Source organism: Phodopus roborovskii, unplaced genomic scaffold (genome assembly GCF_943737965.1).
Source record: "Phodopus roborovskii unplaced genomic scaffold, PHOROB, whole genome shotgun sequence".
NCBI classification, from domain to species: Eukaryota; Metazoa; Chordata; class Mammalia; order Rodentia; family Cricetidae; genus Phodopus; species Phodopus roborovskii.
Genome location: NW_026126599.1, coordinates 11,888,446 through 11,960,534, shown reverse-complemented (window position 1 = coordinate 11,960,534; position 72,089 = coordinate 11,888,446). Strand labels below are relative to the sequence as shown.

General features: G+C 45.1%; 1 protein-coding gene across 1 annotated transcript; it reads right to left on the bottom strand.

The window, feature by feature from the left end:
* Nucleotides 1-24,186: 24,186 nt before the first annotated feature.
* Gpr12 (G protein-coupled receptor 12) lies at nt 24,187-26,178 on the bottom strand. Its single transcript, XM_051205330.1, has 2 exons — nt 25,992-26,178; nt 24,187-24,953 (listed from the first exon to the last, which is right to left on the bottom strand). Exon 2 carries the CDS (start codon nt 24,863-24,865, stop codon nt 24,338-24,340), a length of 528 nt encoding a protein of 175 aa, XP_051061287.1. The 5' UTR covers nt 24,866-24,953; nt 25,992-26,178; the 3' UTR covers nt 24,187-24,337.
* Nucleotides 26,179-72,089: the final 45,911 nt, after the last annotated feature.

Here is a 72,089-nt window from a genome sequence, read left to right as displayed (position 1 = left end):
TTCCTATTGGCCAACAGTGCTTTATTCATTAACCAATACAATAAACATATTTACAGAATATCTCCCATCACCCCCTTGTATCCTAGTTTCTCTGGCAGTGTGAATTATAGGCTGGTGATCCTTTGCTCTATGTTTAAAATCCATAAATGAGTAAGTACATACCATGTTCCTCTTTTTGTGACTGGATTACCTCATTCAGGATGGTTTCTTCAAGTTCCATCCATTTGCCTGCAAATTTCCAGATTCCATTGTTTGTTTTTTTTTTTTTCCCACAGAGTAGTATTCCATTGTGTAGATGTGCCACATCATCTTTATTCATTCTTCAGCTGAGGGGCATCTAGGTTGCTTCCAGGTTCTTCCTACTACAAATAATGTTGCTACAAACATAGTTGGACACATGTCTTTGTTGCATGGCATTTGTGCATATGCCTAAGAGGAGTATTGCCGGTCCTGTGATAGGTTGATTCCCATTTTCCTGAGGAACCGCCATACTGATCTCCAAAATGGCTGTACAAATTTGCACTCTCACCAGCAGTAGAGGAGTGTTCCCCTGTCTCCACATCTTCTCCAGGATAAGTTGTCATTGGTGTTTCTAATTTTAGCCATTCTGGCAGGAGTAAGATGGTATCTCAGAGTTGTTTTGATTTACATTTTTCTGATAGATAAGGATGTTGAACACTTTCTTAAGTGTCTTTCAGCCTTTTTGATTTCCTCTATTATTCAGTTCTGTACGTCATTTCTAATAGGGTTATTTGGTGTTTTGGTGACTAGTTTCTTTGGTTCTTTGTATATTTTGGAGATCAGCCCTCTGTCAGATGTGGGTTTGGTGAAGATCTTTTCCCAGTCTGTGGGCTGCTGTTTGGTCTTGTCAACTGTGTCCTTTGCCTTACAGAAGCTTCTCAGTTTGAGGATGTCCCATTTATTAACTGTCTATCTATCTCAGTGTCTGTGCTACTGGAGTTATGTTCAGGAAGCAGTCTCCTGTACTGATTTGGTCAAGGGTACCTCCTACTTTCTCTTCTAAGAGGTTCAGTGTGGCTGGATTTATGATGAGGTCTTTGATCCATTTGGACTTGAGTTTTGTGCATGGTGATAAACATGGGTCTATCTGCGGTCATCTACACACCATCATCCAGTTGTACCAGCACTGTTTGTTGAAGATGATTTCCTCCTCCCATTATATACTTTTAGCTGTTTTGTTGAAAATCAGGTGTTCGTAGGTGTGTGGGTTAATGTCAGGATTTTCAATTCGATTCCATTGGTCTACCTGTCTATTTTTGTGCCAATACCAGGCTGCTTTCTGGACTATAGCTCTATAGTAAAGCTTAAAGTCGGGGATGGTGATGCCTTCTGAAGTTCCTTTATTGTACGGTTTTTGTTGTTGTTGTTGTTTGTTTGTTTGTTTTTGGCTATTCTGGATCTTTTGTTTTTCCATATAAAGTTGATTATTATCCTTTCAAGGTCAGTGAAGAATTGTGCTGGGATTTTAATGGGGATTGCATTTGGCAACATTGCCATTTTTACTATGTTTATTCTACCTATCCAAGAGCATGGGAGACCTTTCCATTTTCTGGTATCTTCATTAATTTCTTTCTTTAAAGACACAAAGTTCTTGCTATATAGGTCTTTCACTTGCTTGGTCAGTGTTACCCCAAGATACTTTATGTTTTTTTGTGGCTATTATAAAGGGTGATGTTTCTCTGAATTCTTTCTCAGCCCCTTTGTCATCTGTATATAGTAGTACTACTAATTTTTTTTTTTTGAGTTTATGTTGTATCCTGCTAGTTTGAAGGTGTTTATGAGCTGGAGGAGTGCCCTGGTAGAGTTTTTTGGGGGGGGGTCACTTATGTAAACCCTCATATCATCTGCAAATAGTGAAAGTTTGACTTCTTCCTTTCCAATTTGTATCCCCTTAATCTCCTATTGTTGTCTTACTGCTTTAGGTAGAACTTCAAGTACACTATTGAAGAGATATGAAGACAGAGTGCAGCCTTGTCTTGCTCCTGATTTTAGAGGAATTGCTTTAAGCTTCTCTCCATTCAGTTTGATGTTAGCTGTTGGTTTACTGTATATTGCTTTTATTATGTTTAGGTATGTTCCTTGTATCCCTGTTTTGTCCAAGATCTTTATCATGAAGGGATGTTGAATTTTGCTGAAGGCTTTTTCAGCATCTAATGAGATGGCCATGTGGGTTTTTTCCTTTCAGTTTGTTTGTATAGTGTATTACATTGATGGATTTTCACACGTTGAACCATTCCTGCATCTCTGGGATGAATCCTACTTGGTCATGGTGGTTGATTTTTCTGTTCTGTTCTTGGATTAGATTTGTCAGTATTTTATTGAGTATTTTTACATCTATGTTCATGAGGGAAATCTATAATTCTCTTTCTTAGTTGTATCTTTGTGTGGTTTAGGTATCAGGGTAACTGTAGCCTCATAAAAAGAGTTTGGCAATGTTTCTTCTGTTCCTATTGTGTGGAATAATTTGAGGAGTATTGGTATTAGTTCTTCTTTGAACATCTGGTAGAATTCTGCACTGAAACCATCTGGGCCTGGACTTTATTTTATTTTATTTTGGTTAGGTTTTCTTCTATGATTTTTTTTAATTTATTTTCTGTGCATTTGTGTTGGAGTTCTTCTCCTTCTATACCTATTAATTTTAGGTTTTGTCTTTTCATTGTGTCCCAGATTTCCTGCATATTTTGTGTTAAGAATTTTTTGGATTTAAATTTTTCTTTGCATGATGAATCTATTTCCTCTATTGTATCTTCAACATCTGAAGCTCTCTCTTCCATCTCTTGTATTCCATTGTTTATGCTTGCATTTATGGTTCCTGATGGCTTACCCAGATTTTCCATTTCCAGAATTCCCTCAGTTTGTGTGTGTGTGTGGTTTTTTTTTTTTTTTTTTTTTTTTTTTCCTCTATTTCAGATTTCAAGTCTTGAATCATTTCCTTTACTTGTTTGATTTCTTTTTCTTGGTTTTCTTTAAGGGATTTGTTGATATCTTACAATTTTTTTTTGTTTGTCTTTTCCTCCATTTCTTTAAGAGAATTTTTCATTTCCTCTTTGACGGCCTCAATCATCCTTATAAAGTTATTTTTAGGTCGTTCTTCTATGTCATCTGTGTTGGGATGTTCAGTTCCTGCTGTTGTAACACCACTAGTTTCTAGTGATGCTGTATGGCTCTTTATATTGTTGTTTGTTTTTACCTTCTTGTCTATGCATCTCTTTCTCTAATAGGTATAGGTGGAGCTTGTACTTCGAGGGTTCTCTCTTTCTCCAATTGCTATAGTTGGGGGCTGTGGCTCTGTTGACCACTCCTTCAGGCACAAGCAGAACAGAGCTTCCAGTGAACGCTCCTCCTGGTAGATTGATTCCGAGGCTCAGACAGTTGCTCCTTCAGGTGCAAGTGGGGCTGTAGCTCCAGTGGACGCTCCTCCCATTAGAGGTGTGGATGGGGCTGAGGGTCTGAAGGTTGGGGTATCTCCAATAGAGAAGTGGCAGTGGATGCTGGCTGGGACACAGGTGCTCTTTCCCAAAAGATAGTTTCTGGAAGCTACTAATGGGACCCGCTGCTGTCGTCTGACCCAGCATTTGCTCCTCATTCCTGGGCCTGAGACTGGGTCCTGCCTCTGACACTGGCCTGGATCTGAGGCTCATGGCTCCCTTGATGCTGCTCTGGGCCTAAAGCTCAAGCCTCTCTCTCTGTTGCTGCTTCCGGGATGGAATTCAGGCTTTCCACTGATGCTGCCCCAGTACTGAAGCTTGAACTGTTATACCCAGGATGCAGGACACCCAAAACACAACCGCCACAGAGCCAGGTACCGATACAACCTCACAGGGGTTTATTAAGAGCTAACTCAAGTTTGGGCTATCCAGCAGCACTCCAAAGCTGCAAGTGAGAGGAACAGCCCTAAACAGCAGGGGAGTGAGCTAATAAAGGGGAAAACCACAAGCTAGGGGAGTGCAAACCTTGGCATTTTCTGGTTGGTTCAGGAGGCATGCTTCCTGGGTAGATTGGCCCCTGGGGTTAAGTAAGTATTTGGAAATTTCCTTTAGAGCATCTGGAGACCTATTGGGATATCTGGTGACAATAATAAGATGTCTGTTTCCTCAGTGTCAGGCTGATTCAGCAGGATGAGAGGCCCTGAAGCAACTTCTAGCTATTTGTGGTTTTTCAGGAAACTGAGTTCAGGGTCCGGCCAGCAGCTTCTCAAGATGGTGTCCAGCCTAAAATGGTGTTAGTCTTGCCTGGTGCCTGACCTCAGAAACTCCTCAGACCAGCCCCCCCCCCTTTTTAAAGTGGACATGGTCTCCATGTGAACACAGGTTGAGATAGGGATGTCATGCAGGGTCATCCAGAATACACAAGGGGCTTGGTTTTCCTTGAATATGGGAAAAGCCTCAGCACTCCTAGATAAAGCTAAAGCTATCTGGAAATCTGCCTTTGAAGAACTTCCATCACTTACCCCACCACCCTCAGAGCCCCAGAAAAGCAACTGCCAGTCCTGACATGGCTCATGCTTCTGCAGGAGGAGGCAACTTTCACAGATACACAGATACCTGCTCTGCAGAGAGTCGAATCCATGGAAAGCTACCACATATGATTTTATCTTAACAGCCTCTGGAGGACATCCAAGCTAGGAGTGAATCCCTGCCCAACCCTGTTGTATGGAATTCACCTCAATAGCTACCCCCGTTCCCACCCCTTTTTGAAATGTCACTGAGATGCCATCAAACAGGTCAGGGACCATCTCCTTGTATTGCCATGGAGAACCACTGTCCTCTAGTGGCCAGAAGAGGGAGAACAATATCCTTAAGGAAAGGCTCACAGATACTCAAATTTGTTTCACTCTATATACATTATTTATATATGTAAAAATATAATTTGTTTTCTCCCTATGGTGCTGGGAGGGAATTTGTGCAATTTCTCAGGAGCACAATGTAGCAATCATTGATTTAAAAATAAAAAAATATGAGCCCCATACAAACTAAGTCAGGTTCTAGAAGTTGCAAGAGTATTTCTTCTAGAATCCTCTGTGTTTCCCTCTAATGAAGCTAGTGGGCTTTTGACCCTGCCCTGCTGCATGACTGACATCTAAGGCCAGGCTCTGAGAGGCCTTCTGCTGGGTCACCACCGTGCATTGGGGAAGCCAGAACCTAGCTGTCCTTGCTGGCAGCCAGCAAAGCATCCCTTGGCAGACCTGAGACAACAAGGCTTCAGACCCTTGAGACCCAGCTGCTGGGCAGCCCACCTGCATCCTGGGAAACAGCTCCACCTATCCTGCCTTGACTTGTCACCAAAATTGCACAGACATAGCCGAAGTAAGTGTGGCCACCAACTGAGGTTTCTAATATTTGAGGTTCTTTGTTGTGGAATAGTATGTTAAAATGTGTTATAGTCATTCATGCTATAGAACATTTGTTTAATGATGAAAAGGTGTGGTGGTTTTTTTTTTTTTTTTTTTTTTTGCTGCATTTGTTTCACTCTTTGAAGCTGTGTTATTGTGCCAGCCTAAAATAGCTCATTGGTCTAATAAAGAGCTGAATGGTCAATAGCTAGACAGGAGAGGGATCTGTGGGCTGGGGGACAGAGAGAATAAATAGGAGAAGAGAGAAGAGGGAGGACTGAAAAAACAAGGAGAGAAGGATGCCTGGGGCCCGCCACCTGCCACACAACCAGCCACTAAGTAAGAAGGGAAGAAAGACATATAGAACAGGGAAAGGTAAAAGGCCCAGAGGCAAAATGTAAAAGAAGAAAAACAGGTTAATTTAAGTTCAGAAAAACTAGCTAGGATTAAGCCAAGCTAAGACCAGGTATTCATAAGTATATTTGTTGTGGAGTTGGGTGGCAGGCCTCCAAAAAGCTAAGAGGGAAAAAAACAGAAAGGAAAGGAAAGGAAAGGAAGGAAGGAAGGAAGGAAGGAAGGAAGGAAGGAAGGAAAGAAGAAACCAACTACAGTTCTTAGTATAATGCTTTAATTAACAGTACAGAAATAAGTGACACAGCACCAGGTTGCTAGACATTAATCATGGTTTCTACAATGGGCCACTGTGACCACAGAGAGAACAGAAATGGGCTATAGAGATGGCTCAGCAGTTAAGAGCACTGGCTGCTCTTGCTGAGGACCCAAGTTCAATTCCTAGCACTGACATAGCAGCTCACAACTACCCATAACCCAATTCCAGGGGCTCCAACACACTCTTCTGACTTCTGTGGGTACTGCACATATCACTGCATAGACACGTGCACTCATTCACAAAAAAAAATGAGATAGATTTGTTAAAGAACAAAAGCATTTTCTTAATTATGTAAATAATCACTGTTCTTGATTATGTAATGTGTAATATGAGAATGTTATCATATATACACATTGAGGATATAACCTCCCGTATATGATTCTAGCCTCATAAGTCCCTTTTGAACTCCACTAGTCACTTTTAGCTTCCTAGACACTTTACAGCATATATATCTACAAAGTTTTGTATTTCTGTAAAATCCAGGGATCACAAATTTAGTCCATTCTTTTTCCTTCCTCCTGGTTTTACATAGACTTTTAAAATTTCTCATTTTCCCATCAACAAGCCTGAAACTTGAATATGAGTGAATTTTGAACTAGTCATCAAAAAATGAAGATGGGGAAACTTTTATCAAAGTCTTTTTTTCTTCTTCTTGGTTTCTGGAAACAAGGTTTCTCCGTAGCTTTGGAATCTGTCCTAATGTTAGTTCATACTTTCCCCTGGGGTAAGGAAAGTTGGGAGAGGTATGGACACCTGCAGTCCAGAATGCAGACATCAGTGCCTGGGGATGCAGAAGAGACATGCTGTTGTCTGTGGAAGCTCAAAGGGAATAAACTCTAGAATGCATAGAAAAGGAGAGGAGCCCAGCCTGGTCCTGTAGGTGAAAGGCACCATTAAACATGAGCGCATACAGTTTGCTTACCCCAACACTAACCTCATCCTAAATATCCCTAAGTCCACCTAAGCATGTACCTTTCTATTCTGACATGCTCCTGGGCATCTGTAAGTGGATCCTTTGTGTGCCCTTGTGAGAGTGTGGGTGTGAGGACATGGGCACCTGTCTCTATCTGTGCCTTCACCTCTGCTGACAGTGGTATGGATTAACCAGCTTTAGGGGAATCTGTGATCATATCCACACGATGGCATACTAGGAAATCAACACTACAACGATCTACATGGAACAGGTTGGGACAGTGGGATGATCCAAACAGAAATTACTTTCTCCTGGGATGCTTGCAGTATGGAGAGAATAGTTTGGAAAGCTCTTCTAGCTTCTCAAAGATGAGGGTCTGGCTGAATGAAGCCAGGCTCCCCAGGTCAGTGTGTGGCATGAACATATGGATGACACTGTGTCCCATTGTACACATAGAAAGGCAGGGGGAGAGCAGTTGGCAGCCCTGGTCAGTCCCAGAGAAAGCCTATGTGGAAGAGGCTCAGGCTGGAGAGGCCCAGGAAGTGACCCCACTTCCTTAAAAAGGTCCAGATGGAACAGGGACTCCTAGTTGCCAGGTAACCAGAGGCCAGCAGCAGCCTCAGCAGTCTCAACTGACTCAACTGATTCAACTGACTTGTCAGGAAGTACTTCAGAGATCAAGGTGTTCTATACTTCTCCAGCTCAGGCCACAGAAACGCCAAGAGCAGTGGCCTTGGCCACCTTTGGAGACATTGGTGGTGCCCTCTGACCCAGTACCTCTGGCTATTTTTCCAAAGGAAAAATCAAGGTAACACAGGCAGGCCAAGGTTTCCTTTCTGGTCCCCCTGATCCATCACAGCCACTGCCTGGGTGTGTGTTCCTGTGCGAACCCTGAGGAACATTCTTTATGCCTGCTTTTCACTTCAGTGTGTGGTAATGGGTTGGTGATGTCTCTCAGTTTCCCCCATTTAAATCTGCTTCCTTTCTTGGTCTTTCCTCAGGGTGAAATAGACCAGGACTCCCACCTTAAGCCCCTCAGATTTGGTTACAGCATCCCAGACTACATGGAGAAAGGGGTGGAGTGCCTAGCCACTGCTGTGAAAACCAGAGACAAATACTTTGTCATTACTTTGCTCAGCGCCACCACCTGGGAGGGGCTGAACCTCATGATGAAAATGTCAGTGGCTACAACTGAGTTCAGGGCCTCCAGCCTCCTGGCTTGGTTTTAGGGGGACTCTCCTCTCACCGGAGTGGTACCACTGTACCCTGGCAGCATTTGTCTATGGCCTGTCCCTGCAAAATGACAGGACTAGAGACTGAGGGCAGGAAGATGAATCCAGTTTGGGAAATTTACTTTTGCCCAAGAAGTGTCAGACACTGTCCTTCCTTGTGCCTCGAGCAAAGCCTTTCCCCCATTTGTATCTAGAAGACACTATCCAGGCATGATGGGATGAATGGAGCCAGACACCAGTCCCTGGGTCGGGGTGGGGGCACCCAAGAAGCCCTGTACCAACTGAGAAACCTAGCAGGGAGCAGCTTGGGTTCCATCCATTGCAGGAAGATCCTTGAAGAGACGTGAGCGCATTCCCAGACCCTCAGCATGGAAGTCAGAACAATGGAGAGAAACCACCCTAAACTCCCACCCCCTCTCTGGTTTCTATTTTTACACCATATTCAAGCAGCTCCCCCTACATCTTTGGGTGGGTTGGGGTACATGGCCTTAGCTGTCTTCATGAAATGCCACAGATATGGATCTTTCTGACTGTGGAGGATAGGCATATAAAGATGTGAGTGGGTTTTGGGCGAGGAGGGAGGTAAGAGCACAGTGGGATGTTTGGGTGTGGCTAGTGTTGATGACTAAGGCATTACCAGCCACCTCCCCTTGGGATTTCCACTAGAGGACAGTACCAGACACCACCCACAGGTGGAGAAAGAGAGATCTTCAATGGTCTCCTTGATCATGAAGAGCACAGGGAAGGATAAAGATGAAGGGCCCTAGGGGAATCCATCCCCACCACAGCCCAGCCCAGTTTTCCCAATCTGTCTTCCAAGGCACAGAAGTGTCTGGAGCCCTCTCTCTAAAACCCCACACTCCTGACCCTATGCCCACAAACAAGTGGGCTGGGCAGCCTTTTCCTAGTCTGAGGGACCTCTGCTGGGCTGGTGAAGCAAGGCCAGGCTTCTGACACTTCTTCCCGCCAACTTGCTCCTCCATGCAGTGCCAGACCATTCTTTTTGGCTCTGTGGATGCGAAAAGTACCCCAGGATTTTAAGGGGTCTCTAGTCCAGGTCACCCCAAACAAGCTGTTGGTCTATCTGTAGCTCAACATGCCTCTTTCAAACCTCCACATCCATGCCCAGAAGCTTATACCACAGCTGGAGAAGCAGGAGTCCAATGACATGTATGAAAATGTAGAGGTTGAGGGCAGGGGCTTGGGAAGGGGGACATGGTTCTTTGATGGGTTCCATGAGATTCTCCAGAAACCTTGACCTCCAACCAGAGGTGTACACTAGTCAGGTGACATGTCTGCTTGTGGGGAGAGGGAACTGGGAATTGTCCTACATGAGCAGGCCTTGTGTAACCAGGAAGGCAATCTCTAGGAAGCTCACATCATCCTGGAAATTTCTAGGCCACCTCCACTAATGGTCCATCTCTTTCTGTCCTAGATTGTGGGATCATCAGGGCAGCAACTCCAGAAGCCCCGATGCTGGATGCCTCAGGGATGCAAAAGACAGTGCATCTGAGAGCAGCCTCTGTGGCAGGGCCGCAAGGAGATCTGAGACCAGCCTCTGTGGCAGGGCCACAGGGAGATCTGAAGCCCCGAGAGAACACTGAGCTCATGGACCCGGCAGTTCGGGAACCAGCTGTGCCAGAAGCTGGACCCGTGCAGCTTCTGCCTTTAGACCAGTCTCTGCCCACATCCGCTGATACACAAAAGCCTCTAGATGTGGCAGCAGATGTTCCAGCTGCCAGGCAGGTATTTCTACCTGCTGTTGTGCAGCTAGGTGCACCAGAGCCTGTTTCCCCTCTGCCTGATGTTGACATATAGTAGAATTACTGCTGAGTTCCACCCAGAACCAGCGCCATGTACAAGCTATCCTTCCTCTCTTAAATGTCTCCTTCAATTTCATCTAATTCTTTGTTACTGTTGTTTTCACTGCTGAGTTGTTATTTGGGTTTTAATATTAATAAAAATGTATTGTTTGTTCATTTAAAATTATATGGTTCAGGGACATGACATCTATTCCCCAGGTAGTACAATCAATCCTCTACTTATGTCAACATATGGATGGCAGCTCTGAGCCAAACGTGGGACATAGAAGGAGGACCCTTGCAGGCTATCCTGGAAGCAGGGAAAACCAAACTGCTGATGTGGCAGAAAATGGCAAGGAAAACAAAATATACAAGTATGAATGGGCAGTCCTGTGCTCAGTGGCGCCCCTAATAGTTAATGACCTAGCTTCTGAGCTCAAACATACAGGGCATCACAGACATGGGTTTCCCTTTCTTCTTAGTCTTCTCTGCTTTGACAAACTGGACAGCAGGGCCATGCAGAGAAGGATGAAGCTAGCTTAATTGCAATGGTATCCACCATTCTCTCCAACCCTGAGCCCAGAGTCGTGCGTGCACACTCACTGCACTTTGTGAAACTTTGTCACATCCCACCCAACATGTTTAAACAGATCATTTTCTTTTTAAGATTTATTTTATTGTGTCTACAGTGTTCTGTCTGCAAGTATGCCTGTGTATAGTGTTCTGTCTGCATGCATGCCTGCAGGCCAGAAGAGGACACTAGATCTCATTCTAAATGGCTGTGAGCCATCATGTGGTTCCTGGGAATTAGCTCAGGACCTCTGGAAGAGCAGCCAGTGCTCTTAACCTTGGAGTCATCTCTCAGCCCATAAACAGATCATTTTCATAAAGAATTGCCAGGCTTTTTCCACAGTTCTGGGTGTGACTGACAAGAGATGAAGTTGAACCCATGGAAATTTTACACATTTGTCTTTGGGGAATGGATTGGATGCAGTCTTACTGTTCAGTAGTACAGGCAATGCTCGACAGGACAAAGGCATCACCATCACACTACCAAGAATGTCTGGCTGTGGTCCTCATCTTGGGCATGTGAGGTGCCACCTACCATCCAGAGGACACTGAGTGGAGTCAGGCCTTTCAGGGTGTAAGGCAGCTCATTCGGGCTCTGATGAGAAAGGACACACACACATCACTGGCCACCTAGCCATCTGGTTTGGGAAAAGGTTATATACTTCAGGCTAGTCGACAACTCACCAAGAAGAAATGAGCTGCACATGTCATCCAGTCCAGAGCTGGTGTGTTCAATGTCTCTGGGGAGTTGGATACACAAACCAAACTGAGGGAAACCCACTCAGGCTGCAGTTCGGAGGTACAGAGGACAGAGAGGGGACAGTGGCCAGAAGTGATAGGCAGCAATGATCTAGCTGTCCTCCGTATACACAGGGAAGTGAACTAGTCCATTATTAATATGTGCAAAAAATCTTGAGGAATCTGCAGAATATTATCAGAGCCAGTAGGGCTAAAATATTCTTGAAGCAAGATAAATTCTCAGAGGGAAAATCAGAATTCATTTTGTGAGTACATAAAAATATTCATTTGCTGTTTCATGTGTGGAAGGACTCACATAAATCTTTGCCTGTTTTTACATGATAAAATTGCTTCTTGGGTCTGGGGGTGCAGCCTAGTGGGAGAGAGCCTGTCTAGCTCTGCTCAAAGTCCTGGTTTGAGTTCCCAGAACAGGAAAGAAAGAAAACAATAAAGCTAACATATAAAATGTGTTTTGGGTTGGTAAGGTGGCTGCTGAGTGACCAGATGACATGTGTGAGCCCCAGAGTTCAAATGCTGAAAGGAGACAGTCAGCTCCCACCAGATGTCCTCTGACCTCCATGGGTATATTGTGACAGGTCTGCAAACACACATACAACACACACACACACACACACACACACACACACACACACACACACACACTAATCCATAATTTAAGTACAATGATAAATTATCTTACAATTGCTTATACAGAATCATTCTAACCAGGTTCTTATAACTATACAACAAAAAAGTATACTGCCTTCCTATGGCTTTGTTTTAGGGGGATTTTTTTGTTCATTTTTTAAAATCCAAAGTTCCAAAGTTAAGCTCTGTAGTTTGGAGAAAGGAATAGTGACTTACAGCATAGTACAATGTGACTGAATAATTTCCAAGGCAATGGCTAATATTTCAAAAATTAAAACGAAGCATAGCTCACTATTATTCAAGTCCAATGAGTAGATTTTCTTCCACAGTGGAAGTCTTTGGAGAATTTGTCAAGAGTTTATTTCTTACACTGAACATTAGGGTTCAAAGAACTGCAGGAATTTTGTTGTTTGTTTTCGGGGAGGGGTTGTTTTGGGTTTTGGTTTTGTTAATGATTTCTTTTTCTTCCTTTCTTTCATCCTCCCTCTCTCTCTCTCTCTCTCTCTCTCTCTCTCTCTCTCTCTCTCTCTCTCTCTCTCTCTCTCTCTCTCTCTCTCTCTCCTTTTTCAAGACATGGGTTGTCTGTGTAGTCCTGGCTGACCTGGAACTTACTCTGTAGACAAGGCTGGTCTTGAACTCACAGAGTGCTAGGATTAAAGGTATACACCACCATGCCCAGACACAGTATTATTTTTTTAAGAGGCAGTGTGAAAATGAACTAGGTAACACATACTACTGTGTACAAGTAGCCTCTTAGAGTACACACAGTCAGATCACCAGTTGAGGCTGTTTTCATTAGCAGGGCCAATGTGCCTACTATGTGTGTATCCTATTGTAACCATGTTATAGAGACTAAGCCAGCTAAGTTCCCTGAGTGAAGTGCCTTGCTGAAAAATCAGGAAAAGGAAGGCAACTCAGAATTCAACGGGATCAAGAGGAATGTAGCGCCCGCACAGCTTCAAACACAAGAGTTGTGAGAGTCCAAAGAATGCATTGCCCTCTGCAGGCCATCAGAAGAGTGAGGAGTTCGGCTCAGTGTTTAGCTGTGGTTGTCTGTTTCTGTTTCCAACAGCTACTAGATAAAGGTTCTAGGATGGCATATAAGTTAGTTATCAATCTCATTGTCAGGGAAGGGCATTTAAGGTAGCCTCTCTACTGTTGCTCAGATTGTTAGTTGTGGTCATCCTTGTAGGTCTCTGGACATTTCTCTAGAACCTCCTGGAATCCAGCTGCAGAGAGGGAGGAGTGATAAGAAAAGGGGTCAAGACCAAGCTACAGAAACTCAGAGACAGCTGACCTAAACAAGAGGGAGCCCATGGACTCCCCAGACTGATAGCTGGGAAACCAGCATTGGACTGACCCAGACCCTCTGAACATGGGTCTCAATTAGAAAGCCTGGGCAGTCTAAGGGACCTCTGACAGTGGAACCAGGATGTATCCCTGATGCACAAAAGGACTTTGGAGGCACATTCCCCTTGGAGGGATACTTCCGTAGCCTAGAGGCAGGAGGGAGGGCCTAGGCCCTACTCCAAATGACTTGACAAATTTTGATGATCCCTCCTGGAAGGCATCACCCTCCCTGTGGAGTGAGTGGGGAATGGGATGGGAGGGGGGTTGGGAGCATGGGAGGATGGGAGGGAGAGGGAATTGGGATCTATATGTAAAATTAAAAAATAATAACAAAATTATTTTTTTTAAAAAGAGTGAGGAGGAGATGACTATTGCTCTTTCCCAGGAATGTGGTTAGTCCAAGGAGGCAGTAACCTAACTGTCCCAGTTTCAGTGACGTTCTCTCTCTCTCTCTCTCTCTCTCTCTCTCTCTCTCTCTCTCTCTCTGTGTGTGTGTGTGTGTGTGTGTGTGTGTGTGTGTGTGTGTGTGTGTGTGTGTGAAGCGGAGGTCTGGTTTTTTGCCTCTGTTTTTGCCTCCCTGTTACTGGACACTGAACTCAGTATCCAGTTCACTGTAGAGACCCCTTAACTGCTCAGCTATGTCTCCAACTCTCCCCACTTTCCTCAGGCCCTCCTGGCCTGCAGCCACCTTAGCCACCAATCCCAGGATACAGGTGGTTCAGGGATCACAGCACTGCTTTGAATTCTAGTGTCCTAGACATCCCTCCTGCCCTGTTCCACAAGCTCTCTGTCATCTGACCCTCAGTCAGATGTCCCTCAGAGTCCTTGGCCTCTTCTCTCCCCTGGGATCAGATGGTAAATGAGAAGCTGCCTAGGACACCTGGTTCAGGTGATAAGGAGTTTAATCCACTTACGAATCCACAAAGCTCATAACAGGGTGTGTTTTCAGTAAACGTTGTCAGAAGAGAGGCCTGTTGGAACTGAAAGAGGAATAAGGAAAACCTTAAACACGGGGATAAAGTTGTCTCAGGAGTTGATCGGCAGAGGAGATGGGACCCCGGAGTCTCTCTGGGGAGCCAGGTTGTGTCTAGTCCTCCTATCCTGCAATTCACACCCCTGAATAAGCAGCTCTGGATGCAGCTGTACAAAGATGGATGCTGACCTGAAGGAGGAACAAGTGGCCCTGGCCCTCAGCCCAGAATTGTCACTAGGAATGCGTCCAGGAAGGGTTGTAGCTCGTTCCACTTGCTACAGAACAATTCAATTTAAAGGAAGAATGGAGGGGAAAGGCTACTGCTTTCAAAGAGCCACGGTGGACCTTCCAGGGCTACAATTATCATCCAAAGTGACATCGCTCCAGACCTTACTATTTCGATGATTTGATATCTCTATATGTTAAATTTTATTTTAAAAGACAGAGTGTACTACTCGGCTGTTAAAAAAAAAAATAACAACATGAAACTTGCAGGCAAATGGATGGAACTAGAAAAAAAAATCATCCTGAGTGAGGTAACCCAGACCCAGAAAGACAAACATGGTGTGTACTCGCTCATTTGTGGATATTAGGAGTAAAGAAAAGATTAGCCAGGCTACAATCCACAGCTGCAGAGAGGCTGAATAACATGGAGGGCCCAAAGAGGGATTGGGGGATTTCCCTGGGAGTAGGAAATAGATGAGATGTCCTGGGTACACTGGAAGCAGAGGTGGGTGCTGTGGGGTGGAGGAACATGAGGGACCGGGTTAGGTGGGTTGGGACAGGATTGAGGGGTCAAGTAATGAAAGAGATGTCTTGATGGTGGGAGGCATTTGGGGGTTAGGGAGAAACCTGATGCCAGGGAAACTCCCAGGAACCCACAAGGATGACCCCAGCTAAGACTCCTACCAATAGTGGAGAGGGTGCTTGAACTGGCCATTTCCTGTAGTCAGATTGGTGACTACTCTGTCATCACCCACAGCCAAGCACTGGGCCAAACTCTGGGAGTCTTGATGAGGAAAGGGAGAGGGAATTCTACCAGCCACGGAGGGTCAAAGTCATGATGGGGGAACCCATAGAGACAGCTGACCTGAGCTTTTGGTAGCTAACCTGCCCTGGACTGATGGCTAGGGAGCTTGCATGGGAACAACCTAGGTCCTCTGTATGTGTGTGACAACTGCAAGATCTCAGGTGATTGTCCAGACCATGGGCATCTGCTCAGCCCCTGGTGGCAACAGGAGCCATGGACATCAACCTAGACCCTAGCAATGGCTAAGCCATAGACCCAGACATGGCCCATAGTAGCAGCCTGAGCCCTGATGACATCATGGCTTTGTGTGGCAGTGCCAAATCATCATAGCACTGGTGAAGCACAACCCTCAGACACTAACATGGTCCCAGGTTGCAGCCCAGACCCTGGGCATCTATGTGGCCTTTGGTGATACCACGGGTCACGGACATCAACAAAGAACCCAGCTATGAGAGGACCACAGACCCAGACATGGTCCTTAGTAGCAGTCCAGGCTTAGATGTTACCATAACCCCAAGTGGCAGTGCAGGACACTTAGATTGTCATGGCCTTCAGACACCAACATGGCCCCAGTTAGTGGCTCAAACCTTAGGTATCTGTATGACCTTCAGTGGTATCTGTATGACCTTCGGTGGTATCTGCAGCCATGGATATCAACCCAGACCCTGGCTGTGGTGGGGCCACGAACCAGACATGGCCCTACATTGCAGCCCAGACTCAGATGTCACCATGGCCCCAGGTGGCAGCACAGGCCACTCAGATCAACATGGCCCCAATGACAGTATAGCCCTCAGATGCCCAAATGGCCACAGGTGGTGGCCTGACCCTGGGCATCCCTATGGCCTTGGTGGAGACATGGGTCATGGATGACAACACAGCCCCCAGCTGTTCATTGCAATGAGTCTGGCTCAAGGCCTCTGGCACACCATCATCACTGGACCCTCACGGAAACTCCTCTTGATATCCTGCCTTTGGCCTGAGTAGTGGAGATCATGTGGTTATCATTCTGCAAGATTCGTCTTCACCCACTCCAGCAGGTCATAGATGGGGTAGATATTAGGGTGGACCAACCCAAGGTCCAGGATGTAGGTCTGGGTGGTAGATGAGCTGGTTTGTCCAGGCCACTGGGACTGCCCCCTCGGGCAAGGGTTAGATTCAGATCTCCTAGGCCCATGCTATTGGCCCAGATCTCCCATGCCTGTGGTGGGGCATGGGGCCAGCTCTCCTGAGTATAAGGGCCAGCTCTCCCAAGGGTGTCCACTGACTGACAGGGATAGTTATCCCAGAGCCAGCGAGGAATGGGGCTGGCTTAGCATGGCTCTTGGATTTGAACACAAATGGTTTCTGTTACCCTGTGTGGTAACATGGGCCATGGACATCATCATGTTCCAGTGTTCCAGCTACAGCAGGAACACTGACCCAGACATGCCTTCAGCAGCAGCTTTGTCACCTAGTGGCAGCACAGGTCACCCCAAAAATCACCACCAAGCTAGACTGAAAGCAAAGTGTGTGTGTGTGTGTGTGTGTGTGTGTGTGTGTGTGTGTGTGTGTGTTTGTCTACAAGCCCATGCATGTATGTGGACTCATGTGTACACCATCACAGGACTAGAGAAACCAGGTGTGGATGGAAAGATGATGGCTAGATGGATGAAGCCCATCAATAGTATTCAGCCACTCACAGACTGCTCATGAGCAGGGACAGAAAATGACTCTGCAGTGTTCATGGCTGTCATTGCCAAATTGCTTTGTATCAGATACGGCGACAGTGGAACAGAGCTCATGGCAGCTGGAGTTCAGTTGAGCCTGGCGAATTAGCGATGTCTTCCAAACAGTAACCAGTGTGAGGTAGAAATCCACAAGCTGATCTCACAATGTCTCTAACGGCTGCCTGGCACTGATGTGGCAGAATGACTCCAAAGGGTCCTGATGATGCAGAGACAGCAGAGTCACTAGCAACCTCACCTGATGCTGGAGTTCAGCAAACTAGTGCACATCACTGGTGTTCTAGCCCTGGATGGTGTACCCACTCCCTGAGTTCTAAGCAGTTAGTATGTTCCCATGGGATGCTGTTTGGCAGTGATGGTGATGGACCACTCTCTAAAGACCACCATCCTGCAGAACAGAGAGTATCCAGCAGTTCTCTCTAGCCAGTGAGTGTTCTGTTAGTGAATGATGGTTCCCATTTTGATGATTTGATGCCACGAAATGTTCAGAGAAAGAAAAAAATGACAAGGAATAATGAGCCAGGAAAATAACCAGAAATACATAAAATAAAATCTGAAATAAATTATTTAGGTAACAGGAGTGATTTTACTTGAAGGAGAAAGCAATAACAGTCAACATTTTTTTTTTCTCAAAAATTTGTTTTAAGTTTAATTTTGTGCATGTGTAAGGTCTGTGTGTGGGTATATGAACATGAGTGCAGTGCCTAAAGAGGCCAGAAGAGGGCACCCAGCCCCTTGGAGCTGCAGTTTCAGGTGGTTGTGAGCCAACTGACAGGTTTTGGGAATGAATTCAGGTACTCTGGCAGATCGGTATATGGCCTTAACCACTAAGCCATCTCCCCAGCCAACCTCAACACATCTTTGTCAACACAAAATGTGATCATCACTCCTGGGATTAGGAATTGTCTCTGTTCCTCCAGACAAAACAAAATTCTAATCCAATGAGAAAACCTGGGTTTGAGGAGATTAAAATATTGCTACTCATTATCACAGGAAAATTCAAAGCTTCTGTTTACAAAAATTACCTTGATCCAAATGATTCATGCTTGATTTATAAAAGTCAACTTTATTGGTTTCCTTCCAAGTACTAAACATATGATATAGAATCCAGGGATAAATTTATTGTGGTTCAAATGGTTCTAAAAGAAGGATACAGTCAAATCAGAAGCAACTCTCAGGGTTTACTCCAATGACCTCATGATGCCTGTAAGACAGTCCCTCCCTGTGGGTAAAGTTTGCATTTTCAGCCATTCAAGTAAGACTCCCTGAGACTCAAAATATGTTGCTTGGTTGAGAAATGCAACTCCAAACCTTACTGAAAATTCTGTGAACTTCTATTTTTTGGTTTAGTGTTTAAAATATTCTGCTTAAAATGATCTGTCCAAAGAGCCAAATGCCAAGATAACCTGTGCCCAAGTAAATATATACATTACTCCTCTAAACTTATTTTTTATAATTTATTTACTTATTGTATATGGGTGTTTTCCCTGCATGTGTGTCTGTGTGAGGTGTTGGATCCTGCAGTTACAGGCAGTTGTGAGCTGCCATGTGGGTGCTGGGAATTGAACCCGAGACCTCTGGAAGAGCAGTCAGTACTCGTAACCACTGAGTCAATACTCTAAACTAATTTTCAAGTGAAAAGTCTTTCATTGGTGCCAACTATGGAATCTGATTGAGAGGAGGAAAGGAAGAGGAGAAGAGGAGAAAGAACAACAGAAGGAGAGGGAGGAAATTCTTGCTATTGTAGCCCAGGTTAGCTTTAGACTCCAGACCCTCCTGCCTCAGTCTCCCCGGCCCACACTTTCATCCTGGACTTGGAGTCTAGAAAAATAAATATCAGACTCTAGCCTGGGCTATATAGTAAGATACTGTCTTGAAAACAAAAACAAACCTAAACCACTTTTTAAAATATTTTCTACAAAGGAGATATTTAAGTTGTGTGCCAGCATTCACCTCAAATATTAACTCTAACCTACATCTGTCTGAGAAAATAAAATGCAAAATTCTCATCTCTTTGGGCAGAAAGAGAGCACAGGAGAGGAAATGTTTTGGGTTAAGGTTAATGGAATTTTTAATGCTGCAAAAGAAAAGGTCACAGGCAAATGTCAGATGGAAGTGAGGTTGTTTAACATTCTTTGATGTCCCTATCAAGAACGATGGCTTTGTCTTGAATTCAGCTGGAGTACTGAGCCAGAGAGCAAAGGTCATCTTAATTACCCCAAGATGAATTCATGCCTATACACAAACCACTCAATAATACAGAGAACTGCCCTTGAAACCTGGGGGTGAAGGCATCTGCAGGCGGGACACCACATGGAGTTTCTAGAAATGACTACTTTCAAATCATGACAATCAGATCTTAAAACTTCAGGACACTGACATGGTACCCATAGAGTTCCAGGTCTTCTTGGCGAAAGGTTTCAAGTTCATGTCCTTTGGACATACTCTGTTTATTCACTAACATTCATGAGAATAAAGACTTTAAACACATGCATTTATTGATTGATGTTTATGTATTATGTTAGTATTTTGCAAATGTTGAAGATTTGATATTTTCTTTGTAAGACTTCAAAGTGTCTTACAGGCACCCAATACCAGAATCCCTCGGGAGTTAGTGAGACAGCCAGACACACTTAGAATTCAAGGGCCCAAATCTGAACTTTTCACAAGATTCTTGGGAATTCATATACTATGCCTCCTAAATATAGAACATTCTAGATGCCTTTATGAACATGGCCATAGTCTTTTTCTTCATTGTTTTCTAGAAGGCAGATGTGTCTCCTAATTTAATCACAACATAAAAGTATTATAAAATCCTTAGTTGAAGCCCCGTGGTGGTGGTGGTGCATGCCTTCAATCCAAGTACTTGGGAGGCTGAGGCAGGTGGATCTCTGTGAGTTTGAGGTCAGCCTGGTCTATAAATCAAGTTCCAGGACAGCCAGGACTGTTACACAGAAAAAGCTGTGTATTGAAAAATCAAAAAAATCCTTAGTTGAGTAATTCTTCTTAATAATTTACTTATTATTTTATGTGTGTTGCTGCTTTGCCTATGTGTATAATGTCTGTGTAAGACTGTCAGATTCCCTGGATCTAGAGTTATAGACAGTATTGAGCTGTCATGTGGGTACTTACAAATTGAACCCTGATCCTCTGGAAGATAGAGTGCTCTTAACCACTGAGCCAACTCTCCAGCCCCAAGCTGAATAGTGAGATCCAAAGGACCCAAGTGGACCCCAAAAGCATCCCAATACGCATTATGGCTTTCAGATGGGACAAGAAAGCAGTGCATTCCAGGGCTACAGTGCAAGAATCAGCAAGGTGAACGGGGCTCAAAATCACACCAGGGTAGCCACTGATACAGTGTGTCCTTCCGGTGTGAAGTGGTGCATCTTTGCCTTCACAGGATGCTTACTGAGACTGTGAAGGAAAGCAACCAATATTTTAGTAACTGCTGAGCATCTTTTTAACTTTTAGGAATCTCTGTTCTGCTCTTTTGGGGGGTATTAAATATTTTTGATCCCTGTCTTCATCTGTCTCCATCCTCCTTCAGGTCCTAGGGGAATCTATGGCTGTTTCTGCTCCACAACTTGGCTCTTGGATTTAGGTGTCTAAATGAGGAAAGCCCTGATCCCCCTCCCTGGCCCTGTCTCAGCTATCAGGAAGGAGAAGGACCACTCTAACACTAGCAAACTTGATTGGAGCTGGGTGTGTAGCTTAGTAACCGAGAACTTGCTTAGCAGGGGCAAAGAGCTGGTTAAAACCCCAGCAAAGGAAAAGAAAAAAAAGGGAAAAACAACTGAAATAAAGAAAGTAAAAAACTAAAACAAGACAAGACTCAAGTGACCACCATCTGGATAAATGCTCTGGACTAATTAAGGAGTCTGACAAAATAATTAAATTGTCTTAACAGATACAACTATTTCTACTGACAAGACTATAGATTCTTCAGTAAGTAGTAATTGTAATCATATAGAATAAAAGATTCTCTGTTGTCCTGAAGTGGTCCAAACTACAATTAATACATACTCACAGCCTCATACGTATATACATATACTGAGATGGGTACCCATTTCTTAGTGGTTATCCTTATCAGAAACAGAGAAACCTTATAGGAAATAACTTAAACATTAAAAAAAAAAAACTTCAAATTTTTAAACAGGAAGGACTGAAAAAAAATCCTCTCAGGTGAAATCAGGTGTTTTATAAAAACATGGGTCAAAAGCAACCACTGGGCCGGCAAGATGGCTCAGCAGGTAAAAGGCGCTTGCCACCAAGCCTAATGACCCAAGTTCAATACCCAGAACCCATATGTAGAAAGAGGGCCCTGAGAACTAACTATCATAGATTGTCCTCTGATGTCCATACTTGTATCATGGCACACATACACACATACACACACACACACACACACACACACACACACGTGTATATATACACATGCACTCATATATGTATACATATATATACACATATACATATACACGCATACACACACACATATATACACACAATAAAAATATATGTACACATACACATACATATACACACACTCATATATACACATACACATGTATACACATACTCATATATATACATTTATATACACATTCACATATATCTATATATACATACACACATACACATATGCATACATACACATATACACACATAAACATACACACATATACACACTCATATATTTATATATAAACACATACATATACACATATACAGATACACACTCACATATATCTATATATAAACACACATACATACACACACATGCATACATGAACACATACAAGCACCACACATGCCATACACAAACAAATTAATGTAAAAACTTTTAAGCAACCATTGAGTAAATATATAAGACTGTTTCACACAGCTCACCGTGTACACAAACATTTACCCTCACTGGCTATTGGTCCACATGTAATTTTAAATTGGAAGCTTTCTCTTAAGTTTTGTGACAGTGACATGTTAAAAGGAGCTTTCTTTGGAGTGAGAGATCAAAGACATTATTCAGGGAAGGAACTCCATCTAGGCTGTGGGAAGCCTGTCCTCAGCTCTAGCCCTACACTACAGTTCTGCAGCCTCAGTCTGCTTCTTCACCTCTCTCTGCAGCTGTGGTTTTCTCACCACAAATGTGTGTTTTCACAGCTACAGTTTTGTTTTTTTAAAGTTGGTAAAACATCAAGTATGGGACTGAGAATACATGTGGTCCAGGCAAAACTTACTGTTCTCCTGTAATTCCTCCCAGAGATATGCAAATGATAATTTCCATTTATTTCCATAAGACATCGTCTTTTGCTTTAAGAACTCCTTATGAATATTCTCCTGCCCATGTCTTAACTAACTTACTGGGGCTGGAGAGATGGCTCAGTGGTTAAGAACACTGCATTGGCTGCTCTTGCAGAGGGCCCAGGTTCTATTCCCAACATCTGTATGTGGCTCACAACTATCTGTAACACCAGTGCAGGTCAATTGGATACCTCCGGCCTCTCAGGGCACCTACACTCACATGCACACACACATGTACATATATGTAAGTAAAATAAATAAAACATTTAAATAAATACACTCAGCCCATTCATCCTACCAAGCCCATCTGCTATTCAAAAGACATGTTTTAAAGTTGTCAGCCGGACAAGTGGTGATTATACAGTGCTGAAAATCCTTTCCCGCTTCTTAAATATGTCACCCCCTCACGTGTGTCCACAAATAGCCTCTGAGAGGAGATGCAGATTCAAGTACAGGATTTATTCTCACTTGTGCTGCTTGAGAAGCAGTGTTGGAGGGATAGCTTTGGCATGCAGGCTTGGAGATTGATCCTAAAGCCATCATGGGTATAACTCATTGGATAAATCTTTTGAGGGGGATCCATTACAAATGATGCCCCCAAGGACACTGGTCTTAATGTACCATCCAGAAATTCTCCCACTTCCTGTAAAGATACAGCAAAAAGCCCATTACAAACAGAGGGATGGTGTGTCTGCATCTGTCTGCTCTCACAGAAAGTGACATTCAGGCACAATGACCTCGTTGCGTGTTTCAAATCACTTCTTATAATAATTTCCCAGCTAAATCTTTGCTCTCTGAAAGCAGGTAACTGTCCTTGTTGCATTCACTGTATCTCTTAGTGAAAAGAAACTACACTTTTCACCAACAAACACATGGTTATTCTTTTTGTGAGCCCACAAGACACAGATGGCACACACCAGTCTCCTTAACTGGGCATTTCGCAGACCTCGTCATTAAGACAAGAGACTGCCTGCTTCAGAATGTATTTTGCACTACCAACAATATGAGCCAGAAAAATTTGGTTTGTAATACTTAATTCTATTCATCTTAAGCAAGAAAAACAATTAATATATTCATACACAGAGGTGTGAAAGGTGATGTTTGTATATTTCTTAACAGCATCATACTCATTTATTTGTTAGAATATATTAAAATAAAAATAATCTATTTTCAATAGATTTTCTCTTTTGTTTTCTGAAAATCACCAGAAGTTTTAAAAATCACAATGGCAAACCTACCTAGTGCTACCTCATATATAATTCAACATGTTTTTTCATGACTCATTTTGGAAAGAATATATTAAAACTGTATTGAAAATGACTCATTTAAATCTGGGCTCAACGTGGCAATATTGCAATTAGTGGTGTGACTAGAACAGGTAACCGTGCATGTCAAACTGTAACACAGAGACACTGCAAAGTAATTCTCAGAGGCAGCAACTGCTGAGAGTGGAAAAGAATAAATGAGTTTGTGGTTTGGTTATTGGTAACTTATTAATGAGTTTGTGTTACTTAAAACAAGTCTTTCCAAACACAATTATATAAACTATTTTGGTCATATCAAAAAGCTTATATCCTGTTAGATACATACAAAATGGAAGATCCGCCTTGATTTACAAAAAAAAAAAAAAAAAAAAAAAAAAGTCCACAAAAAGTAATACCTTCTACAGTTTCCTTAAAAACTCCATTTATTTTTAAGTCTAGGTTAAAAATCCTGGGACTTGTGCATCATTGCATGGCCACGTGGGGTCCCACTACACCTTCCAAACCAACAAAGGAAAAAATAAACAACTAAATAAAATATTTTTTAAATAATAATAAGCCTAACTTTCAAAGCAAACAACATAATGCTGAGCAGAGAAGTAGTTTTTGTTTTTCTTTTTTGTTTTTAACACTGGTGACATGGTTTCCACTGTCATCGCTTATCTGGCTGATGCCATTGCTTCTGCTTGTGAGAATCCAGTGCCAAGGACTGAGAAGAGGAGAGCACTAGCCATCCTGGGCAGTGGAGTGGTTGGTGGAGGAAGGTTGCTACACATCGCTGGGAGACCGTGCTCTCTGGGACAGTGTGGAAGGGATACACCCACAGCAAATGAGGCAGAGGGCTTTCTGGATCTCTTGGTTTCTGAAGGCGTATATGACAGGGTTGATGACGGAATTGTAGGTAGCGGGCAGGAGGGTGGCGTAGGTGTAGATGGAGGGGTAGGTGTAATCGGCGATTAAGGAATAGAGCGTGAATGGCATCCAGCACGCAGCAAAGGTCCCCAGGATGAGAGCCAGGGTTGAGACCCCTTTCCGGGTAGTCACATAGTGCGATGTGGCCAGGAAGTGGTGCTGCAGGGCTATCTGATGGGCATGCCTCATCACAATCTTACAGATCTGGACATAGAGCTGAAGCATCAGTGCGAACATGAAGAGGAAGGAGATGGACAGGATAGCAGCATTGTTCTTAGTGAGAGGTCTGACCACACTGCAGGTGGACTCATCCCTCAGGCAGTTCCAGCCCATCACAGGCAGCAGCCCCAGGCAGATGGACGTTCCCCAGAGCATAACCAGCATGACATAGGTAAACGTGACGGTCCTTTCAGAGTGGTACGTCAGGGCATAATACAGGGAGAGGTAGCGGTCCACAGTGATAGCCAGCAAACTGCAGACAGAGGCAGAGAAAGAGGCGACAATGAGTCCAATTGTGACCAGCTTGGTGGCTTCTGACTGAAGCAGGTATGCAAAAACAAAATTGATGATGAGTCCCAGGCCAGCCAGCAAGTCTGCAAGAGCCAGGCTGCCTATCAGCAAGAACATGGGTGCTCGCAGGCTGGGGCTGTGGAAGATGATAAGGACCACAATGGCATTTTCACAGCAGATGAGGGTTCCTGAGCTGCACAAGACAATGTCCCAGGGGTTGACAACGAGCTCAGGTTCTGACTCCGCAACAGGGTCCTGGGAGGGGGCAGCGGCTGAGATGTTTTCCGGAACACTGGCATCTATACAGTCCCGAGGCAGCCCACTTAAATTGACCTTCAGGTCTTCGTTCATTTTAACCCCTGTACTCTTCAATGGAAAGACAGGCTTTTTAATGTTTGGGTAAAGTAAGGTACGAATCCAAGATCATGCAAAATATACAGAGACAGACAGACAGCCCTAGGCTCAGACACCAGTGTCAAACATGCCACGAGCTTCAGGAATTAGAAACAAAAGCTCAAGTCTGCATGGATTAAACCCCACAACCGAAATGCGGTTGGTCACTGAGGGAAACACGGGACAGGACTCCCAAGGCGGCACAAGCGCACTTGCCAAGGCGCTGGGAGCCGACATTGACTAATTGCATCTCTCATGCCAAAAAGCAACAACTGCTTGACATCTGGACAGCTGAGAGCACCGCCCAGCAGCTATAAGTCTGCAGGAGGATGGAATATTTTAAGGGCCCGGAACTCCCACCCCTCCAAAAATTCCCCACGCGCGTGCACACCCCCAAACACACCTCCGGACCCAAACAAAGAGGCAGGGAGGGAGGGTCTCAGCCTCTCCCTGTGTGCATGGATCAGAAAGCAAGGGCCACAAAAGGTAGGTGTGTACCACCGAGGTGCCCAGACAGACAGACAGAGAGAAGGATGTGCATGCATTTGGCCGCTCCCCTAGCTGCGGAGACGCGCAGCCTACGGGGCAGGGGGTCATCGGGGGTCACCTTGGCACGCCCAGACCGAGGGGGGCTCCTCCGGTGCTGCCGAAGAGCGCGGGCCACCCGCGTGGCACGTCCGCGGTGGCGCCCGCGGCAGGTGAGCGGCGGCGCTCGCGCCCGGCTCTCCGCCCTGCGCGCTCCCCGCCCGGCGCGCTCCTGCGGGAACCCCATGAGGCCGCGCGCGCCCCCACAGGTCGCAGCGGCGCGCGGGGCGGGACCGCCACCGTGGACACCCGCCTGCAGCAGTCAAGCTGAGACCCTCTCTGCACCTTGTCCTGGGGGAGAACCTGGCCTCCTACTTGATTCCTGTGACTTCCCTGACGAGTCCTAGCCACCAGGGGCTCGACTTCCTCATGCTTTTTCCTTTCTTTTGGTTCAAGACCAAAATAATTGAAAACTGTGATTGGGTTTTCAGGATGTGAAGGAGGGATGCGGGGTGAGCAGGTTGGGGCAGAGGAACTTTACAGTAGCCAGCTGCAGCTGGCCACTCTGCAAACTCAATGTTATTGTTCCCTTGGGGACATTCGCTTAACTGGATAGAAGCTGCAGCTACTTGGATTGCGGGTATCATTGCCCAGTTTACTTATTAAGTACTCCTGGAGCTGTTTGCGAGTGGATATCATTTAGGGCGTTCCTGCAAAAGTTTCCTGCAGGCACTGACCCAAACCCAATTAATTTAAGTACCAAAGTGACATTGTTAATTTATTATTTCCATTACCACATCTGTGAAGTCTAGGACTAAGATCCTGAAGGTGTCTGCCTTGAAAGGATGGGCCTATGTCTCTTATACGGGAACCGGATCAGACCTTAAATCTGATCATGATCTCCAGCTGAAAGGTGGGAGAAGTCACATTTCCGTGTGACCTAATTGTTATGTAGTGCAAAGGATCCTGCGGACCCTTCATCTAGGGCATCATCTGATGCCTCTGCCTCCCCTGATTCCCACAGAATTTCCTGCTCAGGTCCACCAGCTCCCCTCTATTCCCCTAAAGTCTTTTTTTTTTTTTCCCCAATCAGGATTGCTCCAGCTCTCCTGCCTCCAAGACCCTCCACTTCACCTCCCTGGTTACAGTCCTCCTCATCTCTCACTTGTACTTCTCCCTTCCCTCTTTCTCACCAAGGCAACCCACTGCCAAGGGATGACACTGCTCCGTCCAGTCTGAGAGCACACACTGCTTCTGAACTCTCTCCCTAGACAGATTCTGCTTTGGGACACAGTTGAGCTGTTTTGTTTTGTGCTGTGTCTTGTCATGTCCCCCAGAAGGCTCCAGGACTCTTTCTGGGTTTTTTATTCTCTACAGCAACACTTTTGAAACTTAACTTGGGAAACAGCAGTTCTGGGGAGGGGTCCCAGCATCAGTCCAGGCTGCTGCTGCTGCTGGCATCACACCTTGAGAAGTGAGGTTCTGTGTGGGGTTTAAATAGTTCTTTGGACACATCAGGTGCCTGTTGCGCCAAGGATTGTGTTAAAGCCTTCGTGGACAAATCCAGTAATGATGTGCATTCAAGGGCACATCAGAGTACAGTAGTGAGATAAAAGTCAACAATATCCCAGGTAGCAAGTACTGCAGTAAAGGGATCCTTTCATCTATGTGTGATGAGTAGAAACACTTTTAGAACACAGCAATGTAAAAAGAGCTATGTGGGGCTGGAGGCATGGCTCGGTGGTTAAGTACACTGGCTGCTTGTGCACAGGACCAGGGTTCAGTTCCAGGCATGTATAAGGTGGCTTATAACCATCTGTAACTCCAGTTCCAGGGAATATGACTCCATCTTCTGGCCTTCTCAAGCATTACATGCATAAGGTACACATCCTACATGTACACACTTATACACATAAAATAAACATCCCCCCTTTTTTCCCCTTTATATATATAAAAATCAGTTTAACAAGAGACAGATCAAGTCACCTGGTCAAATTTTAGGATCCTCCCATTGCTTGTGCAGTTCAGGAAAAGTGAATTCATAGCACTAGCTGGATGCTCTTCAAGCCAACAACACATGGACTTTGACCATGCTCGCTCAATTTACTCAGCATGGAGTTTGCTTTCCTTCATCCCAGAGCTAAGGATTGAATCTGAACCCATAATCTCTCACTGCTGCGACCATGCACTGCCACTGAACTGTTCCTCAGGCCTGGAATTCACTCTCTGTACCATGTTCGGGAAATATGGACAAGGAACCAAGTGCAAAGTGCTGGGGGAGAGTAGCGGTAGGCAGAGGCGTGCGGGGTCTCGCACAGAATCCTGAGGCGAGTGGAAGAAGGGAAACAAGTGGACACACACCTGGAGCTGGGGACTGCCATATGCAGGAACCTGAGGGCTGGCAGCTGTGTCTGCTCAGTGACTCCGAGTGGCTGGTATCAGCTGTACCCCCAGTCAGCCCCCCCAAAAAATACATTTTATTATTTATAAAGGAAACCTTCCAGATAAATAAAAGTATCACTCATCCAAATTAACCAAACTCAAAGTCATACAACTAAGAGAACATCCATATACTTAAAATTGTCATTCAAAATGGAAGCTGTGAACTTCAAATTAAGTTTTACACTTTCAGGTTTGAATGCTTATTATGCACTTATCCACCAGCAAACAAAAAGTCCACAAAGAATTAGAATTAGAAAAACAATTAGCTTCACGTCCTCTTTCATAACTTGTATCCATTACCTTATGTTTCTTTTTTTATCTTTTCTTTTTTCTTTCTTTCTTTTTTTTTTTCTTTTTTAATTTTTTTTTCAAGACAGGGTTTCTCTGTGTAGCTTTGGAGCCTGTCCTAGAACTCACTCTGTACACCAGGCTGGTCTCGAACTCACAGAGATCCCTCTGCCTCTGCCTCCTGAGTGCTGAGATTAAAGGTGTGCACCAGCACCACCCAGCATGTAGTCCTTTCTTGTCCCCTTATGTTTTGCTTTTCTAAATGTATATATATTTAATATAGTCGAATGTTATATAATATAGTATAAGAATAAGAAAAGAGGACTCTCACCCCTCAAATGATAGTCGTAACTTAATTTTACTTCTAATTCCCTATTTATTGGTGTGCTTAAGGCTTTTATTACCACAAAGCAGTAATCCAGTTCAAACCAGATTAATGCCTTTTACTATCTGACTGAGAAGACTCTAGAGTAGCTCATGGGAAAGAAGTCAAAGTTACAAGAAGCATTTGCCTGGCAATAGTTAGTCAGTTCCTTGCTGGTTTATTTATGCTTCTCTGCTTGCCAGTTCTACCTCAGGCTGGTCTCTTCCTTGTATTGGTGCCAAGTGGTCCTAGGCAGCCATGAGCTTGCACCCGGAGGCCATCTTCTTAGCTTGCAGAGGGGAATTCTATGGGGAATCTGTGTGTGTGTGTGTGTGTGTGTGTGTGTGTGTGTGTGTGTGTGTGTGTGTGTGTGAGAGAGAGAGAGAGAGAGAGAGAGAGAGAGAGGATGAGAGTCCAGTGTGAATAGAGTTGAAGGTGAATGTCTTCTGTACTTTGGATAATGAACATTCCCCCAAGGATAGATGTGTTGAGCTGTGAACTGTGGGGTGTATGGATATCCTGGCACCTAGGAAATGGATGCAGGGGGATCAGGGGTGGAAGGTAATCTTTGGTTTGTCTGTTGAGATTGCTGTTGCTGTAATGACATTGACTTATAAAAGAAAGCATTTAATTAGGATTACAGTTCCAGAGGGTTAGAGTCCATGATGGTGGTGCAAGGCCTGGCAGAAAGACCAACTGAGAGCTCACACGTCACACAAAAGAGCCAGCAGGAGGCAGAGCACTGGCATTGCCAGAGGTTTTTGAAAACTCAAAGCCCACCCTTAGTGACACACTTTTACAACAAGGCCGCACCTCCCAATCCTTCCCAGACAGTTCACCCATGGCGGCGGGGCAGGAGGAACCAAGTGTTCAAGCATTTGAGCCTATTATGGGCCCATCCTAATTCACACCACCACACTTAGCTATGCAGAAATCTTAAAGCCAGCCTGGCTGGACTACTTGAAGACTTTCTCAGAACAAATAACAAGAATAAAGAATAAAGAGAGAAAAAAGAAGAGAGATTGTAAAGGCTTGTTTCCTAGGGTGACTATTAGGAGGCAGTATAGCCTGCAGGAGGAGGGCCTTGTAGGAGATGCTTAGGGTCTGTCTTCTGTCTTTGCTTTGCTTCACAAAGCCACCTTAATGTGTTACCACACCTCAGGCTCAAATCAACGGGACCAAACAAACATAAGCTTGAGCTTCCGAAACTGCAACCCCTAGTAAACCTTTTTTCATTGTAACATATTATCTTGAGTATTTTGTTATGAGGATAAAAAGCTGGCTAATATAATGTTCTATTCAAACTTCTCCAAAGGGGTACTTTCCCAGAGGAGTGGGGAGGAAAAGAAGTGTGGGTATCCCAATAACTTGGGGTGGATAGACATATTGGGGAGTTTTGCAGAGCCTTCAGTAAAGAGAGTCATAGAAGAACTGTCTGTGATTCTGTCTTCTTGATTTATTCTCTACACATTATAGGACACTGTTAGTGATGCCTTCCATGTGTGATATTTATTGCCTCCTCATTATTTAGCTTTTGACCACTTACTCTACAACTTTGACAAGAAATTTTAAATTGTCCAGTCTCCCATATCACGTGAGGGAGAAAGTTCTGTGCCCACTTTAACCAGGGTGATATTGATTCTTACATGACAAATCAATCAGGGTCCCTCCTGAAAGGCTTGGTGTCTGCAACAAGGAGTTAAAATCTTTGCAGCCTGGCCTGACACTCTGCTTCCACAGCTGAGCCAGCTTCCCAGGAGACCTGTCCTTAAGTGTCTGCCAGCACTCTCTTTCCTTGTGTCCTATGTTTAATAGCACCCAGTGACCTACTCTGCGTGGTTTGAGGGACACAACTGTGAGCCAAGAGACACTCTTTCCTCTGAGGTTAGTAAATGCTGGTGTCTTCATATTTGTTGTGTCTTCCCCCCTCCCCAATCAAAAATGGATAGCACGGGGCAGGGCAGCTAGACACAAGGAAATGGAGCATTTTGTGGATGTAGTGTTTGGCTTCTATTAGGGGGTTTCATAAGCCAATGGTACTCAATATATTTCAGCCAAAGTGTGGATTAGCATGTCCTGCAACACTTCCCATGCTGGCTTGAAGTGCTGGCAAATGAAGCTGGAGCAGGAAGAGGTGGGGCAACAAATGCATTATCCCTTCTATTTAATTCCTTCAGCAATGCAAAGAAGACTGGCGCATTACATTTACACACCCCACTTCTGCACAGCACAGCTGGGAGAACTCCAGCTGTGTTCTTGCCAGCGGTGAAGGAAGGTGCTGAGGGCTGTGGTTTTGTGTCAGGGCAGTTTGTGGCTGGGCAATTGGTGCATGCCTTGCTTGGCAAGAAGAATGGCCCTTTTTAATACTGGGTTATTTCACAGTGTGTGTCCTGCTCACATGTGGGGCTTACACGTAACCGAGTTTGCAGTGATCACATAACATTCGTGACACCTATTAATAAATGTAGGGTTCACGCTCTGCTGCATTTTACTGTCAGTAACAGTAATAGCGAAGCAAAGGAGACACTGACATGGATTTCCAAACTATCGGTTTGCTGAATATGCTCATTTAGAACAGCCTGTGTCTGGAGACTTTTATGATCACTTCACAGTAAAAACTAATTTTAAAAACTCTTATAATTTGCTTCCCACTGATCCCCTGGGGCAGACAGGACTTTTCTTGTTTCCCTCTTCTATTCTGTCCTCTCTCTGTTGTCTCTGTATCTCTTTATCTCTTTTCTCTTTCCTTCCCCCATCTAGTAAAACTTCTCACTTAAAAAAAAACTGTTATATTTATTTTTATTTTATATGTGTGGGTTTTTGCCTGTATGTATATCTGTGCACCACATGCATCCTGGTGCCCTCAGAGGAGTTGCCACCCAGAGGAGGGCATCAGATCACCCTTGAAGCAGGGTTTACAGATGGTAGTGAACCGCCATGTGGGTCCTGGAACCGCCATGTGGGTCCTGGATCTTCTGCAAAAGCAGCAAATGCTCTTAACTGCTGTCTTTCCAGTCTCATAAGGTAAATGTTTTTATCATACGCATCCATAAACATACACAGACCTCAGACAAGAGGAGGGTACATTGATTTAAACACATCTGGTTCCATGAAAACTTGTGACATTGCTGATTTTTCTTATGTCCCTCAACCAGAGAGAAACTGCCATATTTCCTGAGAGCCACTGATGGATGTGGTGATGTTTAACCAATAGGGGAAGTGTTCAGGAGATTTCAGATCCTAAGCAGCTTTTCTCTAAGCAATTAAAGGGCTCTAGGTACCTTCCAGACTAGTGGCTGTTTGGATTGAACAATACTACATGCTGGGCTCACTTTGTGGGAATAGGAGCACACATATGCTGTTGACAGCACCAGCTAGATGGCCAGCTGATGGCAGCAGCCTCAGGAGGGGATATTAATTCATCCTTAACTGTGGCTGAGTTTGAAGCCTGATTGCAGACCTTATATACCCTCACACATCAGTTCAGCCAGCATGGTGAGTGCCTCATTTTTGAGGAGTTGATTTGTGTGAACCCAGCTTCTGTATAATATTTATGCTCTCAGGAGCCAGGTATGAACAGATCCACATGGCCTAGAGCAAGTAGACAACTCACCTTGTTCTGTCTGTAAAATGAGAGTGTTCACAGCGCCCACCACCTGGAGCTGTATGCATAGAACTTGCACCCTGCCTGGTACACAGCTGAGGCTCTTATGATGATGGCTGTTGCTACTAGACTGTGCTGCCTCCCTGATGCACTCATACAAGAGGAAATGAGAATCCCACTCTTCAGCTTCATCTCCTTGGAGTGATGCTAAGAAAACACCCAGTTTGGGGGGAGACTATCAACTTCACCTTCAAAGAATATCCAAATCCCAATTTTCCCAAACATTGAAGCTACCGACATATCCTTCAGTACAGAGATGGTTAAGTAAGTTCCAGCATGTACAGGCAGTAGATTATTACTTAGCTGGAAAAGAAATGTACTATGAAGGCACAAACAAGCATATGAGAATCTTGCAAGCATATGGGAATCTTAGATGAAGCCAATCTAAAAAAGGCCACATACTATGGGATTTCAACTATTTGGCACTCAGAAAAAGTCCAAACTGTAACAGGAATGTAGTACAATGACTGATGGCTTCCTATGGCTGGAAGGTGGTATTCAGAGGACTTCAGTGCAATGGTATTCTAATGATGGCCATGTGTAGGGATGCATTGCTCCAAAGCCACTGAGGTGTAAGCTGTGGACTCAGAGTGTTAAGGCCCTGTCAAGGAAAGTTCATCAAGTATAACAAATGCACCACTCTGATGACAGATAGTGACAGTCTGGGAGTCTGTGCATGCCTTGGTGCAGGATGCTGATGGGAACACTTTGCTCTGATGCTCAACTTTGCTGTGAATCTGTGAATCTGAAATTGCTCTAAAATTAGCCTATTAAATAAAGACTACCAGAGGAACAGCATAGGAAGCAAATTCAAACAACCAACTACTAAAAGCTCAAATACAAATATTAGCAAGAAAAGTATTAAAGAGGAAAAACATTGCTTCCAGATTCCCTTACTTCTCAGTCTGTCCACTCTGCCAAGTGGTATGCATACACACACACACACACACACACACAAGAGAAAGAGAGAGCCTACTCACCTAGCTCCCTCTATGGTCTTCCCTGCTAGCTCCCTCCAACTGTGCTAGCTACCTTCATGTTATTCTTCAAGCATGTAAATAACTTGATTACAACTGGCCAAAGCTCCTTGATAGGATCCTAATACCCACATAGGAAAATCCATCACCTCATCACCTCTCATCACCTGTGTCCTTTCCTCCTTAAGTCAGCCCTTACCCTAGTTGCCCATCCCATGACTGGTCCCTGCCTTCCTCTGGTCTTTCTCCAAAAAGCCTGCTTTCTCCTAGGGCAACAGTTCTCAAACCTATGGGTTATGACTCCTCTAGGGAGGGAACCTTTCATAGGCGTCATCTAAGATCATCAGAAAACACAGAAATAATTTACATTAGGATTCATAGCAGTAGTGAAATTACAGCCATGAATGAAACAGCAAAGTAATGATTTTATGGTTGAGGGTCACCACAGCTTGAAGAACTGTATTAAAGGGTGGCAGCATTGGGAAGGTTGAGAAATACTGTCCTTGGGAGTCTTCCTATGACTGCTAGCATGTATGTCTCCAACACACACAAACCTTGTCTCTGCGCTTCTCTATAGTTCTCATTAGTACTCATTTAGTTTTTGTCTTTCTGCATACCAGTGTGTAGCCCAACAAAGTGGGAGCCGTTATTTAGTGGTAGCTTTCACTCTAGAGCCCCAGGATGCTGGCTGCTGTATAGAAGACAGAACTGAGCTGTACGAAACATGTTTCTTGGGGAAACCAGGCTTTCAGGGAAGCTGGTACTCCCAGTACCTGGTAGTCACTGGCCTGGGCCTGACCCCACTGAACTTCAGCAGGTCCCTGAGGGCTCCATGTCAGAGTTAGACATGATGTTGGTAACACCTGGTTTGAAGCAGTCCTTGCTTCAGCGTTCTTCTAGCTTCTTCAGGTAACGTGTCTTGCTGCAGAAGGAGGAACCAACAACATTATGCCATGAAGTGTGCATGTCTTAAATTCCTGTGCAACTCAGACACAGTGAGCCAGAATGGAGTGACAAGTCCTGCCTCCCCCAGCCCATGAGCTGATGAGGGACAAAGCGATGTGGTAGAAATCACAGCAGGGCAATCTGTGTGTGGCCTGCATCATACTATGTGCCTCTGGCTCCTGGGACATTAATGGTGGGGAAGGGAAATATTAATACCTGTGATGGCAGAACCTCCTCTGTCTCAGAGATGCTGATGATATGGCTATCAGTTAGCAGAGCAGTGTTCCACTCTCCCAGACCCAGGGTGCTGGTTTGAATAACAATGATCCCATAAGCTAATACAGTTGCATGCTTGGTCCCTAATTGATGAACAGTTTAAAAGGATTAGGAGATGTAGCCTTTTTGGAGTGGATGCCATTGGATAAGGTGTGTTGCTAGTGATGGGCTTTGAGATTTCAAAAGCCCATGCCAAGCCCAATCTCTCTCTGTCTCCATCTGTCTGTCTGTATGGCTGTCTGACTCCCTTGGTCTTTTTCTCTGTCTCTCTCCCCCACCCCATCCTCTGTGGATCAGGATCTAACACTCTAAGCTACTGCTCCAGTACCATGCCTGCCTGTGTGCCTCCATTCCTCCCCTCTTGGAAACTGTAAGCCAGCCCCCAGTTACATAGTTTCTGTTATAAGAGTTGCAGTGGCTCCTGGTGTTTCTTCACAGCAATGGAATGCTGATTACTAGAATTTCAATCCGCTGCCTCAGTGGTCACTAAAAATACCTTCACTATTCTCCCTGAGATGAATCAGATTAAATGATGTTGAAATAATATCTTCAGCTCAACGTTGGCTCTCACACATCTGCATTCCAACTCATTAAAAGTGCTATTTATGAGCTAACCGTCTCCTATTAAAATTAAATGGCATAAAACTTGAATTAGCTCATTTGACTCCACAGCCTTCCCTAATATATTTATCCAGTTCTCAGAGGACCCTGAGAGAGGCCATCTTGGTCTCATTAGATAAAGACCCATTCAGCACCAAGGTCTCATCTGCAACTGTCAAGGCACCACTGGCATGGAGGAAGTGATTGCCCCTCCATCTGTGAACTGCAGAAGAGATGTATGGATGGCGCCAGCATTTGCAAGATGCAATTTGAGATGAAATTAATTAGTGGGTGCAGAATTGAGGTGATAGCTCATCTGATGAACTGCTTGCCACATGAGCAAGATCACCTAAGCTCACTGGTTGCCCCCTAGGGCAGGATGCTAAGACCCTATTGCTGAGGACACTACATTCTCTGGTTACAGAATGTATAAAAGCAATGTTCCATCAGGACCCCCCCCCACTTCTGGCTGTATTTAGAGCAGTGGAAGCTATGCAGGTTGCTGTAGGCTATGGGGTGAGTTCCACAGGGCTATGTGTGGAGGTACTAAGTGAGACCAACACCTGTGAGGTCCTGGAGAGGCAGGTACCACAGGCCAGAGAAGGAGGCCAGCCAGGGGCTGGTAGTTTCAAAGCCCCAGCCATTCCCTGGGAAGTTATGGGGTGGTTTGAGATCACCCTAAACTGAGTTGTGAAGATAAGGAATTTGCATCCCATTTCCTGCCCACAAACTTCTCCTTCTATGCCGTCCCTGGGGGAGGCACCCAGAGAGGAACTTAAGTAGGACTTACTGGTGGCCAACCGCTGGAACTGCTGGGAGGGTACATCAGGCCCCAGAGGGGATGTGATGACGGCTCTGAAAAGGTGAGCTCCCAAGAAGGCTACCATGTCCACTCACACGTCCCCAGAGCCTGGGACAATAGGTGCTTTGTGCTACTCAATCAAGGACAGTTTAGACTGTAATTAATTAGATCATTTTCAGAAGTAAGGCCAGTGGGCTTGAAATACAAACTCTCACTGGAGTCAATTGTGCTAAGGTCTGGGGCCCTGTTACATGTTGCCCTGGCTGGCCTGGGACTTGCTATGTAGACTAGGCTGGCTTCAAACCCAAAAAGAGCTTGTGTCTCCCAAGTGCTGAGATTAAAGGTGTACAACAACACCACTGTGTGTGTATATATATACATATACACAAAATTTTAATGTGTTTAAATTGTATTTTAACACATGAAACATAAAGCTGTACGTATTTGTAGTGCTCCATATGATCCTTCAATATGTTTAACTAGGGTAAACTCATCTACTAAAATATTTTAAATTTCTATCATAGAACATTCAAAAGTTCTTTTGAAGCATGCTATAAATATGTGTAATATGTAAATACATGTATATGCACTTTTTGAGACAAGGTCTTACTTTGTAACTGGCTGGATTAAATCTCAGTATGTAGACCAGATTGGCCTCGAACTCACACAGATCCACCTTCCTGTGCCTCCTGAATACTGATTAAAGATGTAGACTATGTATACAACCACACCCTGCTTAAAACACATATTTTTTAATTTTAAAAAATTAATTTTTATCTTATGTATATGAGTGTTTGTCTGCATGCATGTGAGTGTCCTACTTGTTTGCCTGGTGCCGCCTGCAGAGGCCAGAAGAAGGCATCAGATCCTCCGGAAGTGGAGTTACAGATGGTTGTGAGGCATCGTGTGAGTGTAGAGAATCGAACCTGGGTCCTTTGCAAGAGCAACAAGTGCCCTTAATTGTTGAGCCAGCTCTCCAGCCCCTGAAGATGTATTTTTAAAGACAGTATTTTGATAGTTTTTGCTATTCTCAAAGATTTTGTTTAAGGACAATGGTTCTCAGCTGGATGCCCATGACTACAGACTCTGATTTTTTGGACTGAAGTACAGCTGAGATTGAGAACCTCCATAGACAAAGTTGGCAGGGTTGTGGTAACTCACCTTGATACAGCAGAGGTGTATCTGGCAAATGGTTTCCCACACTACAAGATATCATGCCTTGGTTCCCACACTGTGGATGCAAAGGCTCTGACAAGCATCATCCATGATACTGAGAAGCCAGAGCACGTGGTCTGTGGAGATAAATTTGGTCATCATGGAACAGCAAATTGGCAACAGCTGTGAGCAAAGTTCATTTGACTCCGTATCTTCTTTTATTTATCAACAAGACAGAGGAGAAAGCATCCAAATGAAACCAGTTGCACCTGCTTCTAGAAAAGCTTCTGCGTCCTAGTTTCCCAAAGCTGAGACTCACCCGTCTCCCCTTTTTCAAAATTGTCACCATTGCAAGTTCAGAAAGTTCACACACGAAAACAAACGGTGCCAGAATGTACTGAAGATTTCCTTAGCTGAGGCGATGCACTCCATTTTTTTTTCAGTCTGGGTTTCTCAGCTTAGGTTATTGCTGACTTCCCATTCTATTACAACTTAAAACACTTTTGAAAAATAAAAGTCAAAAAGTCTACATGGGAATTTTGTGGCTAAAATACACATGACATAAAATCTCCCACTGTAGCAGTTTTATTTTGTGCCTGTGCATGTTTGTTGTGGGAGGGGGGAGTGAGCATGTGCACATGTGTGTATACATGCATGTATGTCAGTCAGAAGTCTACCTTAGGTGATTTTTATCAGACTGTGCACCTTTTTTCTTTAAGGCAGGGTCTCTCACTTGGCGCTGAACTCACTTATCAGGCAAGGCTGGCTAGACAGCAAGCTCAGAGAGATCCACCTGTCACTGCCTCCCAGTGCCAAGATCTCAAGTACGTGGTACAACATCCAGCATTTTTTAAGAGAGTTGCAGAACTGAACTTGGGTCTTCATGTTTGCACAGTAACCACTTTACCAACTGAGATGTCTCCTAAGTCCTGTGATGATGAGTGACTCATGCTGTTGAGCAACTGTGGCCATCACCAAAGCCCTTTCGCCTTCCCAAATAACAATTCCATGCTCATTTACCCATAAGTCCACACTCCTTCCTTCCCCATCCCCTAGCCTCCTGAAAGCACCAGCCTGCTTCTATTCTATGAATTTGACTACTATAGGTCCCTCAGGTAAAGGTAATAAGACAGAATCTGTCCATCATGCTTGGATTATTTCATTTAGCATGATATCCTTTATAGACTGGGTCAATTCTTTACTTTTTATGTCTAGATGTATATATCACACATATATAATATAATTACCATGTTTAAAATTTTCATTTATGTGTATGGTATTTTGTCTGCATGTATGTATGTTCCCCATGTACACATCTAATGCCCAAGTGGACATCAGCTCCCCTGGATCTGGACATACTGATGGTTGTGAGCCACCATGTGGGTGCTGGGAATTGAACTCAGGTCCTTTGCAACAACAGTCAGTGCTCTTAACCAGAGCCATCTCTCCAGCCCCTCATTCACCATCTTCCCTGTTATGAAGCCTACACCCCAGTTGTGTTAAGGACATTCATTTTGTCTTGCCATCATCACCACCTCCCACCTCGAGTGTCCATTTCATCTTCATACACTAAGAATTTGCATAGAATAAATGCCAACTTCTCATTCTCACTGTCTTCTCTGGTCTCTGCTAACCTCCATCCATCTTTCTGCCTCTGTGATTGTGACTCATCCAGATACTCGTGTGCATAGAATCTTATAGTATTATCCTTCCGTGGCTGGCTTATTTCATTTAGCGTAAAGTCCTCTTGGTTCATTCACAGAATAACACATCTCCTTCTTCTATAAAGCAGATTAACATTCAGTCAGTTGTCTTTACACATATTTTGCTTTTCTGTTCATTCCTCAGTGGGCACTAGGTTTCTTCTACATCTCAGCTATTACAAACTCTGCTGCTATGGCTCTAGATGTGTAAGGACGACAATTCTTGGGTAAAGTCCATGAGACATAGAGCCACCTGAGAAATGTGAGATCAGCATGCACGGTGTGTAAGTGCCCTCAGATCCCTGTTTGAAGCATCTATTGTATTCTGCTGGACCTGTTTTTAAGATTTTATTTCTTGGCATAATCAACTGTATGTAACACCAAGCTATTTCAGACAGTCATCTGCCACGAGAAAGTGTTTCTCAGAGCATTCTTGTGAGATCCGTTGCCTAGGAACCATTTGATAATCCTCATTGATTTAGCTGATGAAGGAAGGATGAGGGAGTCACTGGTTGCTTAAAACATCCATTTTAGTTCATGAAACTAAAGTGGCCCACCCTCCCCCCCATCATAGATTGCTCAGACTGGAGAATCTGCATAGCTATGCAAGACACTAATTTGTTCTACAAAACTGTGAACATGGACTTAGACCACTTTTCTCTATGCGTGAGTGTTCTCTTTGCACAAAGGTGATTATGGCTTTGTGATCTCAGAATAATTATTCTGACACTTATACTAGAGATGTTTAAGGGTAACATCTGGGTCAGAATTAGGACATGGTCTGATATCAGACCAGTACCATGAACAAAGGAAGAAAGATGCACAGAAGGGAGACAGATGCACCATTGCTGGTATTGGATGGGTTAAGGATGTGACAGAACCAGCCCACACCCCCTGAGCAATGATTCCAGGGTCTAAGACCTGGTGAGGTAATTTCCTTCTTTCTGATGTAATGGTAAATTAGGATCTTAATTCATTGCACTTGGGGTGTCTATTCATACCACTTGCTACAGAAAAGGCAATGAGTTTAATTATAGACTACTGTCTTAGACTGTCCCCAAGGAGAGGGCTAAATCAGATGCACATGTACTACACTGCCTTTCTACCAACCTGTGAATTTTCTGGAATCTGAAATACAATTGGCCTCCAGATTATGTAGAAGATTGTAGATCTGCTCACTTAAGAGGCTGAGAAAAATGGCCACTGCAGATGCCTAGTGATGGACGGAGTCTGATTGCCTTTGTACAGTCTGCATGGCTCTTTCCCAGGAGATGAAGTGACCTGGACATAATTAACTACAGGTATGCACTTGCTCTCCAGATGCATGGAGCACAGGGCATGGCCATTAGAAGGAAAGAAAACTAGACTTTAAATTGCTGAGAAAGATGATTTAAAACAGAAGTTTTCAACCTGTCATTGTGATCCCTTTGGCAAACCTCTCTCTCCAAAACTATTTACATTACAATTCATAACAGTAGCAAAACTACAGTTATGATGTAGCAATGAAAATAATTTTATGGTTGGTGGTTACCACCACATGAGGAACTAACTGTATGAAAGGGCTGCAGCATTAGGAAGGTTGAGAACCACTGATTTAAAACAATTTGCTGGCTCACAAATTTGGAGGCTTTCATCTGTGACTGCCTGGCCCCACTGATCCCTGGGCCATGATAAGGCAGGATATTTTGGTGGGAGGGCATGGAGAAACAAAATGCCATAAGTCATGGTGACCAGAAAGTGGGGGGGGGAGGGGTAGGAACAAGGTAGCTCTTTCCAGGACACAACCCCAGTGACCTACTGCATCCATCCCAGTCCCCACCCACTACTCTTGACCATCTCTCAGTAATGCTGCTGCATCCTGAATCATTAGCCCACTGATGAAGTCAGAGACACTCCTCCAAAGCCTCACCCCTAAACACAGCTGCACTGGGAGCCAAGCCTACAGCACATGAGCCTTTGAAGGGACACTTCATATCCAAATGATGGAAGACATCTTCTCCTCCCCATACTGCAATTCCAGGAGTGTCTGCTTCATTTATCTTTAGAGTCTATATTTTCCACATCTCGTGCAACAGGTAGCAGGTGCCCAACTTGTGTTTGTTAAATGGGACGAGCCATACTTCACTTCAAAAGACCTGAACACAGCAATATCATTCTCCATTAATTAGATTTTAGCCAATAATTGCTTGTATTCATCAAATTCTTCCACTGTGGTTTTAAAAAATAAAATGCTTTGGCAACCTGTGCAATTGTCTTCATCTATCAACCTGCTTCTTGAACACTTGGCTTGTAATAGCTTTGTAATAGCTTTCAAGGTTGGGAAAATGCCCATGGTACTGTGTTTTTTCTCTGGTAGTGACATAAACAAACATCTTTCATCCTAGATAGGACACTGATAACAGATGAAACAAGTTATTCAACCCATGTCTAGCAAGGAGAACAGTGAGTTTATTGGGATTACTTACAGGAGTGTGGGTGCAGGGTTGCTTACAGAGACACAAATATTTAGGCATAAAATTGCACGCCTTTAATCCTAGCACTTCAGAGGCAGAGGCAGGCAGATCTCAGTGAGTTTGAGGCCAGCCTGGTCTACAGAGAGGGTCCCAGGACAGCCAGGGCTATAGAGAAAGACCCTGTCTCAAAACAAGCAAACAAGCTTAAAAACAAGGTGCACAAATGGGCTCAGATGCAGATGCTAGGGTGAGAAAGCCTCAGCCTGTGGGCTCCCTGCATGTTTAAGGCAGCTCAGCCAGTTCAGTCCCTACTCCCCAGCAAGTGCTTCTGCTTACACAAGCTCCCTCTAGGAGGGGGGGCTTGTCACAGTCACTGGTGTATTGCTGTGGAGAGATCACGACCAAGGCAACTCTTATAATGGAAAGCATTTAACTGTGGCTGCCTTACGGTTCATTATCATCATGGTGGGGAGGACGGCCCCACGACAGCTGACACAGTGCTGGAATAAGTAACTAAGAGTACTATATTCAGATCTGCAAGCCGTAGAAAGAGAACAGCACTGGGCCTGGCTTGGGCTTTTGAAACCTCAAAGCCCACCCCCCAGTAACACGCTTCCTCCGACAAGAGCACAACTACTCCAACAAGGCCACCTCTCCTAATCCATCTCAAGTAGTGTCACTCCCTGATGACCAATCACTCAAACATATGAGCCTGCGGGGGCCAGTTTTACACACACTACCACAGAGCTTATGACTCTTGTGAGTTTCAGGAGCCTCCTAAGCCACTTAAGCTTTATCTACTCCTGGAACCTTGTGAGTTCCTTTTACTTCTTTAATCCTAACAGTCCCCTCCTCCCTGGGGAAATATTTAAATTCCGAGGGGGCTATATGGCCAATGGCCTCAGTTGGATTGTTTCCTTTTGTGGCTTCACGGTGAGTTTGCACACCCTTGGCCAGCTGATCTACACAGCTTGCCTGACCTGTTATCTTAAGCTCTCATCACTAGCCCCTCTCATCTCAGCCTCTGAGCTGATTTGGGTCACAGATGCAACTTCCAGGTCAAGATGAAACTGCAGCTTTGGAAGCTCCCAGCTCTGCCCATTTTTAGCCCATTTAATCTGGACTCCAATTCTGTCCTTCCCCACCTCCACCCCCAGAAATTTGTCTTTATGGGTGATTCTTTGAACAAGTTCCAGTACTGACTGCGCATGCCATGGACTTGTTACCTGGAGATCCCAGGCAAGAGGTCAGAATTTACAGCCTCACAGTGTGGGCCTTCAGTTGGATACTGGCGGTTGCTGATTTCCAGCTAATACATAAAACTGTTTTGCCAGGCTGTGGTAGTAACACCTTCCTGGGGAACATACTGAGAGAGCAGGGTAAACTGGACAGGATGGAGTTAACTCTGACATAAGAAAAAGCCACCTTGAGAAATTCCCTGTGCAGCACAAGGCTAACTCAGCTCCAGCCAAGGAGTACCCAAACTGTGCCCGCCCCAGTCAAAGTGATCCCATCTGGGTGGTCAGGCAATGACTAATTTGGGTAAATAACATCTTCTTGTCACAACTGTCCTTGTGGACAACAGTTAGTAACAATTTTGAAATTCCCCTAGACCCACATCAACGAATCCAAGGGTCACCTACCCTTACCCAATCCTGAACAGCCAAGGCATGTACCTCCCTGCTTGCGGGGTTTTTTTTTTTTTTTTTTTTTTTTTTAATAAACTTCTGCAATTGAAGCCAGGCACCCTTCTCCTGCAGCTGCTGTGTCAGTTTGCAGGACAGGATCCCTGCTGAGGCTTGTAACTTAACATTAAACCTTGTGCATTTGCATTGGTGAGTCAGCTCCTTGGTGGTCTTTTCCGGGTCTCTCCAATTAGGCATAACAATACATTCTCTGACCCTTCACATCTGGCTCAACTCAGCTTATTCCTGTGTTCACTTCAGACCATGTTTCCTTCTGGAAGCCTCCTTGGGCTCCATAGGTTGAACCAGTCTCTATCCCTCTGATCTCCCAGCATCCTTCAGGTAATGAGATCAGGAACCAAACTATAAGGACAGTATCAATCAACTTCTGCCACATGCCCAGGAGTCAGATAACATCTGAAATTGAAGAAATGTCACTATTTAACATCAAGGATGCCTCTGTGCTTTGTTTCCACATCGATGCCACATGGTATACAATTTGTAAAAGCACTGGCTCGGGTGTTATTGAAGACTAGGGAGCGTGTCTCTCCCAGGCCCACAAACAGAAGGTAAGCGTCACCAGGATGTCCTTCCTGCCTCAGAGGAGAGCTGACATCTTTTTCATCGGCACATGTACAACGTCTACAGAAGTTTGATTTAAAGATCTGTTCCTTCTGCCTGGAGAGTGCTACTGGATAAAGTAGGGGTGTCTGCTCCCCAGAACCCAGTTCTGGCTCACATGAGGTTGTTTTCATTTTGGGTACCATGTTGTGTCTGGGCCACAGGTGTCTAATCTAGCCCATCTCTTGTCAGACAGCAGGTACAGAGCATGAGGAAATGTGCAAAGATGGAGAGGTTCCAGGTAACTAAAGTCAGGAACAGCCACCTTCGCTCTCCAGGTAATTGAATGAATAATGTAATGACATGGACAGAGGGCCTGGAAAATGCGCACACATGAAGGAGGAGGCGCTGGTCTCAGGAAGTGAAGCCAGGTGCATCTCGCTGTGCTCTGACTGACTCTTTGCCCCATCGGCCCTCATCCCTGAGCCTGGACTGTCTCTGGACAGTGACTTCTCCATCATTGGCCTACAAACTCAACTCCTTTCTCCTGGCATTTCTGCGGCCAGTGTGAATTACTCATGCCAGTCCTCCCCAGTCTGCCTAATTCCTATCTTAGAAGACTCCATCCTGGACTCTAAATGGCTCTCCTTTGTGGAGGCTTCACTAGTATCTGCTGGGCTAAGCAGAGCAGCCTCCCTGCACCCCACCCAACCCCATGCACTGCACATGCCCCCATTAAGAGAGAAAACTACAACAGAAGTTGATTGGCAATTAATTGCAGCTCCAGAGTCCAGTAAGAGTTCAGACAGAAAAGGATTTGGATGCTCACCTGGGTGGGTTATACTGTGTAGCCGGGGGAAAGGAGTGGCATACAGAAGTTAGGAGTGGGGTAGGCATAGTCAGGTTGCTGAGACCTGGCATCTCTCATAGGTGACTGTAAACAGCTGTTTTCTACCAGGGCAGGTTATACTGCTTACACACCTGGTGGGATCACAGTGAACTCAGGGCAAACTTCAGCTTTCAGCCGAGCAATTCAGTTCCAAACACTAGCTCTTGTGTGTGTGTAGACGCCCCTGACAAACCCCCAAATCTTCATCTTCTTCATCCAAAGCCTTTGCAGAGTAGGCATACCTACCCTCAATTATTTGGGGGTAAATGGCACTGTTAGTGTAAATCCTTTAGGATTAACAAGTCAACAAAGTAGGAGGATGTCCTGACTACGGCCACACAGCTAGTTTGTCACTGATGGGACTCAGGGTGTGTTAGCCCAAATTTAGTATCTGCAACCTCGGGCATGGGGAGTAGGTTCAGCCTCACCTTCGCCCTACCTGTAGACCCTTCTCTTAGATGAGTTGCCCTCTCTTTACCCAGAGAAATGAGCAGACTTGGGCTTAAAGCTGCAGTACTCAGGAGGGGTCTGAACAAGATGAGTGTGCCGTGTCCCCAAATGTGATGAGCAGTACATCAGGGCCCCTTCGTCCAATCTGACTTCTCTGTAACTATGTACTCTTCATCAAGCCAGACCCCACCAGTAAGTTCCCAGGATCTACCTCTCTCTACCCGTGTCAGGGTTAGATGGATCTGAATTCTGGTCCCCATGCATATACAGCAAGCACTGGACTCTCCCCCTCCCAGCCTGTTTCTGGAAGTCTCCATTTCTGAAGGCCCCCATGCTGTTGTTAGGGTTCAGAAAATATTACCCCCAAATTGTGGTTCACTGTCAGACTGACCTGAAGCAGCTTCAAGAACAGCCCTCCCTTTCTCTCCACTTCTCCTGTCTATCTAAAGAACAGTCCACCAAAGAGCAACTCAGCTGTCTTTAATCTTTTAACTGAATGTTCATCAACCCCGGGAAGAGAAAGTCACTGTCACAGAGAAATTCAAAATGCAACACCTCAAAGGCCAGGAACTTTGACCCAGGACACTGCCCTCAAGGCTCATTGGCTATCTCCTCCCCTGAAAACTTAAAAAATATGTACACACACACACACACACACACACACACACACACACACACACACAATTTGCTACCCTCCCAAACTGGTTCACAGGACCCACCCTTTCCCTGCAGAAGAGATCTCTAAGCCACACCCACCTGGCTCTTCTTTATGTTTCCTGATTTGCATGGCTCCCGGACACTCGGTCCTGGTAACAGTTTTCTGCCTTTCCCCTGTCTGTCTTGTGGCAATTTACTTCAGCAGACTCAATGACCAGACCTCCAAAAGGAAAATCTGAACTTTCCTACTCTACCTCAAACCCATCTTAAAGAACGGTGTCTGTGTCGGGGCCTGTCAGCCTCTCATCGAGGGCTTCCTCTGTCAACCAGTGACGCTTGTGGGAGAAATGTATATAAGTTGCCCAGTGGAGACCAGAAGCCACAGCCATCCCTGTGCCTCGTCAAAGGCCTCTCAGTAGCTACCTCCATGCCGTTTTAGTGCATTTCTGACTACGAAGAAATATAAACCACCTAAAATGTGTCTGAATAAAAATTAAGTGGGATGCTTACTGTTTTGTCAGCTTGTCGTGAACTAGAGCCATCTGGTAGGAGGGAACCTCAGTTGAGAGAATGCCTCCATGAGACTGGTGCATGGCAAGTCTGTGGGGCATTTCCTGGATAGATGATTGATGGGGGGGCAGTTTACTGTAAGTGGTTCCATCCGGGTACTGGGTGCTGTAAGAAAGCAGACCCTGAGCCCTTCAGGATATGAATGCACACAAATGGCTTTGGAGGACTGGGAGATGTCACCTTCCTACCTAAGAATGAATCAGAGAGCAATTTGGGTTCAGGGAAGTGCACATAAAATAGGGCTAACCTCTTCTCGGGCTGGAAGTGGCAGTCTGGCTTGATAACAGCCTGTGTTTATCAGGAGTTCTGGGCGAGTCTGGACTTGTGCAGCTATTTATAGAAGAAGCTGCCAGGTGCATATTTGATGCCCAAGGGGTCTGCCGGGGTAGATGAAGCCCAAGAGAAAGAGCCCGGCAGGGACAGTGGTTGCCAGTGGAAGGTCGGGGCTACAGCTGGGCCCCTGGCTTCACACATCCTTCACCCTGACTCTGTGAACTTGCTTGTTCCACATCCAGCCTTGGGAATTTTGTAAACCAAACCAGAAAGATCAGTTTCCCAACTGTAGTCATCTGGAAAAGTACAGGGCTGCGTCTCTGCATTGGCCTAAAGCAATGGGCCCCATCCAGCACTGGGGTCCTATCTAGTGCAGACTGACAAATGACCTATCCCTGAATGAGTCACCCTATCAATGAATCAGGTTAAAATGAGACCGTAGAGCACACAGCTATATTCGAATCATCTGGGAAGCCAGGTCCGAAAACTCTGCAGTCACCCCCAAACCAAGGAAATGATGTAACTCCTTCACCCAAACCTCATAAAGTGATAGGCACATAACATTCCTGTGGCAAGGCCCCACACCAACCTGTCATCTGATACCTGGAGTGCACATCAAGAAGCAACAAGGAGGGGACACCCCAACTGTCCCTGGAGCTAAGTTCAACTCTCTCCTTTTTGCAGTTAACCACCTGCCCTTCAGCGGGACACTGGTCCCTGGACCCTTCTTGTACCTTCTGCTCCTGGCTGTGCTCTGCCCCTCACCCAATGCCATCACATTGTGCTCTGCTACAGGCCCCAAAACAACAGAGCCAAACGACCACAACTGGCAGTCAGGACACGCCATTTTAGAACAGCCCAGCTCACTGTGGGCATCGCCACCCCTGGGCAGGAGGCCGTGCAGTGTATGAGAAACAGCCTTGGGAAGCAGCCAGCAAGCAGAATTCCTCCACGGTCTCCGCTTCAGTTCCTGCTCCCAGGTTCCTCCATTTCTCTCAGTGAGGGACTGTAATGTAAGTGTAAGCCAAATAAGTCATTTTTTTTCTCTCCAATTTGCTTTTGGTCATGGGGTCTATCCCAGCAACAGGAAGCAAGCTAGGACAGCCGTGAACCCATATCAAGAAAAGACTATGATATTTGAAGTTGGAGTTCTCCTTGGCATGAGGGAAGCAGAGCAAAGATGCTAGAAAAAAAAAAAAAACAAGTGGCCCAAATAAGCATTAAAAGAATCTTAACATACTCCAAGACAGAGGTGAAAAAAAGGAAGGAAGAGAAAGAAAATGAAGGCAAGGCACATCTTTGTCCAGTTGGTTAAAACAACTGATCAAGGCACTGGAACAGATAGGGGGAAAAAACACTGGCCACGGGGGAACTAAAGCCACAGATTTCTCAATAGAAGCCATGCATATCTGAAGACCATGGAGGAACACCATGAAACCACTGCTAAGAAAGCGATCTGGCAAAATCCTGTATCCCATAAAACCATTTTCAAACAATGGAAGCAAAACAAAGACTTCCCCCAGAAATTGAAGACTGCAACAGTAGCTATCTGGCATTGCAACACTGAAGGACATTTTGGGGGCATGGAGGGGTTCTGTTTTTTAGTTCAGAAGTTTCCACATGAGATGGCACAAGAGTAGAAATGTGGGTGTTGGATAAATGGCAAATACATTTTCCCTTCACTTTTCAGATATCCTTTTGTTTGTTTTATAGTTGCTTTTATTTATCGTATATGCATGTGTGCATTTGTGCCCATGTGAGTGTGAGCCCACAAATGTGCCATGTAAAAGCCATCTTGCTGGAGTTAGTTCTCTCTTTCCATCATGTGGGTTTTGGGGATCAAACTCAAACTGTCAGACTTGGTGGCAAACGCCTTTACCTACTCAGTCATTTCTCTAGCCTTCAAATATATCTTTGAAAAACTGAAAAACAATCGACAGTTTCAAGGGAAGTAGTAGCAATGCATTGTGGGGTTTATAACATTAATAGGATCAATAATAACACAAAATCCAAGACAGATAAAATGCAAAAACGCTGTATATTCTGAAATAATACAAAAAAAATGATATAGCATTGTTTGACGCTGGATTGGGATAAATTTTAAAAATGTGTATTGTAAAACCTGCATTGGCTGTTAAAACATTACAGAAAGCTCTAGACCACAAGCAGAGATGGAATGATTAGCTCATAGGCATGCTTGCACCATCAGAACCCAGAATCCATTTTTTATAAAGCAAAGTAAGGAATCTGCAGACCTTGAGCCTGCTTAACTGTAGCCTAGCCATGGATTGTACCTGCATATTATAGAAACATACAATAACAATACATAATAGAGCAGTTTAAAAAGGCATATTTCACTATGCCATTTGTACTTTATCGTCTTCGTCTCCCACAAATTGTGAGGCATTCTTAAAATCTAAAGCATACACTCTGAAATTAAAAGCAGGGTGATAACTGCCAATGGCTTAATGAAGCAGTCAAGATGGAAAGTTTCTGGAATCAAACTCAAAACATTGGTTCTGTTTCCAAACCCAAAGAAAAGTAAGAAATGCCCAGAATAAAGAAAGTAATCGCTGCCTAGCATGTGAAAGGCCCTGGGTCCAAAATAGAAAGAAAGGGGAAAGAAGAGGGGGGAGGAGAAGAAAGATGAAGGATGTTAAGTTCGAGAGCAAGCCCTGCCTTTTGTGGAATCAACTTTCTTGTGTCAATCAAACAAGCTCAGTAACCAGAACAGAGATGCAACCCCTTCCTCTCCTGACCCAGGTACATTATGCAATCACCTCTTTGTCCTATCTCTGTGTTTCTGTTGTAGGGGTTGTCTCCACTCAAAAGCTGACTGTTTTCTGCTGGATTGCCAGGCGGTGGGCTCTAGGCCACCAAAGGAAAATGAGCTGGAGAGACCTCACCGCCTCCTCCACTGGCCACAGACTGTGACTGGTAACCTGCTGTTACTCCCTGCTGCTCTTGACTGAGCTGTCAGGGCTGCAGCTCCATGGGTGGTCTGCGGCCCTAGCACAGGTATTGTTCACTGATGGTGAGTATCACAGAATGGTGGTGATTTCTTGGTTTAACTCCAACTTCAGTGTTCTCCCTGTGTAGGTGCCTGCTTTTGCATAAGGCATTCTTTCTGTAAGTACCTCCAATTAGCTCTGCAATGCTGCCACAAGCCTGCTTTGAGACCAGGACTCATTCCGAGGCACGGAGTTAGGATTTCAGCAAATGAGGCTGAGGGTACCAATTCAAACCACAATGAAGTCCATCTCCATGGGAAAAAAAATGTGAGTGAGAAAATGGAGTGGAAAAACTTAGATGTCGTCAGTGAGTCAGGGCTAAGGTGACCTCTGCAGAGAACTGGGTTTGGGAGGGGGGGACGGCTGTGCCATGGCGCTTCCCATGGCTGTGGAGAGAGGAGAGGAGGCAGAAGAGCATGAAGTGTGGTCCTCTGTAGCCTGATGATGAGCTGGACAAAATGGCCCTTCAGGACAGCGTTATCCAAGCCCACTCCCCAGCCCCAGCCGCAAGCTGATCAATGACCCTGAAGCTCATTGTTGGTTAGTGTGTGTGTATGTGTGTGTGTGCAGATGTCCCTCCATACACGTCCATCCATGCATGTTTATGCTTGGTGTGTGTGTGTGTGTGCACATTTGTATATGCAGGTGTGTATGTGCAGATGTGTTTGTGTACTGGTATATGTGTGTGCAGGTGTGTGTGTGCACAGGTGTGTGTGCTGGTGTGTCTATGTGCATGTGTGTATATGCATGTGTGTGCAGGTGTGGGTATGTGCAGGTGTGTGTGCACAGGTGCGTGTGTGCACGTGTGCAAGTGTGTGTGTAGGTGTGTGTGTGCAGGTGTGTATAGGTGTATGTGCAGGTGTGTGTGCACAGGTGCGTGTGTGCACGTGTGCAAGTGTGTGTGTAGGTGTGTGTGTGCAGGTGTGTATAGGTGTATGTGCAGGTGTGTGTGTGCACAGGTATATGTGGACAGGGGTGTGTAGGGATATATGCACAGGTATATGTGCAAGTGTGTGTGTGGAGGTGTGTGCAGGTGTGTGGTGTAGGTATGTGTGTGTAGGAGTGCATGTGCAAGTGTGTACACCCATATGCACATGTGTGGAGGTCAGAGATTAATATCAGGTGCCTTCCTCTATTTCTCTCCACCTTCCTTTCAAGAAAAGGTCTCTCATTATACCACTAACCAATCGATTAATTTGGTGTAAGTGTCCAATTATCACGAAGCTCATGGGGAAATGAGGGGATACCTTTCAGGGCTCAGTGTCCCTTTACCACATGGGCCTGAGGAAGTGTTTTTACCTACCAAGCCATTCACCAGCCCTTGGGATGGGGCTCCCTTGCTGAACCTGGGGCCTATAATTTGAGCTAAACTCACTGTCAAAAGAACTCCAGCAAACCTCTTGTCCCCCCAAACCTCAACCCCAGCACTGGGGTGACAGACATGTACCAGCACACCTATCTGCCATGGGAGTTGGGGATTTGAGCTCAGGTCCTCATACTTGTGCAATAAGCACCCACTGAGCCCTCTCACCAGCTCCTTCCCTGTTTTTTGTTTGGTTTTGTTTTTGGGGTTTTGTGTGTGTGTGTGTGTGTGTGTGTGTGTGTGTGTGTGTGTGTGTGTGTGTTTGTATTGTTGTTGTTGTTTCAAGACAGGGTTTCTTTGTACTGCTTTGGAGCCTGTCCTGGAACTAGCTCTGTAGACCAGGCTGGCCTCAAACTCACAGAAATCTGCCTGCCTCTGCCTCCTGAGTGCTGGGACTAAAGGTGAGCGCCACCACCACCCAGCCCACCGCTTCCCTGTTTTACATAAAAAGAAATGGCAGCTGTCATGTCTGTGGGTGTTGTGGCAGCAGGGTTGCGGTCTTGCTGGAGATTTACAACAGAGCTTTCCTGCTCAAAGCTAACCACGGAGGTGATCACCATTTTTCTCTCTTCCTTTCCTTCTATCCTTCCTTCCTTCCTTCCTTCCATCCTTCCTTCCTTCTTTCTTCCCTCCCTTCCTTTCTTTCTTTTAACCAAGGCTGACTGATCTATGTCGGCAGACCTTCAGTTGGGCAGCTTAGATTCTCCGTGTCAGTTGAGGTCTGTCAGGAAATAGATGACTCAGCAAACCAGGGTGTTCCAGAACTGTGGAATGAAGGAGTGTTGTGACCAAGCTGTGCCTCTCCCTAAATTACTCCAAATTGTATAAAGCCATGTTTTCCAGACCCTGTATTCTCCTGAGAAACTCCATGTCACAAGCAGCTTTGGGCTCCATTTTGAGGGTGAAGGATGGCTGTTGGCCTTAGTGAACATATGCAAGGCACTGTCTGTCCTTTGGCACCTGCACAACACAGACTGACAAATTACTTCTTCCTGGGAATAGAAAGGGTGTGTGTACCTTGTAGCTCCATCAGGAAATAAACGTTATCAGACACTCTAGACAAGGGAAAGATGTAACTCTCCATCTGGACCCTAATGCCTAATGACAGTGGCCTTACCAACCTGTCATCTGGACATCCCATGTATCGAGGCAGGGAAGTCCTCATTGTCCTTGGGACCTCAGTTCAGGTCTGTCTCCACTGTTGATGAAGCTAACTTAAACAATCGTTTGCCTATCCTCCTACTCATACATCTGGACCATCCATTCATCCATCCATCCATCATCCATCCATCCATCAATCCATCCATAATCCATCCATCCATCACCCATCCATTCATCCATCCATCACCCATCCATCCATCCATCCATTCATCTGGAATTGGCCATGCCCTTTGCCTCTACAATCTTCAGGGCACCTTGCCCCTGTGGCTCACTTCTGATCTTGTAGCCTGACTCAATGCAGATAATAGCCACAGCAGTGGCTCAGTGAAGTTTGTCAGCTTGTCCCAGGCTCCCTGAGCTTTAACTCTTCGTCGTTGATTTGCAATATATATATATATATATATATATATATATATATATATATATATTGTAGGTAGGCCTACTGTGTGCTGTATAATGTATGGTCTGAGTTAATGTTAGTGAAATGTGAGAGTGGGTTCCTCCTGACCACCTTGTGAACTTCCTCATGCAACACCTTCTGAATTTTTCTTTTCTCAGTAAATTTTAACATTGTGGGAACACATGGACAGTTCTTCTATGTTTCTGACATGAGGTCATGTCATGACAAGAGGTCAAGATAATCTGAAGGGGGGGTGGGAAATGACCACCTTGGACTAAGGACAGAGGAAAGCCATCACTCCTCTCCTTGCTAATGGGACAAGACATGACAAGCTTGGTTCCATCCCTGGACAGGTGACATAGGCAGATGAAACATCTGGAATGAGCAAACAACAACTCACCCCAACTTCTTCCCAGGATGAGCAGAGTGGAGGGAAGGGGGCTGTAAATAGCTGAGCAGATGAGTTAAGGACAATTTAAGACATGAGCCTGCCTGGCCAGCAGACACGCAAACAGTTAAAGCAATTTCCTTCAGCTGGCCTTTCCCTAATGTCAAATTTGTTTATGGATAATTCCAGAATCCCTCCCAAAGGCATCTGCTAAAACCTCTCAGCCCTCAGAGCACTGCCTGTCTTCTCATTCTAAAAGGTACCTGAGTCTGGGGCAGTGGACTTGCCAAGAGCCTTTTGTCCCAGCCTCCACTAGGTCCAACTTTGTGGAAGGGGCTGAGTGGGGCCCAGGCAGCACCTGTCTACTAGGCAGACACATAGGGCCTTAGGGACCTGGTCCAATAGGGAAAGCAGCTAACAGTTTTCCAGAAGAAGGCAAAATCGACCCTGCCATGAGTGATGCTCGGGTTTGTGTGTCACAGTCAAAAGGAGAATCAAAAACCAACCCCTCACTAAAGAACACAAATGCCTCAATCCCTCAGCAGCCTGTACTCTGTGCTGGTCAAAGACTCTAACCCTTAATGTTCACCCCCCCCCAGAGCTAATCCTAGCCCCAGGCCTGAGGAAGGCATGCTGTCAGGTGGGAGGGATGTGGTACCACAGTAAACATCAGTGACTGGAAACAACACTTCAGAGCTTGGGCTGGACTGGGCCACTGATGCTTCTAGACAAGAAATTAATTAACTTGTCAAATCCTCCCTCCCAACATAAACACAATCAATGCTTGCCCCACAAACCTCATTTCCTGGGGGACAGACACCTGCCTCTTCCCCTTTCCTTACATTCCAAACCCTGCGCCCAAGGCTCCTGCAACAGCTGTTCATGGTAGGGCATGGGACATGCCCACACATGTGCATCTGTGCAGGCTGCAACTGGCCATGCGTGAAGCTGAGACTCTCCCTCGGCCCTTCCAGATTGATATTGAGCTCTGGAGTTTTAAATGGCTCTCCGTTCAGGAGAGCTTTTAACAAGATGTATTCACCCTCCCTCAGAAATGTAAATTAAGTCCAAAGCTTTATTTAAATAGCTTTGACTTATGGTTTTCATATTCATGAACTGTAACCTACTTTGTATTTTCATAGGGAACCCTGTGTATTTTAGAAGAAAAAAAATAGCCTGTTTGAAAACCTAAATTCATTGCCATTTATATTTCTGACAGAAATACAAAACGGTGTATGTACACTTTGAATGTAATTACATGCTTTTCAACTGTTTCAGTCATTGTTGTTTTAGGGTCTCTGGGGCTGTTTCACGTAGAAGATGTGTAAACACAGAACTCAGAAAAGAATATGAAGAGAGCTAGAGATGGCTTAGGGGTTAAGAGCAGAGATTGCTCTTCCAGAGAACCTAAGTTCAGTTCCCAGCACCTACACTGGGCAGCTCATAACTGCCCCTAACTCTAGCTCCAGGGACCTCTTAGAAGCCCGCATTCCTGTGCACACCCTCCCATACAGACACATATACGTAATTCAAAATAGAGAGGCCATAGAAAAGGCCATCTTTGAGGGACCCAAAGCTTACATTTTGAAAAAATTGAATCAGTGGAATTCAGCACACATCTGGAGATTCTGGGCTACTGAACAATTATAAGTAGATGCAGCCAATCATTTACTATAGGTTAAATGATCAATAACCGAAACCACTAGTGCAGTGGGTCATCTGGTCAGTGAGATCCCGAGCCCTCATACTGTTTCCTTGTAGCATGGTGGGGTTCTCTTCCGGATTTTGTGGGAGGCCCAAAACTGTGAAAGGTGTCCTGGGCCTTCAGGGTCCTTGTCAGCAACCTGCTTTGTGTGGGGTCGCTTGGGACAGACTACCATGAGGTCCTGAGGTCACAAATCTCTGGAGCAGATCCTGTCTTAAATTTTTTCAAGACATACAGCAATGGAGGTCAGCTGGCCAGTAGCCAAATCAGGTAAAAAGAAGGGTGTCCCCGGGGTCCCCACAGTCTCAGGGCTCCTGGCAATGCCGTCTGTGTCAGTGTCCTAAGACACACACACACACACACCACACAACACATCACACACAATCACACACACACACACACACCACACTACACATCACACACAATCACACACACATACCACACACACACATATACCACACACACATACACACATCACACATACCACACACACACACACACACACCACACAACACATCACACACACACATACCACACACACACCACACTATACATCACACACAATCACACACACACACATATACCACACACACATACACACATCACACACACACACACACACCACACAACACATCACACACAATCACACACACACACACCACACATACACATACCACACACACACATACAACACATCACACACAATCACACACATACCACACAACACATCACACACAATCACACACACACAAACCACACACACATACCACATACACACACATACCACACACACACAATCACACACACACAAACCACACACACACATATACCACACACACACACAAACCACACACACACATATACCACACACACACACACATACACATACCACACACACATATACACACAACACACACAACACATCACACACAATCACACACACACACCACACACACACATACACACACCACACACACAACACATCACACTCACATACACACACATACACACACACACACACACACACACACACACACACACACCCTGGCTATGAGACCTTCAAAACAATGGTCCCACATTTGTTCCTTTCTGCCCACCTGATAAAGCACCATGAGTAAAAATGACTCATACAAGAGTTTATCTTGTCTTGTGGCTCAGGATGGATAAGAGTCCATCATGGCAGCAGGTGGCTGGAACAAAAAGCAGAGATAGCACTTGCAGTCACACATGGGCAGCAGAAGAGGGAGGGAGGGAGGGAGGGAAGGAGGGAGGGAGATGGGGTTAAGGCTATAAGCCCTCAAAGCCCTCCTCCAATGATGTGCTTCCTCCAGCAAGGCCATACCACGGCCCAAACAGCGCCACCTGCTGGAGACCAAGTGTTACAATACCTGAGCCTGCGGGGACATTTCCCACTCAAACCACAGTAGTCCCTAAGAAAACGGTAATTTCCCCAGAAATCTAGTGCTAAGAGAAGGAAAAGGCTGGATTCCTAGGGCAGTGGGAGGGAGTGCTTGCCTCTCAGGAAGAGATCTCACAGTTCCGACAACTACCAGAACACCTTGCAGGGCAGACTGCAGCTGAGAAGCTGAGGGACAGGACCGCGTGTTAACCAAGTGAGGCATACTTCTCTTTAAACCTAAAGCTCATCCTGGGACTGGAAAATGAACTTGCTGTGTGTTGTGGCAGGGTCACTGAGCCTCTTTATTTGTTCCTTTTCTCAGAGTGGGCACACTGAGTGAATCGCCTTTCTCCACCTTTCCCTATTATTTATGTTTATGTGGCTATTAGAATATATGATTCAATTGGCTGTGGTTGCTCAGGCCTTTAATCCCAGCACTCATGAGGCAGAGGCAGGTGGATCTCTGTGAGTTCAAGATCAGCCTGGTGTACAGAGCAAGTTCTAGGACAGACTCCAAAGCTACACAGAGGAACCCTGTCTCAAAACAACAAAAAATAAACATACAAACAAAAAGACGTGTGATTCAAACTAGCTTGCTAGGGTTGCCACGGCCCAGAACCTGATCCTAGCAACTCTGGAAACGCAAAGACAGCACAGTCCACAAAGACAGCCTGCTCTACATCTCACATCCTCCCAAAACACCTCCAGGAGACAACACTCTTAGCATATGAACTTTGACCGGAGACATTTGACAGCCAAACTAGTAACAGGATTCTAAACAAACTTTAATAGCTTTTTAATGTGAACTGCAAGCCATCAACCTGTCACACCCCAGGGACAAGGGAGCCACCTCATGTTTAAACATGCAGTGTCAAGGAGTTCTCAAAAGCGAATGGTACTTTGAACCATGGAACACTGGTGACAATGGCTGGTGTGACTGGAAGATGCACACCGGGTGACCTGACCTGCAAGGAGACAATCCTACTCATCCCAGGACTGGCTTCCCAGCCAACTGGAGGAAGGGAAGCTCTGACTGGAGCTGGAGTGTAATTCTGGGGTCCATTCCCCTCTGCTGGCTCCTGCTGACCAGGTGCCTTCTGCCTGCCTTCCTGTTTCACTGCCCCTCCCCCTCCTACTACCCCTCCCCCTTATCTCTAACTGCCCCCCTTCTCTCTAACTGCCCCTCCCCTCCTCTCGCATTGCCTCTCCCCTCCTCTCTCAGTCCCCCCCTTCTCCTTTTCTGTAAGTAACTCTGGTTTCCCATGAGTTTGAGAGTCTTATTCGAAAGTGGCAGTATTTGAATGAAAAGAAATTCAAAAAAGAGAAAGAGCGCGCGCGCGCGCGTGTGTGTGTGTGTGCAGGTGTGTGCATGTGTGTGTGTGTGTGTGTGTGCTTAAATTATGACAAATGTCATCATTCTGGTGGAAATAAACTCGAGTTGGAGAGAGCTGAGAAATGGCTGCCTGAGGCATCTGGGATGTAAACGTGATTTCCTGAAATTATACTTGGTGGAGTAAAATAATTTAAAATATAAAATGTTTTAGAAAGAAGAAGCTGAAGTCGCAGATGTGAGGCAGTCTCACTGACTTATATAGAAATGGAGCGTTTAAAATTAGCTTAGCATAAAAATAGTCAGGAATAAGGGGTGAGTTTGCTGTCTGTGTATCCCAAGGCTTGAATCCGTTTCTAGCTGGGAAAATGGATCATGTAACCAGCTCCTAGTAAAAGTGGCTGTAGCCTGCTTGACACTCACACACCTGACCCAGCCACCAACCATGACATATCAGCCTTCAGGGGCTTTGGGGCTGTGTGCCTGTCCAGGCAAGTTTCTTAGGGTCCTCCTTTATAGCGCCTATCACCTTCCTTTGCCAGTCCAGAATCCTTTGAAGCTTTACATTTTGTTGATCTTTGTGAGGATCAGTGGTGTCGGCTTAACTGAATTTAGAATCACATGGGAGAACCGCCTCTTTCTTGTCTTGCCTGAAAGGGATTGTAGTGATTGAAAAATTGAGGTGGGAAAACCCGCCCACTGTGGGTGGAGCCCCCTATCTGGGCTCCCTGACTAAGTAGAGAAAGGAGGCTGAGCAGTAGGGAGCATTTGAGTAAGAGATGCCAGGAATCCCATCATTCCCTCGCAAGGAGAATCAGGCAATGACACAGGTAGTTCCCAGATCTAATCAGAGCTGGGTCTTAGTCTTGCAAAGGGACTGCTGCCCACTGTCTACAGTCAAAGTTACTCCTATGCTGTTTGCATGATGCCACCTCTCCAGGTTGGGAGCCCTGAGCTCCCAGAAGCCTGTATGATTTCTCTGGCTTGGGAGTCCTTGACAAAAAAGCCTGGCTTGTCTCTTGCACTCCATACACAGCACTTTGAAATTTTCTTTTGTGTTATTTCTGTGTGTTTGACATCTTCCCTATTCTGTGTGTGCTACTCCCCAGGACACACTGCAGACTTCAGCGTGCACAAATTCCTTTCCCATCATGCATCAGAAAACGGTATTAGAAGCCTCAGTGCTCAACACATGCTGTGATATGGAGCTTTTATTCATACTGCTCTGAACATAGCATGTGAAGGCTAACACACCATAGCAAAGGGGGAGGAGCCTACTGTCAGAGGTACCAGGACCCACAGCCTCATTTTTTACTGAATCATGACCGGGAGGCTAGAGAACTGAGCTCCTAGTCACAGCACATCTGAGAGTAGAGCTGGGGCAGTCTTTTGTTCCATTGTTTATTTTTGAGATACTCTGTAGCCCAGGCTGACCCAAAGCTCACTATATAGCTCAGGCTGGCCTCAAACTCACAATCTCCCTGCCTCTGCTTCCCAAGTGCTGGGATTATAGGTGTGAGTCACTGTGTCTGGATGGGGTACTCAGGACAACAAACATGCATCATCACTCCTGATGGGAAATGTTCTTCTGTATACATGTTTCTTTTATTGGTTGATGAATAACAATGATTGGCTGATAGCCAGACAGGAAGATAAGTGGAGCTAAGAGACTAGGAGAGTTCTGGGACAGATAGGCAGAGAGAGTCTCCATGTAGCCACTGAGAGGATAGGATGTGCTAGGCATTCTCCAGTAAGCCAAGATCAAGTGGAAATACATAGCTAATAGAAATGGATTAATAATTAAGACAGCTAGCCAATAAAAAGCCCTAGCAATCTGCCAATAGTTTAATAATTACTATGTCTTTGTGTGCTTATTTGGGGCTGAAAAGGGAGGCAGGACCTGGCAGCAACACACTCCAGCCTTTGATCTCTCTCCCTATTCCATCTGCATTCCATGTAGAGTGCTATTGACTAAGAAGGGTAGAAGAGAACTAGATATGGCCTTAGAACTTTCTAGTCACTGCTACAGATGAGAAAATTGAAATGACTTTTCTGAAACTTTGGGCAAGATTTTTTTACACGCTCTTAAAACTTATTTTCCATCAGAAGACTTCTGTTCAGCTTATCTTTGTGTGTCAGATAAGTCAGCTTCCATCAAAGATGCGCCTGTCTCTTGTTTGCTGCTCTGATGCATACAGGAGTGGGAGGCTGTTCGTTTAGTGATCTTGGACTGACCTTTGAGCAGGCCCCAGTCTACTTGAACACACACACACTACTGACACACATACTCACATATACACACACAAACATGCACACACGAACATACACATATATTCTCATATGTTTACACACACACATACCTACCCACACATACACTCTCACGCAAATACATGCATACCTAAACATAGTTGCACAACATGCACACACAAACTCACATACACATATTCACACACATAAATACCTGCACATGCACATACTCATATAACATACATACATGCATACATACACTCTCACACACATACATACACATATTCACACACTTACACACATACGTATACACACACACACACACACACACACACACCTTTCTTATTTGTCCTCTTCAAAAAATAGATTATTCCAGCATTGGAGATTGTCTCATCCTGAGGTAGAAGAGGCTTGGCTGGGACTGTGTCGTCAATCCTGCCTAGAAACAGGGCCCCTTCATCACTGTAGCTCAGCACGTCCCACTGCTCCTAAGGAATACACCAAGGCATGTGAGCAAGAGTATGCTGCCTTTGGAGTTTGTCCTGGTCCTGGCTAGCTTTTGTCAGCTTGTCACAAACTACGGTCACTTGGAAGGAAGGAAACTCAACTGCAGAATTGTTTCTATTATACTGGCCTGTAAGCAAATCTGTGGGGCATTTTCTTGAGTGATTTATGTGTAGGGCCCAGCCCAGTGTGGGCAGAACTACCTCCGAACTGGTGGTTCAGGGTTCTATAAGAAAGCATGAGTGAGCCACAGGGAGCAAGCCAGTGAGCAGCATCCCTCCATGGCCTCTGCTTCAGTTCCTGCCTCCAGATTTTTACCTTGAGTTCCTGCCCTGCCTTCCTTCAGTGATGGAACGTGACCTGGCCATTATAAGCTGAAACGAACCACTTCCTCCCCAAGTTGCTTTTATTCATGGTGTTTACCACAGCAGTGGGAAAATGATCAATACAGGGTTCATCCACTGCAGTGCAAGGAGACAGTCTGCACTAGTCTGTTTTACATTGATTGCTCTGATGAAACATAGGAAGCTGGGTAATTGGTAAAGAACAGGGTTGACTTGAATCACACACCTGGAGACAGAAAGTTCCAGCAGCATGGTCAGGAGCCCTTCACTGTATCACTCCACAGTGGGTAGTGTTGTGGTGCAAAATGCATGAGAAAGAGAGAAAATAAGGTGATAAAACAATCCAGGCACAGAGGACCAGGCTTGGTTTTAAACAGCTCACATTTGCCAAAGCCAACTTGTGGCCCCGTGAGATCTGTATTGATTCCTGCAAGAGCAGAGTCCTTGGTGACCTAATTACTCCCATCATACCTCACTGTTAAAGATCCCACCATCTCTCAGTATTGACACACTGGAGATCAAGCTCCTGCATGTGAGTTTCTATGTGATGCTCAACCTATAGAAGAACCATAGTACACAAACAGCCAAGACACTATGCATCCTGGAAGCTTCCCTGAGCCCTGGGGGACCAGCTTATATGTATCTAGGTTTCTGTTGCTACCTGCCACAATTTTTAAGGAATAAATCAGTTTTACATTAAGCTTTGTGTCAAAGGACTCAGACACATTAGTAACTGGTGCTGAGGGAACCTGTTCACACTTGCAGGTGGCTGTGCAAACCCTGGGTGCATCTATGACTAAAGGGGGCAGTAGCTGCTGCTCAGGGAACATCAGTCTGATAAAGAGAGGTCAAATGTGTCTATAGGGAGAAACCAAGAATGTTCTGTCAAAGACAGCCCAAGGAAGGAGGGTCTGAGCTGCTGCTGGTCCCTGGCTGGGAGAGGCAGGCATGAAAGAAAGGGCCTAGGGAGTCAGCTGAATCTTCTAAAAGGACTATGTACTCAATTAGTCTTTGGTGTAACCTCTAGATCAGGGCTTGGAGACACATTCTAAAGTCACAAGAAAGCAGAGGAAGTCCAGATTTTCTTTTTAATCACAGAAAATAAATTTTGAAGGATAAAAAGGACACATTTTAAAACTGTCATTTGTCTAGTATGAGCTTTACTTGAGTATCTAGAAAAATTATGAATAGCTATTTGTGATGCCAGGTACACAGATAGATGCGGGTGAGCATGAGCCTGTCTGGCTCTCTACCAGTCCTCAAGAGGCTTGTGGTGTGGTTTTGTTGTCCTCAAGCCAGGCATTTAATATGTCTTGAGGAACCATTGTGAGGATTCACTGAGAAAGTGAAGTGTCTCTCGCAGAGCCTTGTGCAGAATGGATTTTTAACAAATACACTGCTCTCACAAGGGAGTGTAACCAGTACTTAGGAAATGGTATGACTCACTGGGAATCTTACACTAATTTAACTCCTTGGGTGTTTTTTGTTTGTTATTGTTGTTGTTGTTGTTGTTTTCTTGCTTTGAGACATGGTCTCTCTCTGTAGCCCAGGCTGGCCTTGAACTTGCAGCAATCCTCCTGCCTCAGCCTCCTGAGTGCTGTGATTACAAATGTGTGTACAACCAATACAATACACCAATGTGTACATAGATTTTATCTGAGACCGCATCACTAGTAATGTCTTTATGTTAGTGGTGAGAACCCTAGATATTAATTATCTTCTGGGAGGAGCAGGCTTGAATGAATGAAGCATAAAGACCCAGGGGACTTTGAATCTGCAATGTGTTATTAATTAAGTAGTTCTGAGCACAATATTTAGGGGAAGGAAAGCTAATTCTGATCACTGGCTTGAATTATTTCTTTCAATAATGATTTTCCTTTGAAAATTCTTCAATAGTCTGTAGACCTAGGAAGTTGCTTTGGGTTGAAACTGTCCCCTCCCACCCACCCCCAGACAACCCCTAATCTTTAGTGATGGATCAGTGACTTTTGAACAATGTCTTAAAATTGGAAACGAGAACGGATCAGCACGCACGGCCGCAGAGTGAGCAGTCAGTCTGAAAATGAAAGCAGCAATGAAACTCGACATCTTTCATCCATCCTGTGCCCCAGATTCCTTGCAGGAAAATGCAGTTTCTGAGACTCCAAGATGCACCGACCACACAGGGACAGCGGGACTCATCACGCCAGCTTTGCTTGAGGCGCCTGTGGGCAAACTCTTCCTGGAAAGGCAGCCACAGCTTCAGACACTGCTCTTATAACTATTTAACTCTGACATTTTCAAATACTACTTGGACAATGAAGTCAATTTATTTTAGTGAGTATCTGTGTTGAGGCAATAATGGAAAACCGACTCTCAGTTTCTTCTTTATAGTGAATACCATGCAGGTTAAATCGATCCAAATTATATGAAATATAACACTGGCTAGCAAGACGCTAGAGTATTATTTTACTATACCATTAGCAGATAAGCTGTAAATTTAGCTTATATAGGCTCTGATTTGATGTAGCTGAAATTTTTTTTCCCAAAAGAACTTGCTATAGTTTGGATATTGAATGTCTCCCAAAGACACATACATTAAAGCCTCGACCCCAAGTATGGCACCGTTAGGAGGTGATGGGTCTCTTTTGCTTTCCTGCTGTGAGATGGGTACATGCACCTGCCATGGCAGCCTCATCACCGTAGGCCTGAACCAAGAGGGCCAATCAGACATGAGCTGAAACCTCCAAAGCCATAAGCCACAGTAAACCGTTCTCTTTGTGAGCTGATCAGAACTGATGATGGAAAACTCTGCTCACTGAGGTCCACTATTAGAATAAATAAGCACAATGTCTATAGAGGATGATACCTATGGTGTAGATGGGTTCCGGTGGTGGGGGTGCTGCACAGTAAACACCCCAAAACTCAGGGGCTTGTGGAGCTGGAGAGATGGCTCAACTGTTAAGAGCATTGGATGCTCTTCTGGAGGACTCAGGTTCAGTTCCCAGCACCCAGCTCGCAACCTTCTGCATCTCCAGTTCCAGAGGACCTGATGCCCTCCTCTGACCTCTGTGGACATCTGGCACATACGTGGTGAATAGACATACATGCAAGCAAAGCATTCACGGGGCTAAATAAATAAAAATGAATAAATCTTAAAAACCTATCAACTTTAAAAGTATTAGCATACTTTATATAAATACAATTTTGTACTAATATGTAAATATTTGTCCATGAGTTCTCCTACTCTGACCAGGCTTCGCCTCTGTTCTTTGTAAACTGGAAATTGAGCAGGAACAGCCATTTGCTCAGGGACGACATCATTCCAATGATGAATGGTTGTTTGGCAGTCGGCTGCCAAGTGGGGATATAATGAGGTCACTAGTTTCACCTGGAAGGCTGGCCTAAGCTTGCTCTCCTCAAAGCCCAGTGAGGGTCAGAGGAGGAAGGTAAGCAAGACAGTGTGAAGGCTAGGCTTGCAGCTAGCTCACACACCAAGACACCCTCTCTCTAGTGATCACTGTGTGTAGGCAGAGGGTAGATTCCAGGAGGAGAAACACAGAGTCCATCTGTGCCATAGGAGCAGTGCCTTGAAGGAAAGTGTTTTTGATCTATTTTATCTTCGAGGATGCATCATTTCTAAATGGCTTTTATAACATTTCTGTTAGTGACATATTATAGGATGATCTTGCGTGAGAGTTCAGCAGTCACAGGATGACTTTTCCTCCTCAACTGTTTTTTCCTTCCTTCCTTCCTTCCTTCCTTCCTTTTTCTTTTCTTTTTTTTTTTTTTTTTTTTTTTTTTTTTTTAGTTTTTTTGAGACAGTGTTTCTCTGTGTAACAGTCCTGGCTATCCTTAACTCAATTTGTAGACCTGACTAGCCTCAAACTTACTGGGATCCACCTGCCTCTGCTTCCCAAGAACTGAGATTAAAGGCATGTGCGACCACTGCCCGGCTTCACAACTGGATTTTAATAAGACTGAAATTACAAATGAGAAATGTAACACAGCCTTCCTGGTTGCCCTCAACCAGTTCATCTCATCTGAAAACTGGTGATAAAATGAATCTAGCTAATGCCCCCTCACAATGATGGAGGGGGAACCCTCAAATTGGATCTCAGGGCCAGAAGAGCCACCCCCATGTCCTCAGTAATACATGAGTGAGATTCCTGCACACTCACACATGTGCATGCACACACACACACACACACACACACACACACACACAAAGTGCCCAGGATGTCCGTGTGGCACCAGCTCTACCACTGAGCAGGTGCTCTGAGAGCTGTGTGAGTACACAGCAGATTGGGGGTTATTTTTAAACATCCTTGCTGGGAGGCAGCGGCGACCTTAAAGTAGGTTGTTTCTCTTTTTCTGGCATTTCAGTTTTATTATAACAAGCATTTATTTGCAGAAACAGAAAATTCTAAGCTGTGAAAACACACACGTTATGCAAATGGCAGATGTTGGATGTTTCCCATCTCGCAAAGGCAAGTAGGAGAGTAGCTGTGGCACACATTTGGGGTGCAGGAGAACATCCATTTGGTAAAGACAGTTCTCATGAAGTATACCCCTCCAGTTAGGGATGCCAAGAGGACAGGTAGACTCCCAAAGACAGAAAAGGATTCTTCTAATCCTTTCCAGGAAGTAACAGTGAGTTTAGCTGGTGGGACGGTACTGTTCATTTTCCATCAACACTTCATGGTTGCTGTGGTTACAGGAGAAAGCCAGTGGGTATCCTGCCTCCCTTAGCTAAAGCGTATCCTAATATCTACCACTTTATCTCATCCAGAGAGAAGAAACGGTCCTCCAAGGAGCCAACACCCACTCAGAAAGCCAAGTTGTCTGGTGGATGCTTTATGTTTTTTAAGGTTTTCAGAGCTGAATCTCTGAAATATCAACAATGCTCATAGTATATATATGTTATACATATGCACTATTAAGATAGTAGCTACCTATTGGATGGCTTTAAAAAGTGCTAGCAAGATACCTTATTATACTTATATTGTTTCAATGATCATTTCTACAACTATCTATTAAATGCCTTATGTATAGCAACTCATATGAGATACCCGGGGTTTACAGCCTTCGGGGGCTTGTATAGTTCAGGAAAGATGCAAAACAGATCATTCTAATAAAAATGAAGTACAAGAATGTGAATGAGTAACATAGTGGCACAAAGCTTGGTACAGCTAGATTTGGAGACAGGCAGCAGCCCTCAGTGTCCTGCCTCCTGCACAGACAGTGACAGCATTAGGGACTTCTGTTATCTTCAGCTTATATGCCCCTTGGGGGCTAAGGCTTGGCTGCCAGTGTATAGTGCTAATTTGTGATGGTGGAATCTTGAGGATGTAGGACCCAGTAGAAAGAAACTAGGTCATTGGTGGTGACACACTTATTTAATCCCAGCACTTGGGAGGCAGAAGCAAGAGGATCTCCATGACTTCAAGGCATACAACAGTGTCGGCCACTCACTCCACTCCTAGGAAGCACAGCTAGAGTAAACACTGGAGAAACCAGTACTGGGAATCATGTCATGGGCCTATTTACTTCAACAGAAGGAAATGAATGACACCCGATCACCTGGAATGCCAGCGGGAAGTGGTCAATCTGCCTGGTGGTCCTTTGCTAGTCTATGAGGAGCCAGCCTCCACCCAAATCCCCACCAGATCCTGAGCATCATTTCTCTCTCAGTGACTACAACCCATCCTTATGAGACAGGTCACAGGTCCTTTGCATCCTCCATCAATAGAATCCATCCTTATGTTTATTACAAATCCTTCCTCCCTAGGTCCTTACTCTGAGCTCTGTTTATCAGCCAATAGAACTCATTCTTATTGTAAGGGTCACAGGAGCTTTGCTACTTTTATAGGGAGCTTAGGTGTTTCTGTGTCTAAAGCTTTGTTATGATAACTGTCATATGGAAACTCTTTTCAAAGTTTTACTGTGCTTACATGTCTAAGAAGAATAAACCACGAAGTCAGGACCTGGGAGTTCTGACCCAGTGTCTGCAAAGATGGTATTGTCTGAGTTTCATTCTTCAATTCCCACAGATTGTCTCCCTGGTCTCCCTGTTGGCCATGAGACTTGCTGGGTCTCCATCAGCTGCTGAATCAAGTACCTGAGGAAAAAGATTCAAGGAAAGACTTGTTGTGACTCTTGACTTCAGGAAACCTTGTCTATGGTTGCTTGGCCCTGTGAGTTTGATCAAAGCCCCATGGAGTTGGAGAGAAAGGGAGAGAGGATTCCATACCTCATAGTGGCCAGAAAGATGAGTAGAAAGATGGAGTTATGGCTCCCAAGGACACTCATGTCCTTTAGTTAGGACCCATTTCCTGAAGTTTCCAGAACTCCCCTAAAGAGCATCCTAGCTGGGAACCAGATTTGTGAACCTTTAAGGGAAGGTACCTCATACTGTGATGGCTAATCTTTGTTGTCCATATGACTAGATCTGCAATCGATTAAAAAGAAAGCCTCTGGGCCCTGCTGGAGAGATATTCTTGATCAGATTATTCCAAGTGGAAAGATCCACCCTTAATGTAGATGGATAAAATACAAACAGGTAATCCAAATAGAAAGGAAGACAGAAGAAAGAAACTTGGCTTTTTGCCTGCTTGCAATCACTCCTGCGGACAAATCCATCTATCCTGTTACAGCATGGGTGGCATTCCTTCACTGATGTTGAAATCACCTTCTTCAGTCTTCCATTTCAGCCTGAAGACCAGCAGTTCTCCAGGAATCCTCCCGTGTCGGAATGGGATGGCTGAGAAGACATCCTGCCTCGTGGACTGAGCAACTACCAGATTCTCTGTCACTGCTGGACTTAAGCCAATATAATAAACCCCCTTTGAATAGATATCCATTCTATCAGTTCAGTTCCCATGAAGAACCCTGACTAACACAATAACCATAAAAGAAGCTAGTAAGACATCCTTAAAATACAAGGAGCAAAAATTCACAAAATTAAAGGGAGAGCTAGACAATCCTCCATTATCTCAGCGATTGATGTAGCAATCAGACCAAAACAATGGGATGACAAAGAACCTTTGAACACTGCCAATCATCTTCATCTTAACTTCAATCTATGTGTTAGTTTCTTTGCTGTGGCTGTGATAAACGCTGTGACCAAGGCACCTTAGAAAAGAAAGGGTGATTTGTGCGTGTGGTATAGCAGGGATGTGTAGCAGGCACAGTGGCAGGAGCAGGAGGCCGAGAGCTCACATCTCCACAGAAGCAGTGAGCAAACTTGAAGTAGGCAATGGTCATATACTCTCTAAGGTGGCCCCAGGAAAATCCGTCCTCCTTTAACACCACACCTCCTCAGCCTCCCCAAACAGCCTCCCCAAACAGTGGACCAAGAGTTCAAACATTCTCACCTATAGGGACATTCCTCATTCAGAGCTGCCCAGCGAGCTCCAGCTAACAACTACAGAATAACACTCTTCGCATCATGCACTCTTCATCAAACAAACCTGAGCTGTCTTAAGGAGAGTGACAATGTGCAAAATTCACTCTTTGACGTAAGATTAACAATGTGGTGTGCAGGGAAATTCCTAACAGTGTGATCACAAACCATATGTTTCTACAGAATCTGTGCGTTAAAGTGCAGTCTGTGTGGTGGATGGAGCCTTGGGTGCAAGTGCAGCAGTAGCTGGAAGTAATTAATGTAAAAGCCTTTGGGGCATTGGTTTGCAGATTTGGAGATTTGTTGACGTTTATTTTCCAAGGCAGGGTCTCTTGTAGCCCAGCTGGCTTCAAAATTGTATGTAGCTGATATGTCCTAGAATTTCTGACCCCCCCTGTTTCCACCTCCTGAGTGCCCAGTTCACAGGCCTGCACCACCATGTCCATCTTCAGGAAGTACTGATGATCAAACCCAGGGCTTCATGGATGCTAAGCAAGCATCTACCAACTAAGCTGCCTCCCACCTACAAAAGGAAACCACTACTTCATGAAGTTCATCCTAGAATCTATTTCTGAAAGTGGTTGGCCCTCTTTTTGAAGCAGGGTGATGTATGTAATTCATGTTTGTTAGATTCCTATTGAGGAGGGGGTCTAGCGCTAATCGTCCTTAGCAATCTAATGTCGCACAATTGTTTGCTTTTTGTTGTTGCCTTTGCATGGTCAGAATGCTTCTGCAGGGACATGGTTGGCTCGTGTCCCAGAAATAGCAATTCTCCAAGTAATTTTCAAGCAAATGGACTTTTCTGGAACAGCAGTGCCTGGAATCTGTCCTTACTTTTGAATTGCCACCAACTTAATAACCAAGCACAATCCGAGCTTGACAGTAGAGGGAGGAATCCTTCCAAGATCTCCTCTGAGAGGCTGTGTTTCTGAATCACAAGGAATTATTGCTTGCTTTCTTTTTACTGCATTCCTTTGAGCTGCCAACCCTGGAAAGAATAGTTTGTTCCTTTCTAAGGGTAATGCTAGATAGCAGCCACCAAAACTTGCCAAGCAAATGAAAGCGCAATGGGAAGTTGCTGTGGACCTGCTGGGGATATGGGTTGTAATGTGTGTCCCCAAAGCAAAGCTTGGAGTGTTAGGAGAGGTCTGGGTGGGGAATGGGCATCTGTTCCACATTCATATCTACCCTCTCCTGGGATGTCTTCATTTATTCTCTCATGACTTATCTGTTTGATAAACCTGGCATGAGTAGCTGCCACCCCAGGATGGATGGGGTCAAGCACTAATGCCTTGTGCCGGCATCTGAAATCGGTCCATTCTCTAACTTTGTACAGTCAGCATCCGCTCAGTTGATTCCTGGAATTGAAAGGGGGATATTCAATTAGAGATCAAGATCAATTGTCATTCAAATTCTAATGTTTTTGTTGGTGTTGTTAATTAGGATCTGATGGCTAGGGAAAACCATCTTTGGCCTCACATAAAATCCTTCAGAACATCCCAGCAGTGACCAACCAGCTCACACAAAAGCACAAAGGTAATCACCACGTGTCTGTTTTCCTCCTAAGTCGGTGCCAGGAGCTGGAGTCTCAACACAAAAGAATCAGTTTTCAAAAATGGGTTTCTGGGCTGGACTGACAGCTCAGGGGGTAAGCTCATGCCAGCATGAGGACCTGAGTTTGACTATAGTAGCCATGTGACAAGTCCAGCATGGCAGCGTGCCCCTGTAATTCCAGCACTGGGGTGGGAGTGGGGGGCAGAGACAGGATCTCTGGGGCTTGCTGGTTGTCAGCCTAGCTGGGGGAGGGGAAACCTTAGACTCCTGTCTCAAACGAATGAGGTAGAGAGTGATGAAGAGTGATTGTGCTAAAACCGTGTCCTCTGGCCTCCACAGAGGCATTGTGTGACAGGCCTGAGACTCTGGAGTTCCGTCACCTCTTCTGGTGACCCCGTCTGCAACCAGGTTAAAGGAGACCTGTTTTTGGTCTCTTGTCGCAGGAACATCACACTCCAAACACTTCTCTGGGGAGTGTCATGAGAAGGGAAGGCCATTCGTAATAGACCGGAAAATTAATCCGTTCATCATTTGAAGGGAAGGCCATTCATAATAGACCAGAAAATGAATCCGCCCTGTCCCCATTAGAGAATCCTCACAAGTGTGATTCAGAAGTCCCAAGGGGGAAACCCCCTGAGGGCTGCAGAATGCCTTTACCTGAGGACACCAAGCGGTGGCTGCCCATCCTGTGACCCAAGCCTGTGATTTGCATGCGTGTAAGTTATGTGCTCGGTGGGCAGTTGGGGCTATCATGTGGTGTGAATTCCATGCCAGCAAACCCCATGCTGGGAAATCCTACTCAAGCACACCCTTCTCCAAAATGAAAACATCCCCCTGCCACAGCCAGCTGCCCAGGGCATCAGGCCGCGCTGTAGCTACTGCCTGGTCCACCGCCCTCTAGTGGTGCTTTTAGTCAACTACTCGCCCTCGTCTGGTCTAAAGGATAAATTCATTTATCGCCCGATGCCCCTTCCTAGCTAATCTTTATATACTTCAGAACCTTCCCTGATGCTCCTTTTGCTGCAGCATTTGATGTTTCTGCCTTCACTCTCAGGCACCGTTGCTTTCTCCCTCCCTGGCAGGCTGCAGCTATGTTGTCGGAGCGCTGCATCTGTCCTTGCTGTGGTCTCTTAGCACTCAAAGCAGAGCTGAATTCCCCTGATGGCCAGTGCTCACTACTGCAAACAGTACGTTGCTGTAACACGATTAATAAAAGACCCGGAGACTGATATTGGGGTTCAAGCTTCAAGCTGAAGATCAGTGAAGCAAAGGAGCCAGCCACTAGCTCTTACCTCTACCTCAGGATGAAAGGACTGTCCTTTCTCCACAAATCCTCAGATGCAAAAGCTCTGAGTTCCTGTCTCCTCCAGCCTTGTGTTCCTTTCTCCACTCAGCCATATCGCTCCTGTCTCCACCTCCCTAGTGCTAGGATCAAAGGTGTGAGCTCTGTTACTCTTCACTCTTGTGTAGGCCAGGGTGGTCTTCAACTCAGAGAGATCTGTCTGCCTGTCTCCTGAGTCCTGGGATTAAAGGTGTGTGCCACCACCACTTGGCTCTATGGTTTTCTAGAATGGCTGCTGGGATTAAAGCTGTATGCCACCATTGCCTGACCTCTATGATCTGTGGCTAGCTTTATTAAATCATAAATAATACATCACCGCACCTTGCTGACCACGGAGCTCACTCCATGCCCCCCCCCAATTTCAGATTTGTTTTCCAGCCTCCCTAACTCACATGAACCTGGGGCATGGCCTAGGCTAGTTTCAATGCATCTCCTATAGGCTTGAACATATTTCACAATATTCTTCTCTCTTTAATTTCATCTTAACGTGCTATTTAAAAAAAAAAAAACACTCTTAGCCAGGCAGTGGTGGTCCATGTCTTTAATCCCAGCACTTGGTAGGCAGAAGCAGGAGGATCTTTGTGAGTTTGAGGCCAGCCTGAGCTACAGAGCTAGTTCCAGGACAGCCAGGGCTACACAGAAAGAAAAACCCTGTCTCAAAAAAAAAAAAGAAAAAAGAAAAAAGAAAAAAAGAAAGAAAGAAAGAAAGAACGAAAAGAATTCTCTTGGTGTCATACAAAGGAACACTTGGCTAAGATGGCCCCTATCTTTTCTCCCTAATATAGATGGTGGGTGACAGAATCTCAACCTAGTGACTGGAGTTTGACCTTACAATCTGATATTATTAATATGATAATCAATACAAAGGGGAAAGGAGGGTTCAGGAAGCATGGACCCTTGTCAGGCTAACTACCTTTAATAAGAAAAACACATTTTTCTCAGTGTACACTAATTTGGTATTCACCTGTGTGATAAACTCCAGGTTGTCGCTCCACAAACACACCACCATGCCTAGTGCAATCTTCAAGCACAGGTTGCTCCAGTGTGGGGGGATGGGGGCTCTCTTCTGTGTTTGCTGTCCCAGAACACAGTAGCAGGCTTTAAGGGTGGAGTGTGTACAGGATGCTTGAGCCTGAGAAAGGTTTGCCTATCTTAAAGAGTCTCTGCTTGTGGAAGAATGTGGGCTCCTCATGGAACTTCAATCTCCTCCAGGGCCTGAGGGGATTTTGTAACCCAGGATCAAAAGAGGTGGGGTGTATCTTAGGGAAGCCAGGGGCTCACAGAAACCCGGTTA

What these genes read in the sequence shown, in the direction of transcription:
- Gpr12 (XM_051205330.1), bottom strand. Translation starts at nt 24,865, where the DNA reads ATGCTGGTTATGCTCTGGGGAACGTCCATCTGCCTGGGGCTGCTGCCT.